At 36.3% G+C, this 70,682-nt stretch overlaps 6 protein-coding genes and 1 pseudogene across 19 annotated transcripts; 4 read left to right on the top strand and 3 right to left on the bottom strand.

Moving 5' to 3' along the window:
* Window positions 1–12,426: 12,426 nt before the first annotated feature.
* LOC104902966 (hypothetical protein) lies at window positions 12,427–17,078 on the top strand. Of its 2 annotated transcripts, none has more exons than XM_048636236.2 (6): window positions 12,427–12,978; window positions 15,004–15,294; window positions 15,414–15,462; window positions 15,554–15,962; window positions 16,236–16,311; window positions 16,561–16,792. In XM_048636236.2, exons 1-6 carry the CDS (start codon window positions 12,619–12,621, stop codon window positions 16,567–16,569), a joined length of 1,194 nt encoding a protein of 397 aa, XP_048492193.1. In that variant the 5' UTR covers window positions 12,427–12,618; the 3' UTR covers window positions 16,570–16,792. The 2 variants fall into 2 exon arrangements, with proteins under 2 accessions (XP_048492193.1, XP_010689226.2); XM_010690924.3 differs by having other exon boundaries at window positions 12,428–12,978; window positions 16,655–17,078.
* A 1,241-nt stretch (window positions 17,079–18,319) lies between these two features.
* LOC125493810 (uncharacterized) lies at window positions 18,320–18,898 on the top strand. The gene has a single exon (XM_048637333.1). It carries the CDS (start codon window positions 18,320–18,322, stop codon window positions 18,896–18,898), a length of 579 nt encoding a protein of 192 aa, XP_048493290.1.
* A 762-nt stretch (window positions 18,899–19,660) lies between these two features.
* LOC104902968 (transmembrane emp24 domain-containing protein p24beta2) lies at window positions 19,661–23,794 on the top strand. Its single transcript, XM_010690925.4, has 5 exons — window positions 19,661–19,815; window positions 19,908–20,138; window positions 22,515–22,701; window positions 22,812–22,919; window positions 23,342–23,794. The coding sequence occupies exons 2-5, from the start codon at window positions 19,917–19,919 to the stop codon at window positions 23,473–23,475; spliced, it is 651 nt and encodes a 216-aa protein (XP_010689227.1). The 5' UTR covers window positions 19,661–19,815; window positions 19,908–19,916; the 3' UTR covers window positions 23,476–23,794.
* Window positions 23,795–24,445: 651 nt separating this feature from the next.
* On the bottom strand, window positions 24,446–31,960 carry LOC104902969 (acetyl-CoA acetyltransferase 2). 2 transcript variants are annotated; one of them, XM_010690926.4, is made up of 15 exons: window positions 31,804–31,960; window positions 31,400–31,458; window positions 30,574–30,672; window positions 30,286–30,459; window positions 30,085–30,190; window positions 29,620–29,758; window positions 27,758–27,835; window positions 27,610–27,675; window positions 27,113–27,198; window positions 26,693–26,792; window positions 26,193–26,303; window positions 26,071–26,112; window positions 25,834–25,920; window positions 25,029–25,134; window positions 24,446–24,792 (listed from the first exon to the last, which is right to left on the bottom strand). In XM_010690926.4, exons 2-14 carry the CDS (start codon window positions 31,437–31,439, stop codon window positions 25,045–25,047), a joined length of 1,218 nt encoding a protein of 405 aa, XP_010689228.1. In that variant the 5' UTR covers window positions 31,440–31,458; window positions 31,804–31,960; the 3' UTR covers window positions 24,446–24,792; window positions 25,029–25,044. The 2 variants fall into 2 exon arrangements, with proteins under 2 accessions (XP_010689228.1, XP_019107297.1); XM_019251752.3 differs by lacking the exon at window positions 31,804–31,960 and adding an exon at window positions 31,656–31,679.
* Window positions 31,961–51,003: 19,043 nt separating this feature from the next.
* On the bottom strand, window positions 51,004–58,034 carry LOC104902970 (probable inorganic phosphate transporter 1-3). 3 transcript variants are annotated; one of them, XM_010690928.4, is made up of 3 exons: window positions 57,751–58,034; window positions 55,826–55,902; window positions 51,004–55,711 (listed from the first exon to the last, which is right to left on the bottom strand). In XM_010690928.4, exon 3 carries the CDS (start codon window positions 55,609–55,611, stop codon window positions 54,013–54,015), a length of 1,599 nt encoding a protein of 532 aa, XP_010689230.2. In that variant the 5' UTR covers window positions 55,612–55,711; window positions 55,826–55,902; window positions 57,751–58,034; the 3' UTR covers window positions 51,004–54,012. The 3 variants fall into 3 exon arrangements, with proteins under 3 accessions (XP_010689230.2, XP_048492765.1, XP_057248013.1); XM_048636808.2 differs by having other exon boundaries at window positions 55,826–55,891; XM_057392030.1 differs by having other exon boundaries at window positions 51,004–56,043.
* On the top strand, window positions 53,143–53,669 carry LOC125493811 (transcription initiation factor IIB-like; annotated as a pseudogene).
* A 1,850-nt stretch (window positions 58,035–59,884) lies between the features above and the next one.
* On the bottom strand, window positions 59,885–68,786 carry LOC104902971 (putative pentatricopeptide repeat-containing protein At1g19290). 10 transcript variants are annotated; one of them, XM_048635735.2, is made up of 6 exons: window positions 66,967–68,785; window positions 65,516–65,736; window positions 64,134–64,450; window positions 63,971–64,042; window positions 60,370–60,519; window positions 59,885–60,278 (listed from the first exon to the last, which is right to left on the bottom strand). In XM_048635735.2, exon 1 carries the CDS (start codon window positions 68,742–68,744, stop codon window positions 67,005–67,007), a length of 1,740 nt encoding a protein of 579 aa, XP_048491692.1. In that variant the 5' UTR covers window positions 68,745–68,785; the 3' UTR covers window positions 59,885–60,278; window positions 60,370–60,519; window positions 63,971–64,042; window positions 64,134–64,450; window positions 65,516–65,736; window positions 66,967–67,004. The 10 variants fall into 10 exon arrangements, with proteins under 10 accessions (XP_048491692.1, XP_010689232.2, XP_048491689.1 ...); XM_010690930.4 differs by having other exon boundaries at window positions 63,971–64,290; window positions 64,392–64,450; XM_048635732.2 differs by having other exon boundaries at window positions 63,971–64,450; window positions 65,516–65,786; window positions 66,967–68,786.
* Between the last annotated feature and the right edge of the window lie 1,896 nt (window positions 68,787–70,682).

The raw sequence follows: 70,682 nt of genomic DNA, 5'->3' as shown, positions 1-70,682 counted from the left end.
ATTACAAGATGGCTCCAGTCGTGACAAATTTGATCCCACCTCCTTTTGGAAGCAGATTACAGGGCGTTCTGATTGGGCATCGGGGTCTAGCAAGTCCTCATCTATTGGTTGTCCTGCTCTCCGCGCTGCTTCACCGCTTTATACTTCAACTTTTCCGTCCCAAAGCGGAATCAGGGCAAGTCACTCTCCAAGATTTGAAACTTCTGTGGTTTCTTTCTATGTCTCCACGACTGTGCACGGTAAACTGAACTTTGCCAAGTTTCTTATGGGTGGATTTCTTTGGGAGCGGGATGTAAAGAAAGGTGATATCTCTATGGGTGGATTTGTTTCTGTGTTTGCTCTGGATAGAGGCATCGATTTAGCCTCTAAATGACTTCTTCCTCCACCAACCTCCTTAACACCACTGCTATGGATCGATATGGATGGCTCGTCCACCAAGCTAAGAACAATACTATGGTTTGTTAAGCCTTGTCATTCCACAGAAAAGCGCATCATCTACGATATTCTACCAAAGATCATCCTCAGGATTCTAGTGTTTGGTGTGGAATCCCCGTGCTATCTCTGAAACTATAGAGGTAGGCGGCAAGGTTCAGGGGACATCCCGTGCCTGCAGTGTGTTGCATTATCAGCCCCAGCATCTGTCATCTCTCCCGCACTTGAAGCCCCTCCACCTCCAGCCTCTGAGGACCCCTCGTCCAGCACTACTATGTCTCCTGAGAGCATGGAAGCCCGTTTCAGTCGCTTCCTGAGTTCTTTTGCATCATTCCAGACGACGATATTATCGTCTCGAGACTGTGGAGCGTCATAGTGGAGACCTTCGTGCCGAGGTCCGTGATCTCGTCGCGCGCTAGATGCTTCTGGCCCCATCGCTTCTGGCATCGATATACTCCTGAGCCATCCTCAATGGACGAAGCTCCCGTTGCGTGGCTTTTCTTTTTCCCTTTCCTTCTTTTTTCACAGTGAGACACTGTGCTGTATTTATGGGGGAGGGATATTCTATCCTTTACTGCTTTCAGTGTAGTTTTTTTTTGCTTTGTAGTTGTTACACGCTTTTGCCTGTTCATTAGGAATAGGATTTTACGTGTAACCAAAAAAAATGTACTGCCTTCTTAGCTGCATCATAGTTGCATTTTAGATAGCTCATTTCATTCTAGTTTTCATCTATGGGACTATTGTTGGCACACCTTCGAGAACTTTGTGGATATCTCTACTACAGCTCTACAGCTTTGTTGTACAGTAGTTTCATGATTCTTCATAGCATAATTGTGATACGATTGATTGGCTGTGGTAAGACTGTTTGATCTCTCTGGCTGGCTTTAACTTTACTGTGCAGACAAAATTGACCCATGTGAGCTTCTGTGCCTAATAAACTGACGAATCTGTGTCAGTTTGTTCCTTTCATGAGTGATTAGTTCCTCAGTTGATGTATTGATCTTGATTTTGACCTGGTACGTCCTTGATACTTGATTGTGTACACTATTTGATATGATTGAGGCGTTCATTTCATGATTTTAGCTCCAGAGTTCTATTTGTTTACATATTTCCCGTCTCTAGCCCCGCTGAGCTTTCTTGACCCTTGCTTGCTACTTACACCCATATTACAACCCTTAACCTCATTTTATTATTGTGCCAAGCCTAGCTTGGGGGAGCAAGTGTTAGTTTTGGTCATACTGTGTTACATGGATGTAGTTAATGCATGGTTATGTTAAAGGAAAGTGTTATTAATGAGCTTTATCATCGAATTTGAATGTGGTGCAAAGAGATTTTGGCAATATGAAAAAGAGTGAAGAAAAAGAAATGAAAGAACAAAGAAAGTGAACATATTTTGAAAGAAAAGTGAAAAGGTTATATATGGGTTACTATGCATGAAAGATATTGTGGCGATATTGTGGTAATGATGGTGTTATATGAAGTTGTGATGAATGCCTTGTTAGGCCGTGTTACATTGATATTTGTTCCCCTTCTTGGTTTTTCCACCACATTTCCCAAAATATGATCCATACCCTTAACCCTAGCCTCATTACAACCCTTGAAAGTCCTCTTGATCTTTGTGTGTTACATTTTTCGTGTTGAAAGTGAGTCAAAAGGTCAAAGTTAAAGAGTATTGCTTCTTCTGAGTTGATATATATAGGTTGAGATCATTGAGTGTCATTGATTTTCGCCCTAAACACAAGAGAGTATTAATTCACATACCTATAGTGAGGTCTGTCAAGTGTTGTTAAGTCCAGCTTGGGGGAAAGGGTCTGTGGTAAGATTGTTGAGTTGATTGGTCACATGACGTGCTATGCGGCTTTGTTTCATTGATACTCGATGCTTGGTTCATGTAGGATTGATATCTCTCGTGTTTTGGATTGTGTGCTTGACCCTGTTTTAGTCCCATATTGTAGGTTATCATTTTCTTCCTATAATGTTTGATTGCTTGAGGAAAGCAACAGTTTAGCTTGGGGGAGTTTGATGAGTCATATTAATATAGGCATTTCATGATGCATTTAGGTTGCATTTTAGGATCATTTAATTGCATTCTTAGTCCATAATTGCATATAGTTACTTAAGTTGAGAAGATATTACTCTTTTGTGTGTTTTCGGTGTTTTTGATAGTTTTCAGGTATTGAGAATACAATTGGAGTATTATTGGATAAGCTTAAGCATGAGAAGCATCTAGGAAGGAGCTAAGTCAAATGAGAAGTCAAAAGGGCATCTTCAAGTCGGATTGCAACCCAAACATAGCGGAAACGTATTAAAAGAAGTATGGAAATTGAGTCATGTGCACTCTTTTGATCATAACTTATTATCCAGGGATCGGAATTCAGCGATTCCAGTGGAGTTGGAAACTAGACTTGAAGAGCTTTCCAACGGTATATTACACGCCCCGATACGACTTCTAGTTTGGGAGATATGGTCTTTGCAAGTTGACGCTGTTTTGCAGCCCGAAAATCCGCGGCCGCGGATTATTCCGGGTTTCCTAGTCGAATAAGGCTTTATCTTTTGACGAATTAGACTCTATTTTTCTAGTTGTTTTAGGAAATAGAAAGGTATAAAGACTCAAGGGAATATTATTATTTCCTATCTTATTTTCTATTTTGTTTTTTCGGTCATTAATTCATAAAAGATTATTTTTCTTTTTCTCTCAATTATTGAAGAACCCTAGTTTTGCTTTTTCTCCATTTTACATTGAATTTTCAATAGAAGCTTTGATTTTTGCAAGATTGGTTCTACAATTGGTATTATTTCTCTTCTCTTTTTATTCCTATTCAATCCTTTAGTATTAATTCATGTTTGCTTATTTAATTATGAATATGTTTTCCCCAATTATGATTGAGTAGTCTATTTCTAGGGTTTAGGGGGATCCATGATCAATTAGGAAGGGATGTTTATTAAAGTATTGATTTTTATTATGCATGTTGATTCCTATTGAATGTTTTTATGTCTATTCAATCCAATTTGGCCAGATTTGATTGTTATAGTGTTGCAATATTAGGTTATGCGCCGAGAGGTATAAACTTGATATTAAGGCTAGTTTCAATAGGTAGAATTGGTGTTAATAAATTGCGAGAGCCTGTTAATATCGTTCTATGCTTGATTTAGACTTGAGAGAGCGAATCAATCTGTTTAACTGCATTATTAATTGTTGATTTTAGTGTTTCATCCCGAAATATTGATCATTGGTGAACCTATGCCCTAGACTTTTTATTATTGATAATTCTTGATTTAGTTATAGTTTAGTTTAGTATAATTACTCACAAACACTCGTTCCTATACTCTAGATTTGACTGACAATTAGGAAAAGAACACTGTTTCTCTGTGGATTCGACCCTACTTCCCTGACTACTGTTTGTTAGAGGACTTAGGATTAATTTTGATAAGGTGATACGACTTCAGCCTGTCACCTACCCCTCACCCTCCGACTAGAATCACTACCAATTGCAATTTCTTCATCTTCCTCGATGGGCTGAGGTCGTTCGTACTGCTTGGGGTTTTCTGCAATGTAGACCCCGAGGCCCCTTGAGGGCCGACCTTCTCTAAGACGACTTGAAGTCTAACCTTCTCCTTTCCTCTTTTTCGAGTCCTCTTGGACGCCGGTTTTATTCTGCAAGCTGTTTACGTAACATTCTCGTGCTGCCTGCTGGTCCCCCTGGATCTTTCCTACCTTACCCTCAGTTGTTTCGAACTGCATGAGGAGCTGGTAAGTGGAGATAGCAGCCTTTGCCTTGTTCAGAGTGGGTCGTCCCATTATTATGTTGTAGGGTAAGGGGGTGTCAACCACCATGAAGTCAATCGGTAGGCTTCTCCCTTTGCCTTTTTCACCCATCCGAGTAGGTAGCTTTATAGATCTCACCGGTGTACTGAGTTTTCCCCAAAACCTATGAGTGACTGATCGAGTGGGGTGACATCCTTCTCGCTATACTTCAACTTCCGTAGGCACTCCAATGTGATGATGTCAGCCAACGACCCACTATCGACCAACACTCGCTTAACCCTAGTGTTGGCCACTTTGAGTTCGATGATCAAGGGGTCATCATGAGGTGTACTCAAAGACCGACTGAACTCCCCTAAGGTCATGATGGGGCAGTCCGGTCGGGGTTGTTGGACGTCAAGCACTTGATGCTTGAGACTCTGGACATGGGCTTTGCGGGCCCGACCGATTAGGCCTCCCAAAGCAAAGCCACCTGTGATGACGCCGATGAATTCTTCAGTGTCCCTGCTGTTAGACTGGCCGATCTTCTGCTTGCCCTTCTCCTCGCTGATGTGTTTGAGGTAGCGGTTCAGCTTACCCTGGCCAACCAGATTGTCTAACCCGTTTTTTAGCTCTCGGCAGTCTTTAGTTATGTGACCACACTCCCGGTGGTATTCACACCATTGACTTTTATCTCACCGAGAAGATGATGTCCTGATGGGAGGTGGGCGGGGAAGTATGGACTTCTCTTTGATGTTCAGATAGATCTCCCTTTAGTTTTTGTTGAATCGGGGGTCATGGCCATGATCGCTGAAGCGGTCTGACCGACCCCCTGTCTTTTGTCGCTTCGGCTGGTCCTTGTGATTGCTTTCTTCTTTCCTGTTCTTAGTCCCATCGTCCGAATGGCGACATATGTGCGTCGCTTGGATGAACCTTTGAGCCTTTGTCATGGTATCTGAAAAGGTTTTGACCTCACTTTCTTCCAAGGACCATCTGAGTCGACCAGGTTGAAGCCCGGACATTAGAGCGGAGAAGGCTACCACATCCTATAGATCGGACACCTTCAATGACTCCTCGTTGAATCTCTTGATGTTTTCGGCCAGGCTCTCATTCTTTTCTTGCTTGACCCCCATGAGGTGGAGGCTTGTTTTCTTTCGCCTTTTTCCTGCCACGAATTGGTGGACAAACATGTCTTCAAGTACCGAAAAATCAGTGATGATTCTGGCAGGGAGTTCTTGGAACCAGTTTAGGGCGAGGCCTTTGAGCATGGTGGGGAAGAAGCGACACCATGTGGCCTCGCAGCTTGTCTGCACACTCATTTGGGACTTATAAGTGGCCATGTGGTCATCCGGGTCTGTTAGGGTCGCAAACTGTTCGATGAGGGGAGTATTGATTTTCCTGGAGCAGGGGTTTCCAGGATCTCCTAGCTGAATGGAACCATGAATATGAGGTCGCTGCTGCTCAACCAAGGGGGTCTAGAATGTGCAGAATCGCCTTGCCCCTCCCGCTGAGCTGCTTTCTTTTTCAAGAGTTGTCGGGGGTCGTACCCCTGACTGAGGCGCTTCTAGTTAAGAAAGTGTCTAGCATCTTCCGGTTTGCGCCTAGGATCTCCCCTCGGCAACTTGGAGACGTAGGTTTCTTCTCCTCAATGAGTCGACTCATATCGACCCGACCCCTCCTTAGGTGGGGGGGCGCTCGTCCTGCCTGGACCGCTCCCTATGGTGCCGACTGGGCTCCTTGCCCTCGGATCGGACCTTTCCCGGCTAGGCTGGCCGCGAGGGGAGCGAGGGTCGTGCTCTTCTCTTTGTGAACGCACCAAAGCATGGTCCCTTGGCTCAGGAGGGTTGCCGAAGTGGGTCTGAACCTGTCCCTGTTGTAAGGTGATCGGCATATCCATGATACTTTATTGCAAGGTCTACTACAACTGAGCTGCTATTAGGGCTATGTCTGTCGCGAACAAGGGTTGGGGTTCAGCATGTTGTATCTGCCGAGATGGGGATTGATGATTCCCATGAGATAATTCTTAGTCGGGGTCGATGGTTTGGACCGTGGGATACCGACGAGCAGTGGAGGGTGCCCGACCTGAACTCCTGTGATGCGAAGGTGAGGGTTCCCTTTGGGGACCTCTAGGCCTGGGTAGAAGGCGCTTTGCTACGAGTGTTTTTGGTTGGGGCCATTGCTGAATAACAATGGGATGAGGTCTTTGCTGGATGGCAAGTGGTGAATTTTGCTGAGTGGTGGCGAGATAACTTTTTGTATCTTCCCCACAGACGGCGCCAAACTGCTTATGTCTAGGAATTAAGGTTAATGGTCAATGCTGAGCAGGTCTACTGTCCGAAAATACTGTTTCTGAGCTGGGTATCCGTTCATCAAAATCCTGCAAAACACGTTAGACTGCCCTGGGGTGGTTCCGGGATCGCCCCTCAAGTCAATTAATGATTGAGGTAGAGAGAGTCTAGAGTGACAAAATCTAGTTAGTTAGGTGAAAATTCAATACCTCTCTATTGATGGGACAAGGAGTATTTATAGCAATGAGAATCCCGAGAAGGAGACCGTTTTGATGGGATGGGCCTCCTTGGGATTAGTTGTGTTGTCTTTTCAGCTTTTGATGGGCCCAATGAGGGATTCAAGGAGCTTTTGGCCACGTCACCAGGGTGGGACCCACCGTGGCCATGTATCATGCCAGTTGGCGCTGGATCTTTGATGAGGGCAAATGAGCCCAAACAGTTCTTATATAGAAGATTTCTGCTAAAGAGTGCGAGTGCTTGTAAATATGATTTGAGACTTTATATATTACAATAGTATATTTTGATGTAAAAGAATAGTTTTGGGGATTATGATAGATTATGAATGTATAATTTCTGGAACAATAAAGAATTAACCTTTTGGGATGATGATGAAACTATCTCGGATGTAAATTTTTAGGATATGGAAACTTATTGACGTAATGTAATATGTATTGTACATTTGATTGGTGTTATATCCGTATATATATTCTTTAATATGATGGTTTAGGTATATATTAGTAACACGTACATGATGGAAAAATATAACACATTAATGGTGCAAACTCTTTTTAGCAACGATAGATATCGTTGTGATGAGTAAATGATCAGTAACGTGCTACTTGTTGGCAAATATCAAAGAAATTATTGCAACAATAATGTCGTTGCAAAAGAAAGTTTTTGCAGCACCAATAATTATTGTCAAAAATACAAATCTTTGGTATGTTGGATATTGGTTATGGCAACGACATGTTTTTTGCAATGGCAAATGCCCTAGCATAAGATGAACATTTAGCAATGACAAATGTCATCGCACTTTTCTTTTGTAACTCCCATATTGTAACGACTTAACAACGATAATTGTCATTGCAAAAAATACCTTTTGCAACGACTTGCTATTTTTAGCAACGATTTTTATTGTTGCGAAAAATAGTTTTTCTTGTAGTGGCCATCTTGATTAGGAAAGCAAGAATGGAGTTGAAGTCTATTTCGGATGTGGGAGTCTTAACATATACTAAGAACTATCGGACTCTTAGATACTGCCCCCACAAGGGGATCTTTTTATATTTTATTTACCGTCTAAGTTCAATAATAGTACCCAATATAATAAATGAGTTACTTATCGACCTAATATAAGAAATCAAATCTTCCCAAAAATTTGTTTAAGGGTATGACTAGGAGGAGCATAGAGAAAAATAGCAACAAAACTATAATCCATAGATCAAATACTTCTATTACATGCCATAAATCTATCAGATTTATGAAAAACTGACAAATTATAAGGATTACTAGCATTGTGCTTCCACATCAACCAAATCCAACCACCCATACCAAAGTTGGGAGGAAGTCAAAATATTGAGACCCACAATGTCTAATACTTCCCTCAAAGAGAGGGGATTGTACCTTAGTTTTACACAACATCATTATATGAATATTATTATGATTAAAAAAAACTTAAACCTCCATAGCAAGATGCCTTCGACACCCTCTTATGTTCCAAAAAATTATATGCATAACGCATAGGCAGATGGAAGGCAAGACTTAGCTAAGTCTCACCCCTCCTCAGACCCGAAAGTGAGGGATGAGAGTCCCTCCCATCTTTTGATTTGTTCTTCCTTAAAAGAAAACGGATAAGATAACAACATTATGATGAGGAGTTGTAACACCTTATTTGCATAGCTAGAGAAATCAATGTTCCCCAAGCATACATAACAAAACATGAACAATGCTTTGAATTACCATTTATAATACTGAGATAAGGACCTCAAAAAGGATACCACCACCGTTTAATCATGACATCGAAAACAACTAGCAGCACAAAAGAATGAATGTCAGCCTTTTTATTTATATAGAGACCCGTAATAGGAGATTTTAGTAGAATATACTTTCTTAAGGAGATACAACTCAGAAAATTCAACGTCCTCAGCAGAACGAAAAAGATTATCCAGGAAGCTTGTTTTAGGCTCAATAGAGCCATAAAATGGCAAAAATATGAGAAGATTGGGTTTAAAAAATCTCCAATCCAATAGCTTCTATAGCCTAAATCAAAGTTTTATTAAAGATTAAAACCTTGCAAAACAACCACCAATATCCAATCCAATAACTTTTGTAGTCTAGCTTGAATTTTACCAAGTTGGGCAAGAAATGGATAGCCACTCCAAAATCATAGATTGCCGGCTTAACATGACTATAATTCAGAGCTAATAAAATCTTATATTTAGAGCATAAATATAACCACTCCCCAAGAAGTGGACTCACGAAAAATGTAAGTAACCATGAACATTCAATTAAAATATGCTAATGAAGAAAATGAAATTCCATCTTAGCTTCCAAATTTATAAATATAACACAAGAGATAGAAATTTTCGCAATTAAGCACATAAGAGAGGAAATCAGAACATTAGGAAGAGAGATTAAAATCTCACCAACTTCTAAAAAGAATTAAACTATTGATAAATTTTTTGAAAATGAGAAGTATACCTTACAACATTGAGTGCGAGATCCTGATGAAATTGATCAGTATAGCATTTAAGGTTGGAATGTCAAAACACGTTGTCTACAACATAGGCTATGAAGCACCACGATAACATAATCCCTTGCAAGAGCAGGGACGAGTGGACGACCTACAAAGCTTAAAATCTTCGCCGGAAAACCAAAACACGATGGTAGTACAACCCCAAAAACAACACAGAAGAGAAGCACCTCGAGGGGAGGAGGAGGAGTAAGGGAGAAAGAGAAAGCAAAGACCAACTCAATGGCAACAACAATCAGTAGACGGTTCTGTAATTTCTTTGGAAAATGAGAACAAAGAAGCAACTGAAGCTGCAATAGAGATGAGTAGCAACGAGCCAAGAATCTTCAGAGAAGACGAAAAATTCGCACCCGGAATGAAAGAGACACACAAATTGAATGATAACACAAAAGGAAAACCAAAACCCAAAATAAACCCTAGTCCGAAATCTCAATTTGAATTTGAAAGGAAGAAAAATGAAACCATTAATCCGAGTAACAGATTGGAATGAAATCCTTAGAATGAGACTAGAAGGATTAATCTCAAAAAATTCAAAGACAAAAGATAAAATTTTACAGAAATTATGAATTGTTTTCGTAAAACAACCCCACTTTGGGGAATTTTTTTGAACTGATCTAAGCTAAAATTTAAGAATCGGATTCCCTTGATTGCTAACTACTAAAACCATTTTAAGATGGGTGATGACCGGAATTAGAAAGGATATTGCATTTAGAGTGAACTTGCAATTCACAAAATCAAATTGGGGAATTATTGAGAGACTAGAGTTTCTAGTTTTACGGGTTTTTTTTTAAAGACTTTCAATTGAGGCTTTTTTTTTCATCTTTTTCTCTCATCTATTATTTTACAGATTATTAGTTTTTTTTATTAGACAAATTATTAGTTAATGTATTACCTATTTCATCAAAAACAATCTTTTCTATTTTCTGAGGCTTGTAATAATGATGGTATTCCTTCTAAATCTCGTTTGGAAAGGAGCCATGTTTTTACCCCTCGGGAGTGTGTTTTCTGTAATTTTCGCTTGGAGTCCACTATGCATCTTTGCTTCCTCTGTCCTTTCACTTTAGACACTTTTTCTCTTCTTCATAACAATTATGGCTGGCCGGATTTTCCTTCCCACCTCTTTTCTAACACTTGCTCTTCTTTTTTAGACTCCCTCTCTCAGTGTCATTCTTCTCTGCCCTCTTCTTCTTTGGAGAGATTTGCGATAGGGTGGTGATTTATTTGGTTTTTTCGTAATAATATCATCTTTCATAGTAAAGCTACTTCCCATAGGCAAGCTATATCAAAATTTGCTTCTAATTGGTTTCTTGCTTCGGGTGATGAAGGCCTTGCTTCTGCTAGACACCCTCTCTCCTCAAAGGTGACTTCTAAAGTGCGTTATGGTCCCAAGTCTTTTTGGTCCCCTCCTACGGGAATTTTTTTCAAGCTGGATTTTGATGGCTCTAGACTCAGCAATGGTAGTTCATATTTTGGGTTTGTGCTCCGTAATGTGCAAGGTGATGTTATTTTAGCAGGTGCTCAAGCGCTGGGTTTCTCGGTTTCCATTCTTCAAGCTGAAGCCTGGGGCCTCTGGGAAGGACTTCGTGGTGCCCTGTCGCAAGGCATCTCCAATATTCTTATCGAGGGAGACAACATCTCGGTCATTAACGCAGTTACGAAAGTATGGCCTACGCCGTGGGAAATTAATAATATTATTTGTGATGTAGGTAAAAAGCTAAATCATTTCTCCTCCTTCAGATGTGATCATATCTTCAGAGAGGCTAACAAAGTTGCGGATTTTATGGCCCATCGGGGCCACTCTTGCCCTTCCCTGTTGTATTCTTTTCCTCCTGAATGTTTTAGGTTGGCCTCCTGATTGAAGGGAGCTTACCTAAGTTTTCTTTCCTTATCAAAAAAAAAAAAAAATCAAAAACAATCTTTTAGGTAATACGAATTTGTTCTATTTAATTTATTTTTTCTTATCTAAGGGCCTGTTCTCCCCAGTTTATTTTCAGTTCAGTTGAGTTCAGCTCCAATCAGTTCAGTTCAGCTCCAATCAGTTCTTTTATAACCATCTTGTTAAATATTATTATTATGTTGGTATAATTTTTTTTACTAATTACTCTTATTATTATTATTATTGTTATTTAAATATATATCATTACTATTAAGTATTATTATTATTGTTGTTTCTATATATTATTTTGTTTATTATAGCTTTACTCATTATTATTACTATTATTATTAGGAGGAACATCATGGTGCCCTCTTTCATCTTGTTAAAGCTATTGAGATGGGTGTGCGTCTTGGAAGCAGGTTTGGGCTGGAGAAGGTGATGGTGGAATCCGATTGTCTCAACATCATATCGAGACTGCAAAAGTCCTCTTTCTTCCTTTCTGATTTGGATAATGTGTTATCTTCTATCTTCTCCTCTAGCTCTCATTTTCTTTCCTTAGTATGGTCTCATGTGAAAAGAGATGGCAATTATGTAGCTCATCATTTAGCTAAGCTAGTTCCATTTGGGGTTGAACAAATCTGGGAGAACCATGCTCCTAGGGAGGTGGCTCCCTATATTCTTATGGACGATTTGTCCCATGATTAATCTAGCTCATGCTTTTCCCCTCAAAAAAAAAATTATTAGGAGGAACATGGTTTAGGTCAAAGCACAAATAAACCCACTTTTTTTAGCCCATAAACCAATCGAATCGCGTCAAGAGGGTTTATGATGTAATTTTCGCGGTCCAACCCAATCATTATTTTTATTACTAAATATTCTTATATTATTGAATCTAATTATTAAAATAGTAATAATATTAATTTACTTCTTAGATATTATTGTTATTATATATCATCATCAAGTATTAAGATATTAATACAAATAATATAAAATAATTATCATTATTATCATTAATTATTATTATTATTATTAATTTATTATTATTAATATTATTTATTTATAACTATCATTTAAAAATATGCAAAATACTATTATTATTATTCATTATTATTGCTTATCATTATAATTATTATTTAATATTCATATTATTATTATTTAAAATATTATTATTGTTCAGTTCAGCTCCAATAAGTTCAGTTCAATTCAGCTCCAACAAGTTCAGTTCAGTTCAGTTCAGTTCAGCTATTTTATGCCGAAGAGAACAAACCCTAAATATATATAAATTAAACTTATTAAACGTCATTTAAACTTATTTTTACCAATAAGGACAAAAAAGTCCACATTTTTTCACCCTACTACGAAACGTGCAAGAACATTATGAGGAAAAATGGCAAAAACCAGTAGACAGTACAGTAGCTCTTTACTTCTTCCCATCTTCAAAGCTCAATCATCACCATTTTCCCAACACTTTTCACCTCCCCAAAACCCGTAACTTTCCCACATTCTCTCTCCTCCATAACAACCCAAAAAAATGGGACTCAAAAAACGCACCAAAAAACCTACCCTCACCGACGTCGGAGACTCACCGCCGGTGGGCCCATTTGTTGAGTTCCAGAACGGCGAAGACAACGCATGGTACAGTGTTCAGCTCTTACTTCATGGCGAGACTTTCATCGTCAAGTTCACCGAATTTCCCGACGAACAAGATCAACACTATCATGTCAAAGATTTCGACACTTACGACGAAATTTCCAACTTCCGGCGAAGATTCCGGCCGTTGAGTTTGCAGTTTGAAGCGTCGGATTGTTTAATGGTGAAATTGGGTATGAGGGTTTGTGCTCTTAGGTGTGGCGATGATGGTCGACGCTTTTACGACGCCATTGTTGAAGCGGTTATTATCTCTCCTCCTCTCCTTTTCTTATACTCTAGTATGATATTATTAATGGTGATTATTAACTCATTATTTGAAGTTATATATAGTAAGTATTGATTATTGTTACTGTTGTTGTTAATCGCATTTTGGGACTCTTTGCATGGTAGGGAACCTTAAATTATTAATTTTTGGGTTGATTTGAAAATGTAATTCATTAAAAAAGTTACTAAAACATGTGACTATTGAATATTGATAACTAGAATTATTTTAAATTTGGGCTCTTAAAATAATGTCAAATTTGCTATGTTTTCACATGGATGAAGTAAGATAAGATGTACACAAAACCCTAGAAAAATAAACCCATGTATAGAAATAATGTCAAATTTTACTGTTAAGTACTTCATCAGTTCCTCCATTTTTGATGCAATTCCCTAGTATAGAAATGTCATAATAAGTGATACTGAACTTGAAGTATATGATAAATGGTTTATTTTAGGGTTTTAAACGATGAAAAGTTCACCCATGGGCCATGATTATGATAGTTTGTCGACTTTAGGATTATTTTTGTTTTATGGGCCCCAACTTTGGATTTTTTCTGTCCAATTCTCTTTACATTTTTGTCTTTTGTATTGGAATGTTTATTACTCGTAATTTAATTCCATAAGAAATCTAATTTTAATCCATGGGGGTGACAAGAAGGTTAATGATTTGCTTTCAGCTGAAACTGCCTTTGTGGTTTAGAATATTGTATTACTCTGGAATGGTATCGTCGCGACGTCGCGTATTACGTATAAGTGGAGGTCTCGACAATGGCTGAAGTGAAAAGGATAAGTTGACGTTTATAAGGAGGTTTTGACAGGGTGGATATTATGTTGAAAGTGTGTAACCCCAAAATTTCTTTCGGACGCGTTATAAAGTTGAAGGAATGAAAAGCATATATCAAAAGATTCAAAATTGTACAAGTTATATGAATTCTTGCGTTCAGTTGAAGTACACTTAGGTTCTACAAATTCTACAAGATGAGCTCAATTGCTTCATATAGTTTACGTAGGGAGGATTAGAAGGGGACTTCCTTGTTCCAACTAATAGACCACTTGTAACTTTGGACATTAAAATTACAAACTTTTACCATATTTTGTTAAGAATGGCATCGAGTTATGATCTGTAAGTAGCATTTCTATATTTGCCTTGAGAGATCATTGCTTAACATTGACAATTTTTAATTTTACTATGACTTAATAATAGAAAATAGTGGTCAATGTTGATTTGGTTGACTATTATAGTCAAATGTGACTCATATTTTTTTGGTATGGAAGAAGTATTTATAGTTGTATCAAGTATCTCTGCATGCATGATTAGTTAGGGAGGGTGTCCTTTTCTTTTTCCCCTCTACTTCCTCCTTTGATCTTCCTTTTTCCAACCATTGGCTAATGCTTCGCAAAATTTCTTAAAGGTACATAGCATTTTGTATTTTTGTTATTTTATTCATTCAAGAATGTATATCATTGGACTAAGGATCATTTTAAGACAGTAAGTAATGCATCACTTGTACATATGGCTGTTATGTTGTTCTTCGTCGTAATTCTATAATTCATAGGCTCAATGAAATTAAGAATATGCCTCGAGAGAAGGATGGTGAAGTGAAAGAGACATTACTCCATGAGTATCAAGGACAGGGGGATAATCTTATGAACCTATGTGAGATGAAGCAGACTTTTATTTTTGGAAATTTTTGTTCTGAATGGGGAAATGATGCAGTGCACTCCATTTTTTAGCAATAAACGCCTCAATTATGAAAATCTGGTTTATGGCATAGTTCTTCTGTGCTAGCAACGTAGAATGGGAGATTAGGATAATTGGATAACTTTTTGGGACAAAGAGGATAACTATACTTTGTAGCCTTGGTTTTATTGATTTTGAGCTGTGCTTTTGTTCCAATCTCAGCTACCTATCCAGCTGGTTAACTGGAACTTATCCTCTCTAGAGAAAATGTGTGTAGCTTTATATGAGCCTGATCAGTGTTTATTCTTTTAACTGGAATAGGTGAAGCGTGAAGAGCATACTATAGTGGATGGAACAGAGGATTGTTCATGCTCTATTGTTCTTTCATGGCTTCATGGCCCAGACACTGGAAAACTGACACTAGCTAGTGTTAAAGACCTTTGTCCAATCCGATCTCAAAAACAGCTTGATCCTAGACTTGGTTGCTTTTTGGAACTAGCCAAGTGGAAGCATGGAATAGTTTTACCTTGTTCTGAGTTGATCACCGAAGATATAACATGTCAGGAAGAAAGTCCCAACTCATCGCCTTACAAACCTTGGAGTCTAATTAAGGCAAGTTGTTCGTATTACTGCTTGAGCATTTCATTTTGCTTAAACTCAAATGTCACTATGTCAGACAGCATTTTTTATGGAATGAAATGTAATGGATTGTTCCTGAAATCTTTCTGTAGAAAACAGAAGGCGGAAGACAAATGAGAAGCTCAGTGCCATGTGATGAAGGTTTGAAATTAATTCTTTAATTAGTGGCGTAATTGTTTTTTCATTATGACTATTTTGACCTTGCTGATTGTCTGCTCTTTCTGCGAAACAGGAAATCTTGGCAATGAGAGGAATGAAGATGTAGATTTAGGTGGAGGAGATGATGATCATGCTAAGGAAAGGCTAAATGATGAGAACTTTTTGTACTCTTTGGAGAATTTAGTGAAGGATGTGTGTTGCATTGGTTTGGGAGGGAGAGATGATATGGAGACTAAAATAGCAAATAATGAAGAACGTTATTTTGTTGTGGTTGAGAACTTAGAGAGGGATGTATCCCCTTCAACAATTGTAGACTTTGTACAAGAAGCAACAGGTCTTAAAATTGAAGCTTTTGTCTTATTGAGTTTGTCCTCAGAGCCATATACCACGGGAGCGCTTGTTGTTGATTGTGTTGACGATCTTGAGAGGTTGTGTAATTTTGTGGTTAAACCAGAGCAGATGATTGTATCATCAAAAGGAAGGTAAATTATAGTACCATCTCGCCTGATTTTGATAATATCCGATTCTACCCATATTTTTCAGTTAAATTAGATAATGCGAATGTTCTAATATTCACTTCCAATTTTCTACTTCAATATGTAGCTGATTGGTTTATGCCTTTATGCTGATGTTTCAAACTTTCAAGAGTCATGTTACTTGCATTGAGTAGTGTTCTCTTTTTGAATTGTTTTATGCTGATTTATGGAAACATCACCCTGGTGTACTTCTCTAAATCAGAATTTTGGTTGCTGCAGGCCTTGGATTGTGTCTGATTCATCAGCAACTGATTCGGTGAGACCTTCTTTTTGGTGCTTGGAACCAGATCGAAAGGTCAGAACTTCTCTCAGTATCCGTTCCGCATTTACAATCACCTCGATTAGGGGTCTGTTCATTATCATTTTTTTTGGATTTCAGTTCTGAAAATTATAAAGAGAAATATGAAAACAAAGAAAAGTAGCTTTGAGTTGTTAGTCTTCAAAATTAAAGTGATTACTATGGGTATGACTATTTTTGTATCACGACTTTAAATATTTAAAACGAAAAACCATACACTAACAGTCTAACACTAATATCGAACAGGTTCTTTGATTTTCTCTGTTCCGCCATTGTTGTGTTCTCTCATCATGCATTGCTATAACATGATTTGTTCCTTCGAGGATGTATTTATATACAGAACGAAAGGCATCAGTCAGCTGGTGATTGGCTGAAAATTGTTCACTTAGGAAGCGAGGAATACAGCCAAGCGGAGAAGCTAAGGACACTATATTTGGACTTCGCAAACCATCAACAGCAACTCTTCAAAAGGCTGGCTTTGGAGGAGCAACGCATCTTGGACACACAAGTATAAAGTACTAGTACTTTGTAGGATCTTACAAACTACATGCAGTATTCTTGATGGAATAGCTGCTTAATATTTGTAACTAAGTGTTGTTTGCAATGTGAAGTATGCGAGTTGTGTAAAGCTTGCAACTAAACACTGCTTCATCTAACTCTAATTCGTAGGTGAGCATATGGTGCTGTAAATCGGTCTGTAACGCCCAAAGGATAATAATACAAAGTATCTGTATATGACACCTTACTATTTAGTAGAGCTTACACATACACATATTTTTTTTTAAATATATAGAGTAAGCTCTTGAGTTTATAAACGTGAGAGATGAGGATTTAAACGTGACGTTCACAATGCCAAAATTGAGAAATATGTAAAACCCTAGTTATGCTTTCTCTATAACAAATTGTCAGGATTGAAATGTGATGTATAAGAAATTAAAAAGTCAACTAGAATTCCACAATTTTGAACTTTAATAAAAAATGTTGGAGCAATTAAAACAATGGGGAAGTGCTTAATAATCATATTAAGATATAAAATTGACTTTTCTTTCTACTCTTTTTTCCATAAGTGCTACACTTTAACAAATATAAAAAATTGCATACAACAAATAAAGGTTGATCATTCCCAACATGCTATTATCTCATTGAGAATAACTTGTGTCTAATTCTAATTGCTAATTCATCGATCGTGATAGAAACTGTTACCTTATACAAGTTTTTTAAAACTCCGATGTAAAATTCAACCAATTTCTAAGGAAACAAGTATAAGGATTTTGTTAGTACGTATGGTTTTCTTTCTTTGTTTCTCCTTTTTTTCTTAAAACCGGCCCTTTACAAATGATAACTACTTCAAAAAAAAAAAAACAATAGCAACAATGCTTAGCATGTCCAATTAAATATATGGTCAAACATCTCCGAAAATTGGTCGCCTCTTGTAAGCAAACCCCCTAAAGATAGTAATACAGACTCCAAACTCTCAAAACGATATGGATGAATCATCGACATTAGCTTAAATTCTAATCATTAAAAAAAATTCATGGCAACTTGTCAAATTTGACCAAGAAAGACTAATAGTATGAAGCAGAGAAGAGTACAATTTGCTTCCCACACTCTAAACTCCAAATACACCCTCTCACATTATCTACTCATGTGTTTATAAGCAGAGCACATGGCGAAGGAAAATGTGAAAGACAACTCCATTATACATAACGAAACTAACACAACCCGGATGACACGTCTCAAGACCATAAAATAGCGACTTGAAGTTGACTTGATACCTAAAATGACATGACTTGACCCAAATCCCACCATAATCAAATAGCTCGAATTTGACCCAACTCAAAATAGTTCGCCTTAGGTATAGCAACGCAGTTGAAAAGGCTCAAGACGCAGTTAAAATAGCGATTTTTGTTTTAAAATGACATGACTTGACCCAAATCCCACCATAACCAAATCTCAAGACCATAATGAATGGTATTTTAAAAGGGTGGTGAGTGATCCTATGAGAATGATCTCGCGAGCAGTTGGGGTCCAGGCCGAGTATAGCAACGCAGTTGAAAAGGCTACAGGGGGTCAAGCACCTGAGCGTGGGTGGAATCTGAAGTGGCAAGCTCCAGGGGCTGGGAGGTTAAAGCTAAACACTGATGCTGCGTTTAGGGAGAATGATAAGCTGGGCATGGGGGCGGTTTTGCGGGATGAATGTGGTGATGTCCTGGTGGCAGTGTGCAATAGTTGGCATGGTAGATGTGAAGTTGAGGTGGGAGAGGCTATGGCAGTGAGAGAAGGGATTCGGGTGGCGATGGAGGCTGGGTTCCATGGCTTCATCGTGGAAACAGATTGTATGACGCTGTTTGAAGCCTTGAAGAGAAAACGAAGACCTGCTTCTGTGTTGGGTCGTATTCTTCAAGATATTTATGTGTTAATTTCTAGCTGCACTAATGTAACTTTTAGCTTTGTTAGAAGGAGTGGCAATGAGGTGGCTCACCTGCTAGCCAAACGAAGCTTGGAGAGTGATGAGCTTCTTGTTTGGCTGGAGGAAGCCCCCGAATTTGTAATGCCTAGCGTGGCGTTGGATGTTTCTGGTTAATCTATTGCAATTTTCCCCGTCAAAAAAAAAAAAAAAAAAAAAAAATAGTTCGCCTCGTATCACCCAAACTATATCACGAACTATGACACTCCACATGAAAAAGAACCATATATAGATTTTATATTATTTTACTACTTTGTCGTCTAATCTAATATTATCTCTAATCTATTGTTTAAATTATTGACTTACAATATTTTATTTTAAGTACTATATAATTTAAAATTATATATCTATTTTAAATATTGACTTTGACCCAAAACAAACCCCACATTAATTGAACTAACCCGATCAGACTCGAAACAAATGTCGCCCGAATCAAATCTGATTGAACTCAAACCCGACAAAAAATAAGCAAACATGAAAAAACCCGATCTGAATTGATCAAACCCATACTTGACCTTAGTGACCCGTATCATGCTTCAATCTAGTCATTTAGGTACACGCGCGTGTATAATGAATAAATTTGAAGAAGAGAGAAAAGAGAAAAGTGAGGCCAGGATTTGACAGTTACGAGACTTGGAAGGAACATAAATGATAAAAAAAACACATGTTTGGGGAGTTACATCTTCTCCACTATCATCCCAAAACCAGCACCCCACCAAAAAAAAAAAAAGAAAATCCCATAACTGAGTTAACTGTTAAGTTAAACCGATGCTGAACCTTGTTTGTCCAATAACAACAGCCAATCAATGATTGCCACATCATTAATATTACGCACAACTCAAACCTTCAAAAGTACCAAATCTCTCCTCCTCACATCACATGCCCTTCTCCCTCTCTTTATATAGAAAATTTAAAAATAAAAAATAAAAAAAAAGTGGGGTTGTGAACTTTTTGATGTTCTAACCTCAAAAAAAAATTTGAAATTCAAAGTCATAATCTTTCAAATTGGAGCAACATTTTGTCAAATCTAACAGGTAATTCTGCTCTACCCAGAATCTCAAACTTCAATTTTTACTAAAGTTTGACTTTTTATCATCTGGGTAATTTTAATTTCATGTTTTTACAGAAGAATAAAATGGAAGAAAAATGGGGGATTAAAAAGATGGTAATGTGCATTTTGATGTTATGGAGTATAAATTTATTAAAAGGAGCAAATGGGTTAAGATTTGTGATTGATAGAGAAGAGTGTTTTTCTCATAAAGTTGAATATGAAGGAGATACGGTTCATTTTTCCTTCGTTGTTATCAAAGTTGATTCTGCTTGGCATTCTGAGAATGAAGGCGTTGTTGATCTTGTGGTAAATTTTTTATCTTTTCCTTTTTGTAATTTGTTTTGTGGGTTTGCTTTAATTTTATCTTGATTTTTTTGCATGTGGAAAATATATATTTTGCTAAGTTGTAGGAAATATATATATGTATGTAAATTATATACGGGAGAAACTCAATATTGATTGAAGCATGTGAATGAATTGGAAATAGTATTCCTGAGGGTTTAATTTTAGAGGAGGAGCTACCTTTTTGTAGGCTGGATCTTTAAAATCAGGACATTTAGGGCCCTTGTATTGTAATCCTTGTGCATTGTGGGAAGTGGTTTTTGTATTGTATTGGCGCTTTGGACTTGTTAGAGCCATTGGCATTCTCTGTCGTGATGCCGGCAGCGTTATGCGTGCTGGTTGGTGGTGGTGCTGGTGGTTATTTGGTTGTGGTTGCTTTTGTTAGGGTATGCTGCTAGCCTGCTACTGGTGGAATGAGAACATTATTGTTGATTTAAGATGTGTCCTATGTGTTTGATTATTTTTAGAATGACTTGGTTGTTTTCGAAGTTTTGGTGGTTGAAAGTAGCGAATGATGTTCAAGGGGGTGCTATGGAGGAGACTGGAAGAGAAGGGTTTTACTTAAAAATCACGGCTTTATCAAAACCTCCATGGAATGACAATTTAGGTCTGCAAAAACTAGCATTTTGCTCAGACACTCTTTTTTCTTGGGCAATGGTGTAATTATTTGTTAGGAATTTGGATATGTTGTTTTCTATAACTTTGCTTAAACCATAGAAATGGAGAGGATATCATGTGATCATTGGTGAGATCATATGATGTGCTAGCCCCACTTCTATATTTAACTTGTTTTCCTCATTGAGGAAAAGTTGGGACCTTAGCGTTTAGCTTTAGTTAACCTGCCATAAAAACTAGGACGAGGAGGAAACAATAGGATTTTATGAGAGATACCCAATATAAGCTGTCATGTATGGACAAATTCTATACTTCATAGTCTCTCAACATCGGATATAGCGGTCAAGGCTACGGTGGAATCAAAGAAGAATAAATCTGTTTGATTTCACTTCATGGATAGGGTTATTATTGAATGTGAACTTGTAAACATCTTAAGCATGGGAAGTTGGTCAATAGGCCAATTATCTTCTTGGAAGCATGGGTTATAATTACTATTACAAGTAGGATGTGAATCTATCCTAATAACTTAAAGATGCATTGCTGAAGAAATTCCTTGTAGCTTTCTTAGTTTCTTTCTCAATGTGGTCCTCATCGTGGTTGTCTGGTTGACCACAAATTTTGAAACCTATGGGCGTCTAAAATTCTCTATTCTCTCCTCGACGCTTTCTTCATCTTTCCATATGAAAAATAGAAGAGCTTAGATGCACAATTTAAGTTTAGATATGATTTAGTGCTGCTTGATTGAAGAACTACTAGGCAAATCTAATTATACTTCAAACTTCCAAGTCCACTTTGAAATGAACTTGAAGATTTTGTTAGTCTATGTTACTCGGACTCTATGTTTATTCTATCACAAGTACCCCTGTCACATCATTGACACTCTGACATGGGTATGAACACTTTGGCAATTCATATAACCCATAATTATTCAATATTGTCGTCAAATAGCCAAGTGAGACACGTAGACTTGTATCCACGACAACGAGACATGAGTACTTGAGTCCAAGTAAAATAGGTTACGATTATCAAATAAGCTGTAGTGCAATGGTTGTTTCTTTAGAAGTGTTAGTAACTTCACTTAAATTATCAAGAAGTTCTTGTACCTCATTCAAAAGGTTCAAACCAGATTCTCAGTCTTTAAGAGAGAAATTTTTTCCATTGTTGTTTTTCCTAGAGCGTATGAGATAGACTCATTTTGAGAACAATGGAGAAGACGGGAAATTTTGGAAAATCCTTTTGTTGTTTAGAAAATATAAATACTACCTCTCTGATTTTGTTTGATCTAGCCAATAAAACTAAAAACAACTTATTACTCGTAATGTTTTAAGAGAGCGTGACCTGATTGATGTTGTTAGGCTAGAGAACTCCATCATACTATCAAATTGTGTTGATATGTAGGACAAATGTTGAAAACTTATATGATTGTAAATGTAGAATGAAACAAAAGATAAAAGATCATCTGTCTCATAAAGCTGATACCTGGCGATCTCCAGAAATGAGCATCAGCTTTTGATCCCGACATCTGACACCTATAAGACTCTGTTGAAACGCCACCTAACAAGGACCTGAATTTTGCATTGCTCGTATAAATTTCTAACTGATGAAAAATTTTATGATCGGGAAACTTCATTTGAGTGACCCTTATGGTTTGAACGGATTTACTACATTCTACCAGTAGAAGTAGCAACTTTTGATCTTATTATTGGCATATTGACTTGATGCCAGGTGAAAGGACCCGATGGTGAACAACTCCATGACACACGTGAAAAAAGTAGTGAGAAGTTTGAGTTTATCGCTCACAAGAAGGGTATCTACCACTTCTGCTTTGGTAACAGGTCCCCATATCATGAAACCATTGATTTTGACGTGCTTGTTGGACACTATGGATACGTAGATCATCATGCAAAAGATGGTAGGAACTCAAGATTTTGCCTTCTTTGGACAATTTTTTCTCAATGTTTCATTTTGGTAAATTCTTACTGAATTTTAAATGTATTCTGCATTCATGTGTCATTTTTGCAGAGCATGTGAGTCCATTGTATGAACAGATTGCTAAATTGGAGGAAGCTCTTTACAACATACAATTTGAACAGCACTGGTTGGAGGCTGAGACCGACCGCCAAGCAATAAGTATGTCCTTTGGGAACTTATTTTTTAAATTACTAAATTCTTTGTGCATTTCAACATTGAAACTGACACTGTGTTTGGATAGCAATAGTGGAGTGAAAGGGAGGGAAGAGAAAAGAACTTATTCTGAAACTTTAATGTTATTGGATTTTGTTGGGACTTATCGGAATTTATTATAGCTTTTCTGAACTTATTGTAGCTTCTATCAACTATTTCTTTTTTCTCTTAAATAAGTCAAAATACATTGAACAGATTCAACAGAACATTACCTTTCAATGCAGATCTCTCCTAAATTGAAATGTGTATACGTTCTACTGTCTTTACACTTTTCTATTATCTTGCTGATACGCATGAAGCGTGTGCACATTGTTAACAGCATGAGAAACTGAAATTGTGACTAATAGATATGCCTGATTCTGATGCAGTCAATGAAGGAATGAGCCAAAGAGCAATTCATAAGGCATTTTTTGAATCAGCAGCACTAATTGGAGCCAGTGTTCTCCAAGTCTACCTGCTCAAACGGCTGTTTGAGCGTAAGCTCGGGACATCCAGAGTTTAGAGCTTTTTGTTGATGTACGATTACATGCCTTAACTATTAGGCCGCCCTTGTATGTTTCCACTTGTGTGTTTTCTCTGTTCCTTTTCTCTTCCCCTTTTCTCTTGCCAGAGCAGTTTAGCAGTTTAAATTAGCAGATTGGGTGGGATTATCTATTTATGTTGAGAGTTAAATTTTTGTTTGTTTGTATTTCGTACTAATATGTAACATCTGTTGTAGAAGTATATCTTGTATTCTATGTTTGACCTCACACTGAGACGATGTATGTTAGAAATGCACTTGACAAATGTTTTATGATTACCAGGACACTCATTTTGCACTATCCTTCCGTCCTTTTAAAAGCAATTGCAATATATGTATCTGTAGAATCCCGTCTCATGTTGAGTGAATATATCTAACCAAATGAGCTTTAGAACGTCTTTGTATGAACTCTTTCCTCCAAAATCTCTGAATGAACTTTGGCCAATCTTGATTTAATACAAATTGCTTGGCCTATTTTTCCCCTCAAAAAGGAAAAATATTCAATTTCGACGGTAATAATTGGTATGGAACTAAGTAAGGAAAAATACTACCATCAAGCTATATGCAAGCACATTAAACTAGCAAGTAACTTGGACGATAATCCCATCTAGTGACAATTTGGCAAAAGGGATTACGGCCTCCCCCCTTCCCGAAAGTGTCTAGCTTGCTCACCTACGCTAGGTTGACTTGCGGGAGCTTTTGATCTAATAGGATCTTTCATCTTACTTATCCAAGAAATAAAGTCGCTAAATTGATCTAATAGGATCTAATAAGGAGCTTTTAATTGTTACACGTATATTTGGCCTAGTTAGTAAAAGAGCTTTTATGGAAAAAGAAAACGATAAATTCTGAAATGAAAATATAAATGCGAAGAATCCAACTGATAGGCAGAACCAATTCATCATTCAATTTAATAACAATCTGCTAAGAAGACATTTTTTGGAATCAATGATCAATATGAATACACATAATGCGCTTATTACTCAAAAACCATAATAGAACAGAAATTTCAGACAAGATACAAAGAATACAGATTTTTTTGCACTCAGTTTGGTCCTAGAACAAGCTAACACGTTCCTATCCCTATAAAGTCTAACAGCTTACCATCCCCAAACACGAAGAAGAAAAAACACAAAATAACCACCTAAAAACGACAGATATTGGTACCACTAATAATTCAGAAGTGATTACATTTATTCGGAAGCAATGAAGGGCATAGAAATCCATAGATGAGAACTTGGAGAAACAACAGATTACAGGTTACTCCAACATTTAGGTGAGCCAGGACTTCGACAAAACCTGCAAGGTAAAAAAGACAGCGACAAATTTTAGAGATCTACAGATCGCATTCATCTATTGTAACGTTACTAAAATTGTTATCCTAGAATATATGCTGAGGAAATAAACATTTAGCAAAGTTCGGGCCAGTCGTGGACTCGTGGGAATGAATATGTCCAAGCTTGAAGAAGAATTATTAGCCAAAACTAAATGAGCTAGCTCATCAATATGATCTCAGGCTATTTTAGAGGGTTTACCTCAAAATAAAAAGGCTCACAAAAGCTCTACAACAAGGGCAGATGCTCCACCACCACCATTACAGACACCAGCAACACCATATTTACCACTTTTCTGCCGTAGTACCTGTAAGAAAAGCAACGCAATTTCAATCAGGAAAGAGGCAGTAACAAGCTCATAAAAAAGATCCAGCCAACCTAGTTTTCTGGTAGTGGCATTAAATTAACCATCACATGCATCTAGGTAAAGAGGACAGAGAGGAATGTGTCAAACTGCTCTGCTCCAACAACGAAGGATCAATTACTAAGTTGCATTGCCTCACAGATCTCTCTCTCTCTCTCTCTCTTTGTATTTAGGACACTTAAGGCTTCCTCTTTGTCAGATGGAAAACATTTATACTAGAACATGATTTTCCATCAAAATACATGTTCCAAGATAAAACACTATTGTAAGATTAGTTTTCTTTTGTTTGGTTTCTTGCAGAAAAAGTTACAAAGAAACGGAAGCACGTAAATGAAAGGGGAGGATGAATAAGAAGGAAGGTGAAGAATAGGAGAATATGTGGCATCTCTTCCCAAAGAAGATTAATGTTTTCCTCACTTCGAAGCACTATTTTCTACCCTTTACAAATCAAAAAAAAAAAAAAAAAAAAAAAGGGAAAACCAATTTTTTGGGAGAGTCTTCTGCCCAACCAAAACATTCCTTAAAAAAGACACCATGTACGACAGAGAATCTCTATTGAAGTCAAATGGGATCACTAAAAATAACCTACACCAGATTATATTAAGACATCGTAAAAAGAGCATAGATATAACAAAGCTATACCCCCAAAAGTGTGACGATAATTCGTGCTCCACTGCACCCAAGAGGGTGTCCCAAAGACACAGCTCCACCATGAACATTTACTTTTTCCTGCATAATTGAAGGTAGAAAGTCAGCAATGCTATCAAGCTGAAACCTTGTTGTTAGCTTTTTAAGAAGCTAGAAAGAGGTGAAGACAACATTGCACAAACTGAAATGAGAGAAGAATGTACTCTATCCTTCAGTATGCAAGAGACTCACCGCAGGAACTTCAAGTAATTTCATATTGGCAACAGCAACAACCTGTGCATGTAAGAGGAAAATTGATTAAAACCATGAAGACAGTTAGCAGCTACCATGGGAGAAAAAAGTAGAGCAGTTACAGAGAAAGCTTCGTTTATCTCATAGTAGTCAATCTGAGAAGCATTCAAGCCTGCATGAGAGATGGCCTTTGGTACTGCGAGGGCGGGAGCTGTTGTAAATTTCTCTGGAGCCTGACCATCAATTGATAGAATTCAATAAACCAAAATCATGAAGGTAAAAGATTTAAGATGCATATTTACTTTTTCCTTTATAAGGGGTGCACAATTATCTAGTTTGAATTTTGACCCTTAATTACTCTAATTACAATTTGATAAATATTATAAAGAGATCATGTATTGAAAGTATTGTGTACGATAATATCGAATGGTATGAAATCTACAATTATACTCTTATCATATTCTCAGAGATAATTAGTGATCAAAGTAAATATCCAAAACCGTGCCCAAGCCCAATCTATTTACGGGAATGGAGGGAATACTTATCAGTAGATAATCCTCTAGAAACTTTACTGAGACTTTTAAACTGTTTTAATGTACAAACTACAAAGTCTAATCATTACCTGAGCAGCATCACCATAACCACTGATCTTTGCAATCACCTCCAGCCCAAGCTCTAGTGCCTTCTGCCCACTCACTAAAACTAGTGCAGCAGCACCATCACTGTTATCAAACAATACAACTTTTTAGAAGAGAGTGAATGCATTGCAGGCATCAGTTGTTTTTTTTTTCTGATATATGAATCCACAGAAACTATATCCATAAGATATTAAAGGGATAGCTGCAAATTCTGTGATGAAAATCAAGGCCGGAGTCAAAAAAAAGAAGAAAATAGTGATTTAATAGCTGCTGCAGTAGCTCTGTCTCGTTTTGGCCAATATTAATTTATAAGACAAAAAGTTGAATGATCCATGAAGGAAGTAGCAGATCGTTAAGAAACTATGGATGGATGTCCAATTATGGGCAATTGAACATATACAGACCTTATGCTAGAAGCATTTCCAGCAGTAACCGTGCCTCCAACATCCTTGAAACTTGGTCTAAGTTTTCTCAATTTGGCAGGGTCATACTGCAACATACAAGAAAATTAAAAGATGAAGTCGATTAGACCCTGATAAAGACTGCATAAAAAGGATATGTACAACAGTAAGAACCATATACAAGTGAGTTCATAAAGTTAGCAGACCAGAGGACTATTTGATGACCATTTTTGTCACTCGAGTTATATTTTGAAAGAGGAAACTGGAAATACAACAGGGGGAGTAATCCTTGGGTAATATCAGTAAGGACCATGTCAAGATTCTCTGTTGCCATTGAGATCATTGCAATTTGGAGGCCAAAAAGGAGTGTGGTTTAGTAAAATACATGTAATGACATGATAAACCAGAGAATTTTGTCATAGAGATACACAGAAACATTAACGTCCGTATTATAATTGCTTTTATAACTTTGGGAAGGTCAACCACATAAAATACTATACCTTAGTAGGACCTTCATCTTTATCAACAACTGTTGCTGGTTTTCCCCTTCCTCCAGATACCTCAACCTGCATGAATCATCATCTATCAGAACAAAAAAAACCATACCGAGGAGAATGATAATATCACAAGTATCAAGTGTGTCCTCACAGGAACAATCTCCCATGAAAAAGCACCAGACTCCTGAGCAGCAATGCCACGCTCAAAGCTCTGGCAAGAATAGTTATCCTGCAAAACAAGCAGCATTAGTATCTCACTCGGTCTAAGAAAGTATATAAGAAAAGAAGTATATTAGAGAATTAAGAGGTTAGGGAAGGCCATGCCATCATGCCCATACCCAAAGGGTTCAAGATATTGGCTACCCTAAGCCATCAACACTGGGGAAAGAAGGGAAATGATTGCTACCCACCATTCTATTCCTTAGTATGTGACAGACACTACTGTGACAGACATTTGCAGAATTCTGTCCTTGCATATTAATGCAATCAGCAATACTGATTAAGAAATGGAAGCATCATTGTGATGACTCATATACCCCTCAACAAACTTCCCTCCCCTCCGCCTTTTGATTCTCTCTCCTTCCTTTGCAGGATCTTGTCTGCACTTCCCAGTAGACTTCTCTTCCCTCCCTCTTTCTTCTTTCTTTTTCATCCATTGTACATTAAACGCCCATTTATCTTATTTATCCTTTAATTCATTTTCTCTCATCATATTAGAATTGGATAAAAGCATCTTTAGCATCGTAAATTAACCAACAAGATTCACTAACTCAAAGTATTATTTTGAGTACTGTACATCAACTGATATAGTTTACTTTTACCGAGGAAGGGGAAGAGGATGAGAAGGGAGAGCGTAGCTTGAGTGAGCAGAAAATAATATTTTTTTTGAAAAAATACGATATGAATGTTTGACAATTGCCTTTAAGAATTTTATCCTAATGTGACGACTGTTATAGTAGTAAGTATATGCCACTTGTAAGATTGCATAGTGGTGCCAAATGGTTGGCAGGCAGCCTTACTACGAAGAGGTCAACAAATGAGAAAATCCTGTTTAGTTTCAGATAGCTAGCAGTATTTCAGTGTAATGCCTCAAGGTCTTACCCAAGGCTTGAATAGGATGTCTCAAAAAATTCCACGAAGATGACTTGCTGATTGAATGACAGGAATGAAAAATATAGAAAGTCCAAAGAAGAAAGTGACAACATGTGATAGAGCACAAGAGTCTAGTATTCAATTAGCCACTGCATTTATTTTTTGGCCGATATATTTCGTATTATTCACCATTATTTAAATATATCAAAGGGATTAAAAATCTCTATAACTGAGGCTACCAGTAAGAAGATCCGCTACTATCAATCTTTATGTATGGGATCAGACCTCGGGTGCACTGCCGTATTTAATGATTGCTCATATTGCTTCTCACAAAGATTATTCTATATGTTTGTCTATATCTCGATAATACGGACTCATGTCCTAGTTCTGGAGTTTCTCCCGTTGCAGCTGCTTCATTCCTATTATTCTTGTCATCTTTATACACTATTTCATTAACACTTTGTTTGGTATTTTTTTAATAAAGGAAGGAAAAAGAAAGGAAGAGAAAGGAATAGAAAGGAAAAGAAGAGAAAAGAAGGTAGTTGTAGTTTCTGATGTTTGGTATAATTGGTGGATTTAAGAGGAATCACATATTTGGTTGTCATTAAGTAAAGGAAAGGAAAGAAAGGAAATAAAGGTAAAAGCTTCTTAGCTTTCTTTCCTCTCAAATTCCTCCGATTTTGGGAGGAAAGGAAACCAAGAATTTAAGAGTATTCTTTTCCTTCCACTTCCTCTCCTTTCCAATCAAACCCCTTTTATTTTCTTTTACCAAACATGAGAAAGTTTGTTTTTACCTTTCCTTTCTTTTCCATCCAAATCCTTCCTACCAAACAAAGCCTAAGGGATAAGCTAGTGGGCAAAGTCACCTAAAAATTAGGAATTTGGATAACACAAGCATTAATTATACATTAAAGACTTTACCTGGTCGTCTCTTGTTACTGCATGCTGTTCTGCACATAATTCAGCACAAACTCCCATGCCACAATCATTGTAAACATCCCACAGCCCGTCTTTCAGCATCCCATCAACTAGTGTGTCATGTCCAAGACGAGAACCCTTCCTGAAATTTAGCATATAAGGTGAGGCTATATGTTAAATCTTAAATGTATTTGTTTAGAGGATATGAGAGCAACTGCTGTCCACTGCTAAAAACAAGACCAGCTTTCAGGTAAATATTGTGGGACAACCTAAAGGTCCACACGTGAAAACAGACACACATATATTTTACTATCAAAGTTCTATCAGAATGCAAGCAGATCTATGTAATATTAAAAGACTAAAATCATAAAGGATTTTTTGCTGTCAAGTGAAATCTACTCAACAGAGGAAAGAAAAGGATATTATTAGACACTAAAACGAATAAGCAAGTTAGAATGTGACATCAACCTGGCTTCCGCAATGTATTTAGGGGCATTTGACATGCTTTCCATGCCTCCTGCCACAACAATATCATTGATACCCAATTGGATACTCTGTGCCGCAAGCATTACAGCTGGAAAACCAAGAAAACAGGCAAAGAATCAAACTTGACTCTATATTTGATATTACACAGAAAATTATTTCTTTTTGTGACAGAAAAAACAATACCTTTCATCCCCGAAGCACAAACTTTATTGACTGTCGTACATACCACTGTATCCGATATTCCTGCACCTAATGCTGCCTGCCTTGCAGGGGCCTGACCCAAGTTTGCACTGAGAACATTTCCGAAAATTACTTCTTGTACAAGGGATGGATCAATATTTGCCCTCTTCAATGCACCTATATTTTAGTTAGGATGTACAGTCAGCAAATAATAAATAATAAAAAGAAGATAAAAACAACAGCAGAAACTAACAGAGGCTGACACTGTCAAAGGATGAGCCATAATCTTACCCTGAATAGCAACAGACCCAAGCTTAGTGGCTGGCAAGGATGAAAGTGTACCAAGGAAGCCACCCATGGGTGTACGTGCAACACCAACAATGCAAACATCTGCATGGATAATGAATACACAATATAAGTCTCAATACTTGAACATTGCGATTTATATTTCAGAAGAAGTAGAGGCCTTCTTGGTTACTAATATAAGCTTCCAATTTTGAAAGACAAAAAAACACCAAAGCCTCCATAGTGCTCCTGAACTAAGTACTCCTTCTCAGACACATTTTAAGGTGCACATTTTAAATTTTGCTCATTTGAGCAAAGTATGTGACAAATGTGCGAAAATTGTGCTTGGGAGCACATAGTTCTAACTTCTACAAGGAATTTGCAAAAGAAACACAATAGAAAAAGAAATATTGACATAGATAATCTCAAGTTTCACTAATATTCTTAACATAATCCCAACTTCCGAGAAACTTTTGGAAAACATTGCAAGGTTTTTTTTCCTGGTCATTGTTCGATTTTTTCGGTGTATATATGAAATATAACATTTCTTACTATTACAAACGGAACCTTTAAAACTTGGAATTAGCATGAAAGGTAATATTAATTTGCCTAGAGTAAAGCATAGTATAAAGCTATATGTATGCAAAATTTCGCAATAATTATCAGCTTCTCAAAAGCAATTCCAGTCATAGAAAAAACTAAAGTACATAGAAGTTATGCCAACAATATATGCAAAAAACTGGTAGAAATCAATTATATAAGAACCAAAACTACAAGTTAATCAACAAAATTAATTCCTTTTATATAAACATAAATACAAATTTAACTATACCTTTTGGGTTGATTGACTCAGAATTGGGTACTGGAGCCATAGTTTATATCGACAAATAACTGCGATAAGAAACATATAAATCAGTCTTAAACCCAATAATTTGACAGAAATATTGGAAAATAAGCAGCACCCATATATATCAATCTAACATTATGTATGATCTCATAAAAAAACAGCAAAAAAAAAATGTGATTATGACTAAAAACAGCCATAGCATATAGATTATTAAGGTCACACACTTCACATAATCACTCACATGACCGTTGAATCTGAGTGATAATGTGAAGAAGAATGAGAAGATGGGTATAGAGGACGTGAAAAACGAGGTAAGATTATTGAGAATGTGATGAATGATTTTATTGAAAGAAAAGCATGAAAAATGAAGAAGTTTTAATTTGACTTACCAACGATCAAGTAATAGAGAGAGCTAGAGAGAGAGACAGAGAGGAATGCAGGAGAAAAGAGGGTGACAGACTAAAACATTTATACGACAAGATCGGGGAGGGAAGTCAGGAGCACGAGGGCCTCGCAGTAGAACCAAAAAGGCATCCATCTCCAAACTACTACTACTATATACAAACTCCAAACACGAGTTCATTTAGGTGGCCAAGGTGGGGGTGTTCATAACCGGATATCCAAGTGTCTTGGTAATGAAGATAGTAACCCGTGATCCGACTCCGATAAATCAAGTACTCTGTTTATGGGTACCTTTTTTGGGTCGAGTTATAGGGTACATGCTTTAATTATGTTTGCTAAAAAATTTTTTTTCATAGATGACTAGACAGATGAGAGGTTTCTAAGAGTTCGATTTGCATATGAGAGACATCAAAATTTGGAGAATTAGGGGTGATCAAATAAACCAAAATTAACCCAAATACAAAATAATAATTACAGCTGAATTTCATAGAGCAGTTTGATATTTATGAGATTTCAAATAATCAAAAGCCAAGTCAAACAAATATTGCAGCCAAACTCTAATAAAAATACTTCATAACTCAATGATACAACTAATTTACAAGAAGAACGAGAAATTACAAGGATTCTCAACTTTTGAATTTCACTCTAGTTGTCCATGATTTTTTGTGGTTTGAATTATTGGGTTGGGTGGTGGGAACCGGGAAGCTGGTGAGTAATGGTCTAACAAATTTTTTTGAAAAGACAGTCTCCTGATAGTCTTAACATGAGATCACCTGATATCATGCTAACATCACACATGTGCATCAAACCACATATCTTGGCTGAGAATAGCAACGATATTAGGTAAGCGTTTGGACCTTTTAATTATGCTAGTAAGACCATCGCAATTTCCCATTTTCTCCTCTACAACCCTCATTTTCTCTCTTTTCTAACCCTCATTTCTCTCTCCTATGCTCCTTTCCTCTACCAACTCTTGTTTCTCTCCTCTCTATCCCTCCCATTTCTCTCTCCTCCGCACTGTCATTTCCCTCTCCTCTAACCAATTTTCATTTCTCTCTCTTGTTATATATAATTAGATCTGGAACCTAAAGCCTACTTCTCTTTCTTTTTTGTCTTTTTCTTTCACTTTTCCTTTGAGCTAAAACACCAAAATCATCCATATTTATTAGAGTTTTAGGTCAATTGTTGCTAAATTTGTGTGAAATTAAGCTAAATATAGGATATATCAGATTTTGAATGCATTCTTTTTCAAACATTTGAAGCTTTTAACTAAAGTCTGTTTTCGCCTCTTCTTCAATCTTGATGATGCTTAATTTAGTTTCTCGGGCTTATACAACGACATTGTTGCATCAAAATCAAGTAAGTGTATTCTTAGTTCTCAAAGCTCATTGTTTCCTCTATAACTGGGTCTAAATTTTGAGTTATGATTTTTAAGTAGTTAGTTACAGTTTTCGTTGTAATATATGTTTTGAGTTAATTAATTAGTGTTTCCAGCCGCCGGGTAAAAAGTTACGATTTTCGGGGAATTTGTAAGGTTAATACATATGGTTTTTAGTTATTCGTAATTGTTTACAAGTTATTACTTATAGTTTTCATGTTATTAGTTATAGTTATGGTTTTGGGTAAATAGTTACTCCCTTCGTTTCTTTTTAATTTACTCACTTTACTTTGGGAGAGAACCAAGTAGGAAGACAAAAGTATGGAAGAGAAACTGAAAAGGTGCAAGAGAAACTAAAAAGTGGGTTAAAATATTAAAAAGTGGTTGTTATGGGTGGAAAAAGATCAGAAAGTAGATGTGACATGTTAGCAAAAATAGAAAAAGCGCTAGCAACAATGTGTAGATTATAAACAAACAGACTAAAAAGTAAAATGTGTAGATTAAAAAGAAACTGACGGAGTATATTTCTAACGTTAATAGCTATGGTTTTCAGTTACTAATAATTATTTACACGCTATTAGTTATAGTTTTCATGTTACTAGTTATAGTTTTCGAGAAAAAAATATGGTCTTGGTTAGTTGAATACTAAATAGATATGGTTTCTTTGTTATTTGTTTTTGTTTCCGGATTAATAGTTATTGTTTTGGGTTATGATTAGGGTGGTTTAATTTGATTGATGTTATGATTTTTGGTTGATAATTATGGTTTATCGGTTAAGAGTTATGAGTTTTAATTTATTAGTTACCATAATATCACTAAAAGTTATTATGTAAAGATAGTTGCACATTTTGGCAATTAGTTTACATTTTTTATAGTTTAGTTGAATTGCAATGTTAGGACTTAATCAAACGTGTATAAATCATCACATCTTAACGTGAGAACAATATCTTTAGAGACTTGCTAAAGGAGCCTTGGAGGGAGTCAGTATAGAACACACGTAGATTTGAATTTTCAATATTCTTGTTTGAGATTTGGAATTGGAGTAGTTTGGAGGAGGTTTAGTCGTTTACTATCGTTTCTACGTGTGTTGCCTTTGGAGTTAGCTTTATTTTTTTAAAAGAAAGTTTATATTTGCTTGGAGGAGTTTCTTTGATTTATTTTAGTGTTGGTTTATATGAAATGAATAAAGATAAGTCCTTTCTTTAATCGAAAATAGTAATTTAGGTGAATAAGGGTCTGTTCTCCCCAACTTATTTTCAGTTCAGTTCAGTTCAATTCAATTGCAATCAGTTCAGTTCAGTTCAATTCAATTCGATTCAATTCATTTCAGTTCAGTTGAGCTCCAATTATCTTTTCTATTAGTTATAATTTAATTAAGTTCAGTTCAGTTCAGTTGTAATTAGGGAGGGCAATATCCAGTAACCCGCCCCATCCTGTTTAAATAAAAGGGTGAAAAACTGTAATAAATGGATGAAAACCAGGTGACGGGTGAAACAGGTGACAGATTCGGGTAGGATGCGTGTGACCATTTCTCACCCATCACCCGGTTAAGCACCCGACCCATTATCCATCCATTTAATTTTGTTTTGTTCAAACTCGTATTTTTGAAACTCGTATTGTTGAAGTATTGTTGTCGAGACTTTATTATTGTGAAGACGACTTCCTAAAACTTGTATGGTACGACGTCACCTTTTCTTTATGCTAAAAACACCAGCGTATTTATTTATGATTTCGAAAAGTGTAGGTGAAAATTGGGTACATTATTTTTTTAATAGTTATAATCTAAATTTGATATTTAGATTTTTCACCCGTTAATCACCCGACCCACCTGAATCACCCAGTTGTGATGGATGGATGGATTTCGGGTGATGAGTAAACCGGGTGACGGATAGATGGATGAGAGTCAATCTAACCGGGTGATGGATGCGGGTGATGGCTCACCCGACCCAAATCCCACCTGTTGCCATCCCTACCAGTTCAGTTCAGTTGCAATCAGTTCAGTTCAATTCAATTCATAATGAAGATATTAGTGCTATGTACCTAATTACTGTTAGCTTAATGTTTTCCACTACTTGAAACTGTCCTCTATGAGCTGTAATAAACTAGCTGTTATGTTTGTTTTCTTCCTAGCATCTTAGTATTTATGGAAAGGTCTACTCAGTTAATCATTAGGTGAATGAAATACATATGAGCATTACCTCAAAGTTAGCTAATTTCACTCTTTTTTATTCTCATTTTCCTGCCATGTGCTGAACCTTCCTGGAAGTTTCACTCAATATGGTATCAGAGCCACACGTGGCAAAATGAGATTGTACCCTAATCAATCTTCACCTCACTTTACTCCTGCAGCGCCGTTTCCCCCTCTATACTACTAATCCCTTTCCTTTACACCAAAAAAAAGGTGTCATCTTTTCCTGCAAAAATCCATATTCTCTTCTGCAATCTTCTCATTTCTTCTTCCAAAATCTTCCTGAATGTCTAAAATCACTCTTGAAGAGATGCTGAACCCTTTGTTCATACACCCATCTGATGGTGGAACATCCATTCAGGTGGAAAAACTTAAGGGAGCAGTTGACTATAGATCATGGTGCAGGGCTATGGAGATTCAGCTAGCTTCAAAACGAAAAATGTGTTTTGTTCATGGATTTGTAACAAACCCCACAGATGATGAGACTAAAACTGCTATGTGGGAGACCTGCAATAACATGGTAATACCTTGGCTCACTCACAATCTTTCTCCTACTATCAAGAAATCTGTGATGTTCATAAAATCTGTTAAAGATATTTGTTATAGTTTGGAAAAACGATTCTCTCTCACTAATGGCTTTAGAAAGTATAAACTAAGCAAAGAATTGTATGAAACTAAACAACAATCTTTGACTGTTAATGAGTATTATACTGCCATGAAAACCCTGTGGGAAAAACTAGAGCCATTAAATATGTTGCCTGCTGTGAGTAGTCCTAGTGCTGAAGTGCAAAAACTGCTTGACATTATTAATTTGCAAAGAGAAGAGTCCAAGTTATTTGAATTCTTGAATGGATTGAATGATATTTATGACCCACAAAGGAGTCAATTGTTACTTCTGTCTCCTCTACCTACTGTGGAGACTGCTTATGCTGCAATACAACAAGAAGAGGCTCAAAGAGACTTGTTGCAAACCCACAAGGTTGATGTAGAAAGTAAATCTCTGCTATGTATAGCAGGACCAACTCTAAGAGAGATTTGCAAACTCTTGCACTGCTTGTGGTAAAAAAAGGTCATATAAAGGAAAGATGTTAGATTGTGGTTGGCTATCCAAAGAATCACCCTAGATCTAAACCTCCTCAACCAAATAACTCCTAAAAATACAAGCCTAGCTACCTATTACCAAAGCAACACCCATACTCCCACAAACCAATCCAACTGGAATTCTAACAACACTAGAATGATGGCCAATATTGTACAAAGCAATACCTCACAATCCAACACTGGCCTCCTTTTCACACCTCAACAACTTGAATGAATAGCAAAACTTCTACCACAAATTAACCCTGCCAAGGAAAATAACACTGATGAAGAGCTTGATCACCATTTCTCTGGCATGACTCACTTTGATAACAATATGAAATATAGTGCTCAATAGTGGATCATTGACTTAGGAGCCTCTGACCATATGACACCTTGTCTTTACAATTTGTCCCAACCATCACATACTCAAAACTCACCTAAGATAAACCTACCTACTGGTGATACTGCCACTATATCTCACATTGGTAATACACATATTGCAAATGGCCTAGAACTGAAAAATGTTTTGTGTGTGCCTTACTTTAAGCATAGCTTGTTATCTGTGTAAAAGCTTATTAAAGACAGCGAATGTGAGATACAATTTGATCCAAATCAATGCACTATAGTTGACAGTAGCACCAGAAGAGTAAAAGGGATTGGGAAGGTTAGAAATGGCCTTTCCTACCTGAGCAATGATGAGATGAACATCAATAAAAACTTTATCTCTCAACCACATTGATGTTATGATAGAGCAAGAAATGGTGGGGGAATGGAGATTCACAGGTGTACGGATATTCAGAGGATGAACACAAGCATAGAACGAGTTTGCTCTTGAAAAGCCTGAAGAATGAAAGTGAGATACCTTGGTTATGCGGGGGAGATTTCAACTTAATGTTGATCTCATCGGAGAAAAAAGGTGGGAACGGTTTCAATGATAATGATGTTGCTACTTTTAGAGAAGCTTTGAGACATTGCAACTTGGTAGACTTGGGCTTCATCGGTCACGAGTGCACCTGGATAAATAACCGAGGCGGGGACCAAAATGTACAAGAGCGGTTGGATCGATTTATGGCAAATGAAAAGTGGAAGAGTATATATGTTCACAGGCTCCTTCGTTTCTCATTTGGAAAAACGGAGGTCTGACCACCTACTGTTGCTGCTTAGTGTCAATAAAGGGATCATCAGTTATCAAAAAAAGAAAAGAGGCGCATGTACATGTTTGAAGAGCTATGGACCAGGAATGAGTATTGCCATGAAGTGATAAAGGCAGCGTGGGAAAGTGCAGGGGACATTGGTGAAAAATTATCTCACACGGTATCAAAACTGCAAAAATGGAGCCGGGAAAAATTTGGGGATGCAGCTAAGGAGCTAAGAGCCTGCAAAATTCGTATGTCTACATTGATGGAGGAAGAGAAAACAGAGGAGTTCATTGCGGAAATGAGGGCGGTTGATAATCGCATGGATGAATTGGAGGATAGTGAAGAAGTATACTAGAAGCAGAGAAGTAGACAAAGTTGGCTCAAGCATGGGGATAAAAATTCTAAATTTTTCCATACTAAAGCGCAACAAAGAATGGCCCGAAACCACATCCAAATCATTAAAGATGGCGCTGGTACTGAATATCATGAAGAAGACAATTTCAAAAGTTTTGGTTGGATTCTTCGATAACTTATTTCATTCAGGTGGCCATGTGGAGCCCTTGGTAGTTACTCACCTTGTGAAACCTTTGATTACAAATGACATGGCAACAAGTTTGATGGAGGTTTTCGTGATGACGAGGTTCGAGAAGTAGTTGATCAAATGCACCCAACAAAGGCTCCGGGCCCTAATGGAATGTGTGCACTTTTATTTTTATCAGGAGTACTGGAGCATTATCGGCAGGGAAATAGTAGCAAAAGTGCTGGATATCTTGAATAACGAGGGTGAGATTGGCAACATTAATCAAACTCATATTGTTCTCATTCCGAAAAAAAAAAAATGTGAGACTCCAACCGATTATAGACCCATCATTCTTTGTAATGTTGTTTACAAGATTGTCTCGAAAGTACTTGCAAGTTGCAAACAGACTGACAAAAGTGCTCTCGATGGTAATACATGAGTCGCAAAGTGGGTTCGTCCCAGGAAGGCTGATTATAGATAATATTTTAGTTGCCTATGAATGCTTCCATTACTTGAGGAAGAAGAAGAAAGGCAAGATGGGTTATTTAGGGCTCAAACTTGACATGAGTAAGGCATATGATAGGGTTAAATGGAGTTTTTTAGAGCAAATGATGGTTCCATTGGGCTTCCCTGGATCTTTTATAAATCACATTATGCATTGTGTCTCATCTGCAAGCTTCAAAGTGTTAGTGAATGGCCAACCTTTAATGTGCTACTTAGATCAACAAGAGCTTACAATGACCTGAAGCTAGTTGGAGAGTTGATAGAAGGAGGGAGATGAAAAAAGAAGTAATTACTTCTCCTTTTACCTGGTGGGAAGTCACTGGAATTATGAGCATCCCATTATCTCTATATGATACAATAGATGAATGGACTTTGCAATTTTCGGAAAATGGGCATTTTATTGTGAAGAGTGCATATCATGTTGGATTACAACAGAAAATGGATGACACAAGCTCGTCCTCTTACTCGGCATTACCGCTTGTGTGGCAAACGTTGTGGGAAGCAAGAGTTCCCCCAAAAATCAAGAACTTTGGTTAGCGAGCATTGCATAATGGGTTGCCGATGAATTAATCTGAAGGATAGGGGAATTAGCGAGTAGGAATGCCCCATGTGTGGAGAGCATGAAGAATCAGTCTTGCATAGGTTGTAACATGTAGGGAAGCTCAAAACATATGGTATTTATCCCCCATTCGACTTTAAATAAAAGATGTGCAAGAGAGGAATTTTATAGAGTGGTGTTGTTCTCTAATCTGTAATCCCCCATAATTTTAAAGGATTTTATAAATATATTTTAGTATTTATATATTTATATTTAGACACAAAATAGTTTTAAAATGATTTGACTATTTAAAAAGGTTGCACTATTTTAAAAGTCAAAATGAAATTATTTTCATGATTTAATAAAGTTAAAAATATTTTTATTAAACATGCTTTGATAAAAGTTTTTAAATACTAATTTATATTTGGAAAAAGAAAGTGTAATGAATTGAAGGAAACCTAAAAATCCTTAAAAGATAAAAAGAAAGAAGAGTCATATTGATGATTAAAGTCCTAAAATTATTTATCTTTGTTCCATCATCAATTTTCATTAAACGTTATCTCTTTTCCTAAGCCCAAAAAGGAAGCCCTTTTTATAAATATCCTAATACCCAATTATTTTACCCCACACAAGATTATTTTTCTCTCTCTTCCTTCTCAATCACACGGCATTCACACTCTCTCTCCTCTTCACCGATTTTCCGATTTTTCTCTCTCCCAAATCTTTTCTTCTTCTTCAAGTAACGTTTCTTCTTCAACAAAAAACGTCACAAAGCCTTCAATTTCACCGTGAGTTGCGTCGTGGTGCTGCTTTCGTGGTCCCCTACCTTTCCGACGCCCTTCACTTTTCTTCTTGTTGGTTGTTTTCTTTTTCTTCTTTTCTCAAGATTCCATTAAAGACTATATTTTTTATGCTTTCTTTTGTTGTTAACCATGATTATTAGTTTTAAATTATTGTTTTAATAAGTAATTTTGATTCATCTATATTTTATATGATAAGCATAAAAATTCAAATTTGTGATTATGGTTAGATTGTAGTTTTACATGAAAACATGAATTTTTAGGGTTTGAATTACTAGAGAACCATAGTAGCATATTAGATACTATGAGATTGATTTAGAATATGATTTTAAGTATGTTTATATATGTTTAGAGAAGGTTTATTAATTTTCAAGTTGCTGGAATTTCAGAAAGGTTTTTATAAATGGAGTTTTTAAGAGTTTTTAATTACTAGTATGGTAGTACCTATGCTTAGGAATTAACAAGTAATTGAAGTTTTGAATAATTAAAATCATCTTTTAAACGTATTTAAAGGGGGTTTAAATCACTTTACGAGCTGCTGTAATTTTTATTTAAGGTTATTTAATTTCGCGTTATCCTTGCTTTCTAGGCAAGGAGAATATCTCCGTAGGGGCTTTTAAAGGATTAAAAGTGGCCTACAGGCTAGTTTACACGAGGTACATACATAATTACGTGCTATGTGATTAATATCATGTTTTAACGAGAAAGAAATTTTAGTATCATGTATAGGAACTTATTATGTTCATATATATGTGATTTCTAGTATTTGATTGTTACATGCATGTTTTATGCCTGTGTGCTAGCATGTGATTTGAGATTTATTATGAATACTAGATTGTATGTTTGTATGGAATATTTGATACAAGCATGAAGAGAAAGTTTATTTATTAATTCCCATGAGGAATTAATATATGTTATAGAGATTGAATCATGTTATTCATGTATTCCCTGTCAAGTATTATTTTCAATAGCTTATGAGGACTGTGGACCTTATTTGGTAAGTTTGATAAGTTATGCCTTTTAAAGGTAAGATTATTGCTGGTTAGGTTCAACAAATAAAGAAAGTTGAGATTAAAAAGAAAGTATTCTTGGATTGTAAGTTGTGATCACTTATTAAATCCTAAGATAAAGAAGTTCAGTTGTGACTGTTTGATTTTATTTATGTGTTGCTTGTATGTGTGTCATAACAAGTGATAATATGTAATAACGTAAAGTGTAACGAGAATAGTTATAGACTTTAGATTGGTGCACGTCTAGAGTTGGACATTAGGAGTTGGAGTACATGGTGAGCGAACCATGACTTTTTACAGGAATGGATTGATCACCATCCCTTTTTCAGTTAGCAAAAGTTTCTCGATATCGTAGGTCAATCTGAAATGCGTTGTAGTGCCTAGTAACACCCATGTTTCGTTCTCGTAGGTGAAGACATTAGTAGATAAGACAACTCAGTCTCTAATAACTATTCCATTAAAGTGATAAAATGATGTTTAGAGTTAGTTCAGTAAAAGTTATCTGCACAATGTTATATGATTATATTATTATTTATCCCTGCATGTTATTTATGTTGTATCATGTTAGGAATGATTATGTTTGGTATGTAGTACTCAGCTTTGTTGATTACGTGCTTTGTTTGTGTGTGTGATCATGGTTTTGCCTTATTGATCCTGTGATGATCCTTTATGGTGAGCAGATTCAATAGCATTGACATTATAGGTTCGCAGATGTGCATCATTGGGAATCTGGAATGAAGAAAATGTGTAGCTAGTATAGTTATTTTCTGCATTGTTAAGAACATATTTTATTTAAGTTTGTTTGAGTTGATTAAGTTGGTTTGTTTAAGTCCTAAACACTTGTTTATTTATTTATTGAGTTATAATAAAGTTAAACTTTAGTTAATTGTTTTCCGCTGCAAAATTCTGAATAAGCCGATACGTTATCACATGGGCGATAATACTTGGGTAATTCTCTACTTGTATATTATAAAAGTATTTTCTAAAAAGAGAGAATTATCGGGGTGTTACAAAGTGGTATCTAGGAGTTTTAGGTTATTTTCAAAACTTATAGGCGCCTAATTAACTAACTAGCTTACTAGTTATTTGAATAAAACTTTAGAATTGCTCCTACTTATTCATTTTGAAAACTTATAGCATATATTATATTATATTAATATTTTTTAGACCGAAATATTTTTGGGACCGAATAAATTTTTTTTTTCTCGGAAGGCTCAGGTTTCGAAATTTTTTTTTTACGTTCGAAATATTTTTTTTGTTCAAATATTATATTAGTCGGAAATTTTTTTTCGAAAATTTTAATAGTCCGAAAGAAAAAAAAAATACTTAAAGAGTCGATTTTTTTTTTCTTTCGAATGTCATAAGTTCGAAATTTTTTTTAATCGAAAATTTTGTAGACACTTAAGTATTATTATTATTTCATAAAGAGTGTCTGCATTATTTTCATGCCTTTAAAGTTTATATTATTGCATTGTGAGGATGGGTAGGATCAGAAGGGCATATAGGATATAAATATTATATACCTGCATTCAATAGTTAGTTCAGCATCATTATATTTTTCTTCTCTGCTGATAATGCATTATTATTATTCTTTCCTGCTAACGATGCATTATTATTATTTTTTCCTGCTAACGATGCATTATTATTATTCTTTCCTACTAATGATTCATGAATATTTTTTTCTTCCGTACTAGTTGTTTATATTTTCTTGCCTGCTAGATATTATGATATCCTGCCTTTGCTTGGTACTTACTCCTATTGTCTCTCGTGGGAATACGTTAAAGAGAGTACATACTAAGACATTATGGTTTATTGTATTGTAGTTCCCTAAACATGTCTGCCAGACTAGGAAGCTAATATAACCCATCGTCCTGAGTGACGATGAAGTTGACGAAGACATTGCACCCGTCGACGATAGAGAATACACTAATCTAGAATGGACTATGCGTTGCATCCTGAGGAAAGGAATACCTAGTGATGACGAGGTCATAATAGATTTTGACAATGCTAGGGGGCAAAACTAGGGAAGACATTTATCATGCTTGTTTCAAGTATGAAACTGAAACTAAACCTGAGGAGAATGAGGATACTCGACCCATTAGAAGATCCAAAAGGCAAAGTAAGTACATCGATTATGATGAGGATGGGGAAGAAGAGGAAGCTGATGATGCAACATTTATGCCTGCTGATCAGTATCAAGAAGCTAAGGATAGGAATAACAATGTAGTACCTTAGATTTATTTTATGTATATATTATAACATTCTTTTTATTAAAAACCCTATATGGAAAAATAAAAGTTATTATTTAATTTATGAGTGAGTAAGAATTTATTCTGGGCACGTGATGGAATTTTTTTTTTTATTATTTCATTTAAATTTTCATTATGTGATTATATTCTTACTTGCTTGTTTTTACTTGCATGTTGACGTGAATATATTTTTACATGGATGATGATGTGATTATTAGAGAACATTTCATGCTGAACTCGAAACTAGTTGAGAAATTATTTGTTGATGCGATCTTTAACGATCAAATCAAATATTACCTTATTAGATGGACATATAAGTTATACTGGAACCTAAAGTAGAGTTATATTACTTTCAGGTCTTGGAGTAGAATGGCTAACAATACTGATCTAGCTGCTGTTATTCGCCTTTTGGCGGAGAAATTGACTCAGGAGAGGGTTGAGCGTCTTGAGACTGCAGGAGAAATGTTTGAAAGATTAGCTAACATTAAACCACCCTACTATAAGGGGCAATCTGACCCGACCTTCTTAGAGAATTGGATTAGGGAGTTCGAGAAGCTGTTTGAGGTAGTGAACTGCCCTGGAAATATGAGAGTGGGTCAGGCTGTGTTATATCTGAAGGATGAGGCCGACCTATGGTGGAGGGAGAATGGTGCTAGACTGAGTGCTGCTGAAGGATTCAATTGGGAAGCATTTGTGATTGCCTTGAGAGGGAAGTTTTACCCTGCCTTTATGAGGAAGCAGAAAGCCCAAGAATTCATTAACCTTAGGATGGGTAGTATGACCATCTTTGAGTAATATGGCAAATTTATAGCCTTGTCTAGATTTGCGCTTGAGGTTGTAGCCACTGAGGAGCTTAGGGCCTAGAGGTTTGAGCAAGGCTTAACTGAAGAGATCCAATTAGGATTAGGAGGTGAGACCTTTACGTCCCTAGATGTGGTGTATGGGAGAGCATCTCATATTTATGGGTTACAGACAAGGAGAGATAAGAAAAATGGGGTAGTAGGTGAAAAGAGAAAGGATGCTAATACTGGAGGAAACCAAGGGAATTTCAAGAGAAACCGGAACGGTAATGGGAATTTCCAAGGGAGAAACAATCAGGATAACCGCAACAAGGGTAGACCTGAGTGAGTGCATCACTGTAAGTTCTGTGACAAAAACCATCCTGGGAAAGACTGTAAGGGAGAGACAGTGATTTGTAACTACGGCCAGAAGAAGGGTCATAGGGAGTATGAGTGGTATTCTAAGCATGGTAAAGATCTGAAGGGTCAAGGGAATAGTAATCAGGTTAGATTAGGATCCAACCAGTCTGGAAACCAAGGTTCTAAGCCTGGGGGACAGCAAAACAATCAAGGAAACTATAGTAAGCCTGCAAGTGAGAACCCCAACCAGAATAAGCCTACGGGAAATATGTATGTGACGAGTCGAAAGGAAGCTGAGAAATCTGCCGACATAGTTTCTGGTAATTTTTCTATTAACACAGTCCTTGTTAAAACATTATTTGATTCAGGGGAAACTTATTCTTTTATATCATCTTCTGTCATAAAGAGTCTGGGATTAGTAGATTTTGAAGTAATTAACTTGTCTATTAGTATTCCTACTGGCGAAATTATAAGGTGTACTAAGTTGTTTAAAAACCTGCCTTTGAAGATAGGAGGCTGTATCTTTCCGTCTGACCTAATAGAATTCAACTTAGGAGACCTGGATGTGATTCTTGGAATGAACTGGTTGAGTAGTTACAAGGCTAATATTGATTATGAGATTCATAAAGTAGTGTTGAGAAACCCTTTGGGAAAGTTGACCTCCCATAGACGTTTTGGGAAACTAAGAAGTTTGGAGTTATCTCTGCTATGCAAGTGAGGAAATTGATGAGAAAGGGGTGTGAGCTATTTTTCTGTAGTGTGCAGGATGTGAGTAAGGAGACCGAATTAAAACTTGAGGATGTCCCAATAGTGAAGGAGTTTATGGATGTGTTTCCAAGTGAGATATCAGGTATGCCACCTGCTAGAGCTGTTGAGTTCACCATAGACTTAGTTCCTGGAACTGCACCTATATCTACGGCACCCTACAGAATGGCACCTCCTGAGATAAGTGAGTTGAAGGTGCAATTGCAAAGATATTAGATAAAGGTTATATTAGGCCTAGTGCATCACCTTGGGGAGCTTCTGTGTTATTTGTGAAGAAAAAGGATCGAAGCATGAGGCTATGCATTGACTATAGGGAGTTGAATAATGTAACCATCAAAAACAAATATCCTTAGCCTAGAATAGATGACCTATTCGACCAATTGAATGGAGCGAGTGTGTTCTCAAAGATTGACTTACGTTCAGGATATCATCGAGGGTAGCCGATAAGGATGTACGTAAGACTGCCTTTAGAACGCATTATGGTCACTATGAGTTCACTGTAATGCCATTTGGGTTAACCAATGCTCCTGCTATATTTATGGATTTAATGAATAGGATCTTTCATGAATTTCTAGACAAGTTTGTAGTGGTTTTCATTGATGACATTATAATATATTCAAGGAATGAAGCTGAGCATGATGAGCACTTGAGGATTATTTTGGAAACATTGAGGAAAAACCAATTATATGCCAAGTTCTCTAAGTGTGAGTTTTGTTTGGAGAAAGTAGCATTTTTGGTCACTATGTGTCTAAGGAAGGAGTCTCGGTAGATCCTGCTAAGATTCAACCTGTGAGTGAGTGGCCAACTCCAAAGAGTGTGTCAGATATTAGAAGTTTCTTAGTTCTAGCTGGTTATTATAGGAGATTTGTGAGAGATTTCTCAAAGATAGCAAGACCTATGACCAACTTGATGAAAAAGGAGTCGAAATTTGAGTAGAGTGAAAAGTGTGAAGAAGCCTTTCAGATTTTGAAGGATCGTTTAACCTCTACTCCTGTCCTAACCCTGCCTGATGGGAATGAGGGATTTGAGGTATATAGTGACGCTTCGAAGAATGGTCTAGGATGTGTGTTACAGCAGAATGGGAGGGTAATAGCGTATGCGTCGCGTCAATTGAAACCTTATGAGGCTAATTATCCTACCCATGATCTAGAGTTAGCTGCCATAGTGTTTGCATTGAAAATTTGGAGATATTATCTTTATGGAGCGACTTGTAAGATATTCACAGACCATAAAAGCTTAAAGTACATTTTCACCCAAAAAGACCTGAATATGAGGCAAAGAAGATGGCTCGAGTCGATAAAGGATTATGACCTAGATATCCAGTATCATGAGAGGAAAGCAAATGTGGTTGCGGATGCCCTAAGTAGGAAATCGAGTCATAGCTTGAGTGCTTTGATAGTCCTTGATGAGTTGTGTCGAGATATGCAAAGGCTGAGCTTAGAAATTTTAGATCCTGGGAAAAGTGAGGCGAGGCGTAGTACCCTTTTTTGTTGGGTGTGTCAGTTTTCGACGAGATCATAGAGGGTCAAGTTGGTGATGAGCACCTAGATAAGATCAAGGAGAAAATGAAGCAAGGTAAGGAAGCTGACTTTAAGATTCATGATGATGGGAGTCTAAGGTTTAAAGGGAGGTGGTGTGTACCACAAAAGTGCAATGATCTTAAGAGACACCTTATGGACGAAAGGCATAATACTCCATATTCTGTGCACCCTAGAGGTGATAAATTGTATAAAGACCTTAAGGTTATCTATTGGTGGCCAAATATGAAGCGAGAGGTAGCTGAGTATGTGTCTAAGTGCCTAACCTGTCAGAAGGTGAAGATAGACCATAAGAGACCCATGGGGAAGGTTCAATCTTTAGAGGTTCCTGGATGGAAGTGGGATTCTATTTCTATGGACTTTGTGACTGTCTTACCTAAGACGAGAAGTGGAAATGACACCATTTGGGTTATTGTGGAAGGATTGACCAAATCCGCCGTGTTTATACCTATTAAGGAGACATGGAAAAAGAAGTAGCTCGCTAAGACTTACATTAAGCATGTGGTGAGACTACATGGAGTTCCAAAGGATATTATTTCTGACCGTGACTCTAGGTTTCTTTCTAAATTTTGGAAAAAGGTCCAATTAAATCTTGGGACAACATTAAAAATGAGTACAGCCTTTCACCCTGCGACTGATGGTCAGACTGAGAGGACTAATCAAACTATGGAGGACATGTTGAGAGCATGTGTGATTGACTTTCAAGGTAGTTGGGAGGACCAGTTAGATTTGATGGAGTTTTCTTACAACAATAGTTATCATGCGAGCCTTAAGATGACACCTTTTGAGGTGTTATATGGACGAAAATGTAGAAGTCCCATTTGCTGGAATGATTTTAGTGAAAATATAGTCTTGGGGACCGAATTTATTGAGGAGACTGTCGAGAATGTCAGACTAATTCAGGCTAGAATTCAAGCTGTGCAAGATAGGCAGAAAGGTTATGCTGATTTGAAACGACGCGAGGATGAGTTTGCTATAGGTGATAAGGTGTTCTTGAAAGTATCACCCACTAAAGGTGTTATGAGATTCGGGAAAAAGGGCAAGCTAAGTGCTAAGTATGCAGGCCCATATGAGATTTTAGAGCGTATTGGGAAAGTAGCTTATAGATTGGCACTGCCAATGGAGTTTGAGAAGATGCATGATGTATTCCATATTTCCCAACTTAAACCCTATATCCCTGATGAGCGTCATGTCCTAGAGCCTGAACGAGTTCAGATCGATAGTAGCCTCACATATGAGGAAAGACCTGTCAAGATTCTCGACAGGAAGGTGCATAGTACACGCAATAAGGATGCCCACATCGTGAAAGTCCTTTGGTCTAACCACGAGTTTGAAGAGGCAACGTGGGAAACTGAAGATGATATGAGAAAGAAGTATCCAGACCTATTCTTGAGGTGAGTTACGAGGGCGTAACTCGTTTTGTTTAAGGGCGGTAGAATGTGATAAATTTCACGCTTTTTGCCTATTTTTATGAAATTTTCATTCACTTGTATGCCTATGTTGGGCAATTTGCACATGTTAGTCAGAAGAAGTAGATTCTCCGCATAAGAAAATGTGTTTATAAGTAAGACAAGTGTTTTAAGACTGGGGAAAAAAGTACACAAGTGGCACGATTTTTTTTTTTTAACTTTCGAAAAGATGAGTTTAAACTTTTGAAAGTATGTGAGTTTTGTGTCAAGTTTCGGGACGAAACTTCTTTTAAGGGGGGTAGACTTTAATCCCCCATAATTTTAAAGGATTTTATAAATATATTTAAGTATTTATATATTTATATTTAGACACAAATTAATTTTTAAATGATTTGACTATTTAAAAAAGTTGACTATTTTAAAAGTCAAATGAAATTATTTTCATGATTTAATAAAGTTGAAAATATTTTAATTAAACATGCTTTGATAAAAGTTTTAAATACTAATTTATATTGAAAAAGAAGTCTAATGGAATTGAGGAACCTAAAAATCCTAAAAGATAAAAAAGAAAAAGAGTCATATTGATGATCAAAGTCCCAAATTATTTATCTTGTTCATCATCAATTTTCATTAAACGTTATCTCTTTTCCTAAGCCCAAAAAGGAAGCCCTTTTTATAAATATCCTAATACCCAATTATTTTACCCCATACAAGATTATTTTCCTCTCTCTTCCTTCTCAATCACACGGCATTCACTCTCTCTCTCCTCTTCACCGATTTTCTGATTTTTCTCTCTTGCTCCCAAATCTTTTCTTCTTCTTCAAGTAATGTTTTTTCTTCAACAAGAAACGTCACAAAGCCTTCAATTTCACCGTGAGTTGCGTTGTGGTGCTGCTGCCGTGGTCCTTACCTTCCGGCGCCTCCTTGTTCTCTTCTTTGTTGGTTGTTTTCTTTTCTTCTTTCTCAAGATTCCATTAAAGAATATATTTTTTATGCTTTCTTTTGTTGTTAATCATGATTATTAGTTTTAAATTACTGTTTTAAATTTTGAATCATCTATATTTTATATGATAAGCATAAAAATTCAGATTTGTTATTATGGTTAGATTGTAGTTTTAATCATGAAAACATGAATTTTTAGGGTTTTAATTACTAGAAAACCATAGTAGCATATTAGATACTATGAGATTGATTTAGAATATGATTTTAAGTATGTTTATATATATGTTTAGAGAAGGTTTATTAATTTTAAAGTTGCTGGAATTTCGGAAAGGTTTTTATAAATGGAGTTTTAAGAGTTTTTAATTACTAGTATGGTAGTACTATGCTAGGAATTAAAAGTAATTGAAGTTTTGATAATTAGAATCATCTTTTAAACGTATTTAAAGGGGTTTTAAATATTTTAGGGCTGCTGTAATTTTTATTTGAAATGCGTCATTACTCTGCCATAATGTGATGTGCTTCCAATGCCAATAAAAGGTAACCCATCCACTGCCAAATAAAATGCGTCACAAGCCGAAATATCACAAGTACCCCCTCGTCCTGGACCATCGCAAGGAAAACTATAACCGAAATCCTTTTTATTTGGCATTAACTTGGAACCGCGTGCATCTAAAGCACCTTTTACTAAGATCAAAGTAGTTGTATGTAAACCTAAAGCAATAGCATGATGAACCAAAAAGTCTCCAGGCCCTATTGAGAATATCTCGTAGGGGACTTTTAAAGGATTAAAAGTGGCCTACAGGCTAGTTTACACGAGGTACGTACATAATTGTGTGCTATGTGATTAATATCATGTTTTAAGGAGAAAGAAATTTTATTATCGTGTATAGGAACTTATTATGTTCATATATATGTGATTTCTAGTATTTGATTGTTACATATTTTATGTCTGTGTGCTAGCATGTGATTTGAGATTTATTATGAATACTAGATTGTATGTTTGTATGAAATATTTGATACAAGCATGAAGAGAAAGTTTATTTATTAATTCGCATAAGGAATTAATATATGTTATAGAGATTGAATCATAATATTTCGAATTATATAGCAAAATTTATGTTCAATTTGCATTAGTATAATAATTTAAGTTGTCTATGCAAAAGCAAACTCTAATTTTCTCTTATGAGAGTGAGGGATAGTTCAGTGCTTAGAGCATATCTCCTAGTTCCAAGAGGCCTTGTGGCCGGATCTCACTCGTTTCTCCCCTAAATTTTCAGAATTTCTCTTTACCATTTCGTATTTAAAATGCTTAAATGTACTTACATATCTATTATAACTCTATTTTTTAAAAAAATAAATAAATAATGGTGACATGGCATGTTCAGGTTGCACTCTCTTTGCTCTCAAAATCTCGAGTCTATGCTTTTCAAAAGTTCCTAGTAGAGATTTGCATTAAAAGTTAATAATTAACTAGAAATATGATTAAATTACTATAATACAATTATTATTTTCTGAATTCCTCTATAGAATATTAATTACATAGAAATCTAGTAGGGTTAAAATAAATACTTGCAAATTAATAAGATTCTAGACGAGTCAAATTATGAATCCAACACTAGCTTTAAATTGTTTTTTACATGGTGAAAATGCCTTGATAACCTTAACACGCCTAAAAATGACATAGTAAGAAAAAAGAAGCTTAACTTTTCCAAATCGCTCTCTCTCTCTCTCTCTAAAATTCTCTCTGCCCGAAAACCCTAAACTACCCACATCCGCACAGAGCAGGTCACCTATGACCGGCTTGGGCTCGCTGCTCGCGGTCGCCGTCGACCTACTCTAACACCTCAGCCTAGCTTTTAACACATTGACAATTCTCTATTTTCTAAAATACTTTTCAATATAAAACTTCGAGTATCATCAAATCATTATCGCCCGTGTAATAACGTATCGGCTTATTCAAAATTTTGCAGCGGAAAACATAATAAATAAACTTTAGAAATAAAACTTAGTCAACTCAAAAGAAGTCAAACCAACAAAGTCAAGGTCAATGACCATAGTCAAAGTCAACTACAAAAATATGAAATCAAAGTACAATAAATAATCTACACAAGTTCTCCAATCCCGAACCCATGATGCATCATCTCCAAACCTGTAGATGGACAATGCACTATTGATCCTTAGAGACTGCTCACCAAATGGGTCGTCATAGGATCAATAAGGCATAGCCATGATCAACATACATAACACAAAAGCACGTAATTAGCAAAGTTGAGTACTACATAATAACAAATAAATAAACAATTCTAACATGATACTAATACATAATAAGCAAAAGTAAATAATAACTTTGCCGATAACTTTTACTGAATTAAACTTCACAACCCATAATTTAATTACTTTAAATGGAATAGTTAATTGAACGAGTTGTTTGACTAAAAATAAGCCTTTTCTTTAGAAGACGAAATACGGATGCGACTCTGTATTCCCATGACCTACGATATCGTGGAACCTTTTAAATGAAAATAGGACACGATGATCAATCCGGACCCAGGAAAAGCCATGGGCTACCACCATGTACTCCAACTCTCTACTAGTCCAACACTTTAGACGTGCACAAGTCTAAAACTATTGTTGTCCACATTTCACTTTACATGATTAACAATTTATTACTTGTTATGACTAACAAGCAATACAGATAATACAATCATCAAACAATAATAAACTTCCACTTATATCTTAGGATTAGATAAGTGATCAAACAACTTAACAACCCAAGACTAATTCCAATTTTAATCCAATCTTCCTTATTTGTTGAACCTAGCCAACAACCAACCAACCTTTCAAAGGTATAAATATCAACTTACCAAGGCCCTCGGCCCTTATAAAGTAATGAAATAATAAAAAGGGAACAACATGATTCAATCATGATCCAAATCGCATATGTTTGCATCAATCTTCCATACAAACATAATATAAATCTCATAATCAACATGTTTCACACAACGGTATAAAACATGCAAATCTAACATAATAGAAATCATATATGAACTCAAAGTAGTTCCTAAATATGATGCTACATAATTCATATCCTTAGTATCATGATATTAATCCAATCAACGCATAGGTATCTATGTACCTTGTGTAGACAAATTGGGCGACCATTTTCACAATCTCAAAAGCCACCTAAAGAGAATTCCCTGCCAAAAACAACCAGTATAAATCCACAAAAAATCCTTTATGAATTTACAGCAATAATAAAATACTTTAAATCCTTCTTAAAAGAGTTTAAAAACCTTTCCCATCATTAAATCTTAAGTATTAAAGCCTCCTAGTATAGTAGTACTATACTAGGTGTTAAAACTCTCAAAACCCGAAGTTTTAAGCTCACAAATCTCCATCAACAATACACTTTTCAAGTTTCCAGCAACATATTATATATTAAAAACTCTTTTAAAACCTGCTTAAACATATTTATAATCATAAGAATAACCAATCTCATAAACTATGACATACTATTATGATTTTCCAATCTTTAAAACCCTAAAAATCCATGCTTTGATAAATAAAAATCCAATCCAAACATAATAAGTAAATATGAATTTTTATTTCTTCAATACATAAATTATATAAACTTAGATTCACAATCAAATCATCAAATTATAACTTTTAAACATACTCTTTATTAAAACAAATTTTAAAAAACTTTGCATTGAAAATAACTTGAGGAGGAAGAAATTACCAAAGTAAGAAGAGGAGGGAAGGAAGGCGCCGGGCAAGAAAATCGACGGTGGTGGTCGGTCGACAGGATGGAATCGACGAGGAAGAGAGAGAAAAATAAGGAGGGAGAGGGTCGAAATCTTGGGAGAAGGAGGAGCGAGAAAATAATTGTGTTGGAAAAATTGGGGGTTTATGGGGTTTTTCTAGTTTCTCCCTGTGCGATTAGGAAAAGGTGATTAGGCTCAAATAGAGTTTAATGATTGATGAAACTAGTGTTTAGGTTCTCCATACCCAATTAAGAGCCCTATTCCTAATCCAAAAAGTGTTTTAAGTTTTTCAAATATTTTTCAAAGCATGCATAAACAAATAAAAAAGAATGTAGTTGTATCTCGTCCACCAACTAAACAAAAATGGTGGCTGCGTGCGTGTTCGTGGCTTGCCAGCAAGAGAACCTCCCTCTAACGTTGAAGGAGGTTTGTTCCATCGTGGCGAATGGAACCACTGAGAAGGATGTAGGCAAGGCTAAGACGTCTATCATGAACCATCTCAAGGACGAGGAAGATAGTAAAAATAAGAATAATTATGATAACAACAATAATATGAGGGTACGAGCTGCGGATTTTGTTAAGAGGTTTTGTTCGAATATGGGGAATATGGATAACCGTGCAATGAAGGCAGCGTTTGAAGCGGTTCAGACGTCGGAAGAGGAGATCGAGGTCAGGAGGAGTCTGTTGTCGTTGGCTGGTGCGGTGATATACATTGTTAGTCAGTTGTTGGAGAGAGTAAACGACCATCTTTAAGAGATGTTGTGGTGACTACTGGGGTTTTTGAAGGAACTATTAGGAGTACATATAAGGATCTTAGGCCACATCTTGGCAAGATTCTTCCTTCATGGTTTGCTTCTGGGGATGATTTGAAGATTGTGTGCACTCTATAATATAATATTATCAGTTATGACTCATGAGATTTAAATTCTTAGGATTTTTTTGGGTTAGGTTTTTGGTGGACGAGATACAACTACATTCTTTTTTATTTGGTTGATAGTTGGAGTAGTTTGATATAGTATCAACAAATTAAAGCAAAAGCAAAACCAGACTTTAAATTAATTAAAGAGCGGCTGACATTTGAGAGACAAACAACAAAACCAAGATGTATAATAAATTGAATCAATTTTGAGAGAGAAAGAACAAGTAATCAATCAGTTCTAGTAACTAGTAAGTTTTGAAGTAACAAGACAATAAAGGTAAGTGATTTACCAGCAGGGGATGAAAAAAAAATAATCAAGCACCAACACTTTTGTCATATTTAGCATCGTCAAATTCAACTTCTCCAGCAAGTTCTTCAAGTGATTTACCCATAGGCTCTGGTATTAAGAAAGTACAGAGCATACCAAGGAAGCTAATTACACCAAGAACGATAAGCGACATCTTCTTGCCAATACCAGCTGGATAACCATCATGTCTCAAAGTCGGATCTATGTCTTGGGATGCGTAAACAAACCCCAAAGCTCCCACTATAGCCCCAGCCTTTCCTGCTGCTGCTGATATTCCATGACAAGTAGACCTCAACCTAGCGGGAAATATCTCTGCAGGCACGACGTAGGTGGTGGAGTTAGGACCAAAGTTGGTAAAGAAGAACGTAAGCCCATACATAATGATGAATCCAATATGATTCTCTTCCTTTTTCCAGTGATCGTAGGGTAAAGCAATTGCAAACATGAAAATAGACATAAAAAAGAATCCCATCATTTGGATCCACCATCGTCCAATTACATCTATGAAAGCCACAGTGAACCAGTATCCAGGTACGGTTCCACACAGCGCGATCAAAGTTTGAGCTCTAGCTATTTTATAAACCTCCCTGATAGCATTCATGTCATTTGCAGCTGGGATCCATCCAATGTTGCAGAAGATATCTTTTTGAAAAAGGTTCTGACTGTAAAAAGCAATGTCGAGTAAGAACCAGGTACTAGTGGTTCCTAAGAGGCGGGTGCCATATCGACGAGCAAATTCAGTTGAGAATAGACCAAATTGCTGCCTCTCACTTCTTGCCATTTCGTTAAACCTTTCCTCCTCTGCATCTAACTGAACGTTAAGGATTTTCGACATATCTTGAGCCGCCTGTGTTGGGTTCCTGGCAACTAAGGCAGTGTACCTTGCAGTCTCAGGCATCTGCATACGCCAGTAGTAGGTCAAAGCTGCAGGGATAGCACCAAACATCAATACAAGTCGCCATATGTAGTCTGATTCCGGTGGAATAGAGGCCACAGGATCTACATTGTAGGGGGGAGGTCTCAACCAGCTCTCAAATGCTGCTGAAATTATGAGTGTGACTATCCCAGCTCCTAAAATACCCATGCCTTGCATTGCAAAGACAGCAGCTATAAATGTCCCACGGGTGTTCTTGTTGGCATATTCGGACATTATGGTGGCCGAAAGAGGATATTCTCCTCCAATGCCAAACCCAAGCCAAAAGCGAAAAAAACAGAGAGTAGACATTACTCCTCTCACGTCATTACCTCCAAAGGAGAGTCCTGAGGCTATGGAAGTGAAGATCATCAAAATCAATGTCATACCATATACCTTTTTTCGACCCATATTATCTCCGAGCCACCCAAAGAAAAGTTGGCCAACCATGGTTCCGAAAAGTGCCAACCCATATACTGCAGCTGATACATTAATGGGCAACGCCCCCGGGTTTTCTGCGCCGGGTTTGGTATAGTACAAGCGTCCGAGCAGCCTCTCTACCATGGCGATACAAAACAAGTTATAGGCATTCGTGAAGAAGCCCATGCCAGATATTGCAATGGCTTTAAAATGGTACCATTGTGTTTTTGCCACATCTAGTGAATTGAGCACTTGCAAATGTCCTTTTGACATGATCAACAGTCAGTTGTTTACTTTTGTTGTTTTTTTTTTCTTTGTTTTTCTTTTTGAAAGTCCAGTATTTTGTTTTTGTTGATTCTACAAGATATCCGCCCTGAAAATAATAGAAACTAAATTTGTATTATATATCTTGGTTTTGAACATCAAGCATATAATTTTTGTGAAGTAGAAAAATGGTGTTAGGACAAAGTGGAAGTAAGAAAATAACCTGATGACGGTGCAAAGTTTGGAAATGACAAGACTTAGCTTGTTTGGACCTGGTCAATGCTTAGCTCTTCGAAGAAGCTTAAGGGGAAAACAACCAAATAGAAAAAAGAAATAATTAAGAGGCTAGATAATTAAATAAAGACTCTCTCTCCTCAAGTAGATAACTTGTTACTCTGTAGATGTGCATGATAAATCTTTGTCCTCCTTACAATATCTCTTCTGCACACAAAATTTCATTTTTATCAATTTCTAGTTCCAAGGTGGTATTGAACGGTAATTTTAGTAGATAATCAATAGAAAAATACATGTTTGAAAATAGACTTACATTACTATTGATATTAATTGACATTTAATGTTCTCAGAAAAGCATTAGAATTACGACATTACCATATTATATACCACTCAATGGCTAGAGGTAACACAATTACGACATTACCATATACTACCTCTGTTTTTATTTAGTTGCAACGTTTTGACTTTCACGCTTGCCAATGTACAATTTCAAATCGTTTTATCTCTAATTGTATGTAAGTAAAAATTATAAAAATTTGATATTATGAAAGCTTACATCGAAACGAATCAAACAAGACCCCACATGACTATATTTTGTTTAACATATAAATCAATAAATGTGGTCAAATAAGAGAACATGAATAGTGCAATTTGTCAAACGTTGCAACTAAAAAAGAACGGAGGTAGTATATTATGTACCACTCAATGGTTAGAGGTGACATAATTACGACATAATTACCATATTATCATATACCACCCAATGGTTAGATGTGACACATGCATTTAAAGAGAACACTCCCCAATATTTGAAAGTGGCATACATGGTGAACAAGGAAAGATAAAACCCCATATCATATACAGATCAATCAATAAATAATTTTATTTTGGATTATCCAACTTCACTAAAATATTTGCTTATACATTATCTTAAGTGTTTTGTGAACAACTTCATTCCTGATTTTTTATGAGTCCTAAAGACAAATGTGAAAACTAGACACCTACATCATTGCCATTTTGAATCGGATTTTATTTTTATTTAAAAGAGAAAAGAAATTATTTCATTCAACGTAGGACTTAAAAAAAAACATATTCAAAAAAATATCAAAAGAAATATATTTTATCGGGCAATCCACAATTATGTTATAATCCTGACAATCATTTGAAAAAAGAAAATCTTTTTTAGAGTATTTATAGGTTAAATTTTGGCATATATGTATTTAATTTTGTGTAGCACTATTCATTTCACCTTAAAATAATTATTATCAGCAACAGCAACAGCAACAACAAAGCCTTCTTCCCTAAATGATTTTTGTGATCGGCTCATATGAACCTTCATAAGAAATTGTTTTCATGTAAAACAAAATAGTAAAGGTAAAAGAATAAGGGTTTAAACAAAGAAATAGAGTGAATAAAGTGAGATGAGTTTGCCGAGATAAGACGTAAGGCATCAAAAAACCAAAATGAGGTTTAAAAAGAAAATCAAAATATGGGCACCTTAAAATAATAATATTTAGTAAAAATAAGTTCAATTCAATATACTAAGTTCAATTCAATAAAAATAAGTTAAATTAAGTAAAATAAGTTCAATTTTATAAAATCAAGTAAAGTGCTAGACTACTCGTGTATTCAAGTTGTAATTTATTTCCTAGAAAGTTCCACGTACTTAAATTCATTGAAGTAGTTTTCAGTTGTGGAGTATTCGAGTAACTAACAATTAATTCAGTGATAATTTCACTACCTAAGTAATGACATAAAAGCTAGAAGAGTAGAAAGTAGGAGAATATGAAGTATTCTAGTTAGAGTTTCCTAGATATAATACATATACTTTACTGCTTTACTTTACTTTGATAGAGATGCTAGATGTAAAAATAGTGAAATAGCATCCACCAAACAAAACACTAAGTCACAACTCACCAGTAGATGGAAGAATGAAGATCCCAAGTTTGAAGATGAATATTCCAGATGTAGAACCCAATTGAAGGTAGAGAAAACTTTAGATAATCTTAGGACCCAATTCCAAATTTTCTTCAATTTCAATTGAGAATTAAGATTTTAATAAGAATCGTGAGAATCTGATAATAGCCTAATAAGTAATAATAACAAGGAGTTGAAAAGACATGCTAACACGTTCCCCCTTGAATATTTGGAATCTCACAATCACATAATCGGTTTAACAAAGTTGTCCAAATGCATGTTACATTGCTGCTGCCCCCCCAAAAAAATAGTTTTCCTAATGCAACTTTAGTTATGTACTATAAACGTTTTTATTTGCCTGCACGTCTTCAAGACAATAACATACAGCTGCACTTCTGTATTGAACAATTCAGCTAAGAAAAATGTCGGCAATTTCCGAAACAAGAAATGTAGCTAAGAAGAATATCAACTTTTGCAAATTTATGTGTGGCACCGCCACCAAATTTCTTCACCCTATGCAAACCTTCTTTTTTAAAAAAAATCAACAACATTTGCATTAATTAAAACATAAATTACAAATTTACAACTTAGAGAGAGTACGAAAGTGAACATTATTAGCTCTTATTAACTATATGCAAAAACCCTCCAGCAAAAGCAAACCCTAAACGTGAAGACCGAAACCCTAAGGGGTTCGACGACTGTCTGAGCCGCCTAGGCACTGTGGCCCATTCTCCTTCCCTGTTCCCTGTTAACTTTTTGTTCTTCAAGACTTTGGTTCAGTTTGCTAGTGAAGCATCCTTGTCGGAAAACAGGGGTGGTGATCCCATTATTCCACCATCACAACAGTCTCGTTGTTGCCGCATGAGCGCATGTGTCGCTGCAACTCAAGGGCTCGTCGTCTACGACCGACTTTTGGTTATGGTGGTTCGTTCTTCAGTTTGTTTAGGTTATATTTTCTGTTTTAGCCTCAGTTTAGTTTTTTCAACATCCAATTATCCTTGCTATTTTGTTTATGGTTGTGCTATGGTGGTAGTTAGTAGTGTTAGGTGGACAATGAAAGGATCTTGGTTTCCTATGACAAAAGATGATCTAGGAAATCTGATCCAAAGAGAAGTTGCTCCTAGAGTTTGCGATTGTCTAGTCTATGTAGCTTTAGAAGTATGAGTGTGGGGTAAGATGAGAAGAGACTTTCAATTTAGGTTAAAAATTAAATATGTTGTGGTTTGATCTTCTAGTTTCAAGTTCGTGTGATGAATTCTGAAGTCATCGCACTTCAAAAGCGCATTTTGTAGTAGGCCCTCCAATTTGATTGGGGCAAGTTTCGACCTCCACGTATTTTGACCTTAAACCTTGCGAGGCAAAACTCTAAAAACCATCCCAGTATGGTAAGAAGTCACCAAAGTATGTGACTTCTTTGTTAGTTCAATCAATAGAATCATAAGAAGAATTTTCTGCTCAAGAACCTTGAAATTTATCATCTTGTGAACATAGGGTTCTACAAGATGAAAATCATCAACCTATCTTTGAAGATCGTCTGGATTTAGCATCTTAATAGACTCAACTGGCTCCCTCTCATTGTATCAGGTCTTTTTCTAGAAGACACATATCACAAACCCACCACAAATCGCCCAAGATAAGGTTCATTTGGACTAGAACAACAAAAGTTGGTTTTTCTTAGTAGGGTATGTAAGAGCAAGTGAATTCAACTTAGCATTCGTTTGCTATCTGCCTCATGTTTAGTTATTACAGTGTTATGTTGTAATTTTGATTTTTAATTAATGCAAATTTTCGCGATGCAAAAAAAACATTCAAACCATATGCAAACTTTAACCCAGTAGTATTTAGAAATTTTAAAATCCTTACTGAAAGAAAGATGTTTTTGCCAAATACAACTTTTTGAAATGGTGACTTTGTTAATTACAGCCTTTTCATTTCTAAATCTTCAATTGCAACCTCAAATAAACCATACTTTTAACTTGCAACCCAAAAAACGTGAAAATAAGTTGGATTTGAACTACAACGTAAAAGTGTAGTTTACTTGAGGTTGCAATTGAGTAGATTGAAATGAAAAATCTGCAATTAACAAAGTAAACACTTCAAAAGCTGCATTTGGCAAACAAAATAAGATGAAATGAAAAACACACAAAGGTCATCCTAGTTTACCCTGATAAAAATTTGAAACACATGAAATGAAACTTTTATATGGAGTCATTCTTTTTGTACGTACTGTTCTTTTTCGTATAGTCATGTCCAAAAAAAAAATAGATACAATTTATACTTTAAGAACTGTGCACTTCGGTGCACCTTCTTTTAAAGTGCGAGCACTATGTTTATGTACTCCCCCTCCCAACTTCATCATATGTAAGACATTTACCTTTGAGCTATTATCTAACTATACCGACATGTTACGAAGTCTACATAATGTCTACCGTGCCTTGTGAAGAAACTCGAATATCATGTCATCGTTTCAAACTTATCAGGCTTCTTCACTATTTGCATGGATCTGATAAGCAATGTTAGGAAAACACCTGCAACAAGAAATTCAAAAACTTAGTACCTCATATGCACATACTGAAGAACTTTACTGAAACATAATTTGCAGCAGAATCTGGAATTGACCTGTGCCCACAAGTGAACCATTAGCGACCATTGCACTTCCTTGGCTGCTGAAGGTGAGTAGGTGACCCCCAGGTTCAGCAGGGTACCACCAAGAACTGCGTACATGGTTGCCATTTGCCATGTTGTTACCATCCGAGCCGCTCTTTCAGACTAGAAAGGTGCAAGTTTTACCAAGCAAGGAATTTGGGAGCAGAAATTAGTCATCAATTTGCATATGTAAAAGCATATACCCTTAAGAAAAAAAGAAAAATCATGCAATTGCCTCCTCTCCATTTTCAGATTAAACACTGAATTAGTTATCCAAAGCACGAGCATGATGCACATTGAGACGTCTGATTAAACAAGAATTCCTGTTTCTGATCTAAACTCCAAGTAAATCTGTCATTCTTAATGACATAGTGCAATGAATTGTATATGTTAAAAATTTCCTTCGGCAAGAAACAAGTGTGCCAAGAATGGATGAACCCTCCGACACTTCAACAGCTAGAGAATACAAACCACAAGAAGCAGAGGAATGGGTTAGTGGTAACAGCACTCAATAGACGCCACAGATAATTCTTGTTGATGGTTCCTGGAAAGCCGATTACAAAAAGAATGAATGGCAGGCTGTGATAGCATGGATAACACAGGCAGAGAACCCAACTGAGTACCACAGCGATTAGTTTTTTGCCATATCAGCTCTACAAGCAGAAGCAAAGGCCGTTCTACAAGCGGCAAAAGAGCTTCAATGGAGATGTGTAGATATTCAGATCAAAACAGATTGTGTATAAATAATCCACTCCCTCAAGAATATCAGACATTGCAACAAGGACATCTGCTCAATAATCAAGGAAGTAAAGAATATAGCAGGGACCTTCCAACACTTCAAATGCACAAAAGTCTCAAGACAAGAAGTCCAACGATCCCATATCCTGGCAAATAGGGCCAGGAAGAATAGTTAAGATGTTTTAATTTCTTAACCTGTTGTCAAAAAAAAGAAAAGAATGGATGAACCCTCCACACAACTTATGATTGCCTATGCTACATCGCCCTATATAATAGCCCTGAAATATAGATGCTTGGTACTTGGTAGTATGCAGTTCAACCCTGAATACAAAGTGGTTTACAGCAGCTTCCTCGCATCCATGTTCACTTCTAGAAGACACAAGTCACGACTTCCATTAACGCTACACAAATAAGTCACAACTCTAAACAGCTTATGTGTTTCCCTATCCCAAATAAGGATGTATCTATATTACCAACTGACAATAGTCAATACAACTGCTCAAGAAAATTTGGATATCACAGTCATATGACTTTAGCTCATGGATGCACACCCAATTGCACATCCCCAATGAATTTATCATCAATTCCAAAAGTGAAGCGTGTATCAAGATTCAAGAAGTCATTTCTCTCAATTAGTTATTCATTAGTGTTACAAAAAAATTGATTCGAACATACATTTATAATTATTTGTAGATTTTTTAATATGTTTTTCTTAAATCAATGTTTCGTTAGTTTTTCTAGTTATTTGTTCATTATTATTCAAATATAGTATATTAGTATTGAGAAAAAGGAAATATAAAGCAGAAGAAAGCTTATACTCGGATAAAGTGGAATAATTTGTATCAGGTTCAATCGTTGAATATTAATAAAGTGGAAGAGTTTGATTTATATAATAGAGATTACCGAATAATAATAATCAACATTTAGGTTTTAAAATATTATCGGTATAACTATTAATACAAAATTCAAGTTTTTATTTTTTCTTCTGATTTTGTCAATTAAGTTATATTGTCAAATTAAGTTATATTGCCAATTCAATTTTTGTTCAGACTAATTTACACATACTTCCTCCGTTTTTTTATACATGCTACATAGAGAAAAGGGGGGGGGGGGTTAAGAAAGGTAGAGAGAGAAAGTAGGGGACCACCACTTTTTAAATAAAAAAACATTTGTTAAGGAAAAAGTATAGGTATTTTAAAGGAAAAGGTGGGAGATCACCAACTTTTTAATAGTATTTTAAGATCTTTATGGTCATAAGGGATCCATTTATGATAAGTAGCATCTATTATAACATTTTCATTTAAGGGAAATGTAGCATCTATGAAAAACAACAGAGGAAGTATGTAAGAAGAAGAAATCATTTTCCTTAATTCAATATTTAATTAAAATTTTAAATTCAATTCCATTGTTAATTTGTTCGATATATATAGCAAGTAGGTAGACTGGTAGAAGAAAAGATTATTAAATACATATGACAATTTAAATTCATTAAGGGTATATCAGACTTTTGTAAGGGGGCATCATCTTCCTACCCCCTTACTTATATATACATACTAGAATTATATGCACGCGATGCGTGCGTTAATTTGAAAGCATGCTATTCTGTTATATACTCCATCCATAGTATAGTTATCATTGTACTAAAATGTGAAAGATCAATAGTTAGATGAATTTAGATATATTAATTCGCTAATGTAAAAAACTAACAAAGGTTGTGAATGATTTTCAACATTGGTTTTTTGAATGAATTTTGAACAAAAAGAATTAGACATAATGAGTTGGTTTACCTAAATTAAAGAGTATCAAAGGTAGTGAATGTATACCATCTTCTCTTATTTAAAAAGGTCAATATATTTTGTCCTTTTATTTTTTGATTGAAATATTTGATGTATATAACATTTTTAACTTATTTAAAATGACAAATTGAAATTAAAAAGGGTTCTTAAATTGCTTTCTTTTGTAATTTTTATATTCCATTAGATCATTAAGCTTAATTTACTATTTTCCGAGGAGTACACCATCTTCCTCCTCCCTTCCCTTATATAATAGAGATATAGAAATTTGTTATTAGAAGAAACAATTGGCCAGAAGACCAATCTCTAAAAGGAACACTACCTCAGAGATTGGATACAAGGCTAAACAGCCAAGAAAACAACAAGTCTCAAGGCCCACTACCATCATAAGAGAAATCCCCTACATATTGTTCGGATAAGATTCAAACCCCTAGGGCACGCCCTAGAATCCAGGATGGTGTCTCTAAGCTATCAATTGATGTGTATATGAAAATGTTTAGGGCAATTATAAATTAAATTCTAAATCTTCATGCAACTATTCAAATAATTGGGATCGGTTAAAATCTAATTTTGAATGCAAATTATTTATAGAATAAATTTAAATAAGTTTTGACATGAATAGGAGGGAAACCTTAGTGCAGTTGCTTCTATTTTAATATTATATTATAGTATAATATCTATGTCACTCAGGCTCTCCTAGGGCATCTCCAAAATGTGGCATTCACTTTGGGAAATCCTAAAAACTCCAAAAGGATGTAAGGCGCAACTTTCCTCCATGACCTCTATGGCTTGACTTCAAAAAGAAGGGACGTCTCACCTCCTTCTTTACTCACATTAGACGAGCCACATAAGAAAAAAAAAAAAGGCAACTTACACCAACCCACCCACGCCCAAAAAATAAAAGGGAAGAAAAGAAGAGGGAAGTAGCAAACTATATAGTATGTGTCTATGTGATGTTCACAATCCGAATATCATGTGTCTCAAATCCACATCCACACTGCATGATATTTTGAGAGCTGTAAGGTAATTTCAAGTAAAGTTACCTCAAGAACCCGTACTCGCAGCTTTAAGTCCCCTGTTTCGAAATGCTTAACAAACTCCTCTACACGCTGGACCTGAAATGAGATAGATATTGTGTAGTCTCTGGCCTGTAGATATGAGATTAAATTGATCGGAAAAGAGACAAATCCAATAGAAAAACTCAACCGATGGGTCTTCCAAGCAGTTGCATATCATTAGATGGAAATTTATCAACTCCTGATCCGGGTTAAAGGTAAGCTACATCTTCAGCTTGTTTCCTTATCTCCTACACAAGCTGAACTCCAGTACGACGTCGACGCCCTTATTTTAGATCGAGGAGCTCCTGCAGTAGGTAAGAATCTTTAACCTACTGCTTAACCTACTGCTTAAAAAGTACTGGCAGAAGTTCTAAATGAAGATATTATGTTTCTGATAATCAACTACTGTGTAAGGTGCAGCAATCTTCACAAAGGAGAAGTCGGGGTCAAGAAATTTGCCAATACCTATAGAAAAAAGGGAAGATTGTCAAGTGTGGTCATAGATTGCATACATAAGCTTTTACCAGCAAATGAACTTGCTAAATGAAATTCCTGGGATCTGGAAAAAAAAGGTAAATAATTGTCGCTCGGACACAATTGTAGGGTCTGATAAAAATCATGTGCCCTGTTAGTACAATAGGTGAGGACCCTTAAAAGCTTATGTTGTCCGTTTCAGAGTTTGATATCCTCGTACAAACTGGAACGAAAAACCATAGATCCTCAAACAGGAATGTTTCCAGTTAGTATGCAATATTAGTACGGGGAAAGCAACGTCTGATCTCAATTCTGGTTGCTAGGGAACTTATATGCACTTTGATCGTAAATTTTGTCTCTAGGATCCCTATATTAAATAGAACCAAAACATTGTCATTTACCAACATTAACAACAGATACCTATTAGTTTATTCTGCATCTTTATACAACTTTAAGGCAGTGTTTTTTTAACCTTTAAAACGCAGTTTCAGGTCTAATAAGCCCTAGTAAGTTCATTTAATTAACAAAAACAAATTTACATAAGGGCGATAAGCATTAGTTCAGATAAGTTCTGGTCACATTAATTCAAGGTCTTTAGGGCAATAGAACATAGCCTAAGCCTCAAAATCAAAATTACAGATAAATTCATATACAATGACCCTCGTGAATGCATGAGGCACATAGGTACATGTACTCCCAAGTAAGGGATACCCTCCTTCCATTCCCCCATGTACTCAAAGCCTATGAAACAAAATCAGCAATGGCAGTATGAGAAATATTACTTTATTTTGCAAGTTTAAGCATTTGGTCTTTCCACTGTAGATATAAATCCGGGTCTAATAAGTTTGAAGAAGGACTAGTAATTTTAATTCACAACTAAAATCAAGCTAGATAAGTACTACTAGTTTCAGATAAGGTCAGATTGGTCGAAGGTTTTTATTTTAAAAAGCATTGCCAAAACCTCCTAATCCATAGAAGTATATGATGGCCATTATTAATGCATAAAGCAGTCTAGCTAATCAACGGATAGTATGAGGCATATATTCATACTCATACCTCGCGAATTGCATACAGAGTTTGCTGCTGATCTGGTGTTTGCCTCAACAAATTGTCTAAGAAGTACTGTACTGATCTATTCACTTGTAATGCCATTGAGAATTTGTTAAGGTATAAGTAGCAGAGACACAGGAAGCGTTTATGTGTTTGCCAAATCCTCATACCGTTGTCAGATCTCTTGCAGGCTAAAGAGCTCCAAGATCAATGACATTTATAATCACCTGATTAAATGAATGTTCGTAGGAAATTATGAATAGGATTTCTCCTAAAACTGAAGATGAAGTAAAAAATAGCTGTTAAATCTGTTAAAGTCATCAGACATCTTTAATCTCTATTATATAAGGGAAGAGGAGTAATGGTGTCCTCTTTTGAAATGCCTATTTTGCTCCCCTTTCTCTTTCTAAATTACAAAAGGAATGTCAAAATAAAAATCAGCACTCAAAGAAAGCTACCGAAAATTAATTTACAACACTCACTCACAAATCACTTAAAAGAAGAAACATTACAAATCAGTGAATCACTCATAGAATTGAGAAAATCACGTTATAAAAATCACGCTAATCACTTAAATAATCAGGAAATTTTATTAAAACTAGTTAAAATTAACATACAAACTAAAACTACTAACCTAGAACGTCAATGCATACAAAAATATTTACAAAAATTTACTTACAAATCACTATTCTCAAGAATCATTCACAATTAATGGTGGGCCATGATAAAAAATAGAGGTGTATTTGTAGTGAAATCAGTTAGAAGTTAGACAAGGAAAAAAATTATTTACTTTTTTTATAGTATTCCCTATATATAATAAAACTTTTACATTTATATGGACCTATCTTTTTCTATTATAAACTAGCGATTAATTATCAAGGTAAAAAGGTTTATGTAAAATATCATTCAAGAATTAAAGTACAACATATCTCTATTATATAAGGGAAGTGGGGAGCTATGGTGTCCCCGAATGAAGAGACTATGTTACCCCCTTCCCATTCTAAATTACAAATTTACTTACAAATCAAAGGGGGTATCAAACAAAAATACCAAAAATATAATTATAACAATCACTCACAAATACAACCTATGAAAAAATTGACTTGAAATCAAAGTGTCCACTTTCTTTACAATTTATGAAGTACTGTACTTAATTCAAAAATCAACTAAAAAATTATAATATTAGAAATCATAAATAAATTCAATAAAATTTCTATTTTGTTCATAGAATTTAACTTTCAAAAGTAAAAAAAAAACAAAATATGGTGAGAGACTTAAGTGATAGAAAACTAAACCAATTAAATTTTGCAACTAAAAACAATTATACTTCGTATGTCTAATGTTCGAATTTCGACTCTTATGCCGAAGAAAATCGAGTTTCTGTTTCGAAAAAAAATTCAAGCACGCATCGCGTGCAAAAAATTCTAGTATATTTAAAAGAGAAGGGAGGAGCTAACCTTGCCTCACAGCTTTGAAGATGCCTAGCAGTTACGTTTCAAAGACCACCAATTATAGAATTGTGCACTTCAATAGATGGGGATATTGCATTATTTTTCATCATATCTTTTATTATAAAAGCTCGTTCAACATTTCCATTTCTGGAATAGCCATCATTGAGGATTCTATATGTCATCCCATCAGGAGAGCAGCCGAGATCAATCATTTTCTGGAAAACCATCTCCGCTTCAGCCATCTTCCCCATCTTGCACAGACCGGTCAACATTGTGTTAAATGTAATACAACTTGTGGCTAACCCCCTCGCTAGAATCTCTTTCCAAATCCGGAAAGCCTCATCCAGCCTCTCCCTCTTCAGGAAACCATCAAGCATAGTGCAATAGCCAACCTCATTTGGTCTCACTCCTCTTTTCACCATCAGATGCCAAGCATGCATAGCATCATCTACAGCTCCTTCACGACATAGACCTTTAAGAAGAGTATTATACGTAACAACAGTAGGTTCAACCCCTTTGTGGATCATCTTGTCCACGAGAATATTAGCCTCACGAATACAACCTTCTCTACAATACCCATTTATCAAAGTACTAAAGCTATAACAATCAGGCTTTAAACCCCAATCCACCATTTGTAAAGCTACTGACTCAGCTTGGTTAACTTGTCCGTTTTTGCAATAACCATTTATTAAGGAGTTACAAATGACCAAATTCATCTTCAGACCAGATCCTAACATAAGATCTCGAATCCTAACAGCATCATCCATCTTTCCCATCTGGCAATAGCCGTCTATCAAAATCCCATATGCATGAGCATCTACCACCCACTCCTTCATTTCACATAGCAAATTCTCCGCTTCCCTCATATTAAACTGTTTGCAATAGCCCTTCATCAAAAGAGTAAAAGTGATCATATTTCTGGCAATGCCCTTATCAGCCATCAAGTTCAGAACCCCCTTAGCTCCTACCATGTCCCCTTGGTTGACATACCCATTCATCAAGCTATGATACGTCACTGCATTCGGCTCCACACCCATACACTCCATTTCTTCAATAAAACGAGCAGCTTCCTCAACTTTACCACTCCTACTATACGCATTAACCACTATGCTACACATAAACAAATCTGGCGTAATTCCAACCCTAACCATCTGATCATAAACACACACACTCATATCATATTGACCCACCTTAACCAAACTACTCAACAAACTATTACAAGACCGCAAACTCGGCTTACGCCCACACTTACCCATATTATCAAACACATAAAGTGCATCATTAACAAGCCCTTTTTCCGCATAAACCTTCAAAATCATATCAAAAACTGTAGGAGAAAATTCAAATTCTCTATAAACTTTAACCAATTCAGCCCAAACAACACGAGTTGGCAAATGGGTATTTGCAGAAACGTCAACAAGTTGCTTCAAATAAAGCTTAGTTTCATCAAACAACCTTGCTTTCGACAAAATATGAACAATATTACAATAACATTTATAATTAGGGCGGAACTTAGGTTGTGTTAGAGCTAACCTGAAAACCCCGAGACAAGCGTCGGGGTTTAATCGGAGGTTACGGAGAATGTCGATAATGATGTCGTCGGAGAATTTGATGGGGAGTTTTGCGACGGAATCGAAGCGTCGGAGGACTAAAAGACGGCATATGCGGGTGAGTAATTCAGGAGATACGAGATTCGTTTCGTTGATTGGAGACCAGTGGAAAGATCGACGGAGACTGAGGAAGAAGAAGCTATGTTTACCCATAACCAATAATAAGGTTAGCATTATTTTCTTTGTTGAAGAGATTGTATATGTTCAGAGCTTAGATAAGGGCTTTACTAAACGACGCCCTAAATTTTCCTACTAACGTCCTAAATACAGTATTTTTATACTGTATTTATATATTTTGTATTTTTTTTCTCTCTCCTCCCTTTGACTTTGCATTTATATACTTAGCAGGGGCTGGTGATTTCTTTTCACTTTTACAAATGCAAAGTGGGGCTGGTGATTTCTTTTCACTTTTATAAATCCAAAACGAAAATTTTCACTTTCACTATTACTACCACCCAACAACAAGGACGCACGCCGAGGACTTTTACTACCACCAAAGATGTCATACCAAGTTAAATGTTTATTTTTCAGTTTCACTATTACGACATTTACAAATGCAAAGTATTTATATACCACTCCCGCCACACACCACCAGCACCACCACCAACCTCACCACCAGCAGCAGCACCACCACCAACCTCACCACCAGCAGCAGCAGCTTACCCCCGACAGATTACCTCCACCACCTTACCCCCGACAGACTGTTTTAAGCAACTCTCTGTTTTTTCTGAATTTTTTTTTTAAAAAAAATAAGGGAGGCGTCCACCAAGGACGCCCCACCACCGGTGGAGGCGTCCTTGGCAGGCGCCTCACCATGTGGTGGAGCGCCTTCCAAGGACGCCTCCACCGGTGGTGGGGCGTCCTTGGTGGACGCCTCTCTTATTTTTTTAAAAAAAAATTCAGAAAAAAAGGGGCGCCCACCAAGGACCCCCCACCACCAGTGGAGGCGTCCTTGGCAGGCGCCTCACCTTGTGGTGAAGCGCCTGCCAAGGACGCCTCCACCGGTGGTGGGGCGTCCTTGGTGGGTGCCCCTTTTTTTTCTGCATTTTTTTTAAAAAAACGAAAAAAAATAGAGAGAACAAGGGGATGGTGTGTCGGGATACGGTTGCAGCGGCGGCGGTGGTGGTGGTAGTGCCGTGGAGAATCAGATGGTGGTGGTGGTGTGTCAGGGTACGGTGGTGCTGGTGGTGTATCGGGGTACGGTGGTGTTGGTGGTGTGTCGGGGTACGGTGGTATTGGTGGTTCGGTGGAGAAGAAGGTGGTGGTGGTGGTGTAGCAGAAAATGGACTTTTGAAATTGGAGGAAGGTTTAGAGAAGTACATAAATACAGTAAAAAAATACTGTATCTAGGGCGTTAGTAGGAATAACTAGGGCGTCGTTTAGCAAATGAGTTAGATAATGAACACGGTGGTACATAGAGTGTGGTGCGTAGAGCTGTCAGTTTGGTTAATGAACTGCTGGTTGAATTGAACAAACTGAAATTTAAACTGAATTGGGAGTAAGGGCCTGTTCTCCCCAGCTTATTTTCAGTTCAGTTCAATTCAATTCAGTTCAGTTCAGTTCAATTCAGTTCAGATCAGTTCAATTCAGTTCAGTTCAATTCAGTTCAGACCAGTTCAGACCAGTTCAGTTCAGTTCAGCTCTTGACAATACTTTTACTCTCACATATCACTATTCATTTCAGTTCAGTTCAGTTCAATTCAGTTCAGTTCAGTTCAGATCAGTTCAGTTCAATTCAGTTCAGTTCAATTCAGTTCAGTTCAGTTCAATTCAGATCAATTCAGTTCAGTTCAGTTCAGATGTTTTATGCCGAAGAGAACATGCCCTAACTGTAACTGAAATCAACTGAAAAATGCTAAACTGAAACTGAAATAAACTGTAAATGAAAAACCATAACTGAACTGCAACTGAACTGAAACAAACTGTAACTGAAAATAACTGCGAAAAACTGAAAAGTTGATCGATCAACTGAACTGAACTGAACTGAATATTTAACGGAATTAACTGAACTGATTCAAACTGAAACTGAAACTGAACTGAACTGAAACTGATTCAAACTGAACTTTTTTAAACTGGTTTTTAATTGTACACGAACCAAATTCACATATTAGC

The sequence above is a fragment of the Beta vulgaris genome, chromosome 9, assembly GCF_026745355.1.
Source record: "Beta vulgaris subsp. vulgaris cultivar EL10 chromosome 9, EL10.2, whole genome shotgun sequence".
In the NCBI taxonomy this organism is placed as follows: Eukaryota; Viridiplantae; Streptophyta; class Magnoliopsida; order Caryophyllales; family Amaranthaceae; genus Beta; species Beta vulgaris.
The sequence above is the reverse complement of the archived record's forward strand: the minus strand, read 5'-3'. Positions and strand labels throughout refer to the sequence as shown.

What these genes read in the sequence shown, in the direction of transcription:
- LOC104902966 (XM_010690924.3), top strand. Translation starts at nt 12,619, where the DNA reads ATGGGACTCAAAAAACGCACCAAAAAACCTACCCTCACCGACGTCGGA. An exon ending in AACCTTGGAGTCTAATTAAG is followed by an intron (nt 15,295 to 15,413) that starts GCAAGTTGTTCG and finishes ATCTTTCTGTAG; the next exon opens with AAAACAGAAGGCGGAAGACA. An exon ending in CTCAGTGCCATGTGATGAAG is followed by an intron (nt 15,463 to 15,553) that starts GTTTGAAATTAA and finishes TCTGCGAAACAG; the next exon opens with GAAATCTTGGCAATGAGAGG.
- LOC125493810 (XM_048637333.1), top strand. Translation starts at nt 18,320, where the DNA reads ATGATCTCGCGAGCAGTTGGGGTCCAGGCCGAGTATAGCAACGCAGTT.
- LOC104902968 (XM_010690925.4), top strand. Translation starts at nt 19,917, where the DNA reads ATGGAAGAAAAATGGGGGATTAAAAAGATGGTAATGTGCATTTTGATG. An exon ending in AGATCATCATGCAAAAGATG is followed by an intron (nt 22,702 to 22,811) that starts GTAGGAACTCAA and finishes TCATTTTTGCAG; the next exon opens with AGCATGTGAGTCCATTGTAT. An exon ending in GACCGACCGCCAAGCAATAA is followed by an intron (nt 22,920 to 23,341) that starts GTATGTCCTTTG and finishes ATTCTGATGCAG; the next exon opens with TCAATGAAGGAATGAGCCAA.
- LOC104902969 (XM_010690926.4), bottom strand. Translation starts at nt 31,439, where the DNA reads ATGGCTCCAGTACCCAATTCTGAGTCAATCAACCCAAAAG. An exon ending in CAGTAACAAGAGACGACCAG is followed by an intron (nt 27,836 to 29,619) that starts GTAAAGTCTTTA and finishes CTTGTTTTGCAG; the next exon opens with GATAACTATTCTTGCCAGAG. An exon ending in TTTCATGGGAGATTGTTCCT is followed by an intron (nt 27,676 to 27,757) that starts GTGAGGACACAC and finishes TGATTCATGCAG; the next exon opens with GTTGAGGTATCTGGAGGAAG.
- LOC104902970 (XM_057392030.1), bottom strand. Translation starts at nt 55,611, where the DNA reads ATGTCAAAAGGACATTTGCAAGTGCTCAATTCACTAGATGTGGCAAAA.
- LOC104902971 (XM_048635732.2), bottom strand. Translation starts at nt 68,744, where the DNA reads ATGCTAACCTTATTATTGGTTATGGGTAAACATAGCTTCTTCTTCCTC.